The sequence below is a fragment of the Triturus cristatus genome, chromosome 7 (genome assembly GCF_964204655.1).
Source record: "Triturus cristatus chromosome 7, aTriCri1.1, whole genome shotgun sequence".
NCBI classification, from domain to species: Eukaryota; Metazoa; Chordata; class Amphibia; order Caudata; family Salamandridae; genus Triturus; species Triturus cristatus.
Window position 1 is genome coordinate 1,023,537,305 of NC_140590.1, and position 72,089 is coordinate 1,023,609,393.

Consider the following 72,089-nt stretch of genomic DNA (forward strand, 5'->3'; position numbering starts at 1 on the left):
CTGCTTCTTTCTTTTTCATTTTTTTGTTTTTCTTCCTTTCTTTTTTGTCTGCTTTTCTTTGTTCATTCTTTTCTATTTCTTTCCTATTTCTTTTTACTGTCTGTTTGTGCTCTTTTCCTTTTTATTCTTTTTTCCTTTCTTTTTGATCCCTTCTCTCTTTATTTCTTCCCTTCTTTCATTTTCTTTTTCATTAATCTCCTTTCTTTTTTCTACCCCCTTCCGCTTCCTTTCTTCCTTTCCCTTCCCTCTTCCCCTTTATTTCTTCACTATTTCTTTTATTTTCCTTCCTTTCTTTTACCTTCCTCTGATCTTCCTTTTTCTTCCGTCTTTCCTTTAGCTTCCCTCCTTTCCCTTTTGGTCTTCCCTTTTTTCTCCTTTTTCTTTTTTCTTTATTTCTTACTGCCCTTTTCCTCTCTTTCCTTTCTTTCTTTCTTCCTTTTTCTTTCTTCTGCATCTCTTTCTTTTTGACCTTTTCTTATTAATTTCCATTCCTTCATTTCTTTAGGTATGCTTATCTTTTATAAGTGAAATACTGTCTTGCATTAATTTGTGTGGCATGACTGCCTGATAGGTATGCAATGATAGGTTATTGCAGAGATGTGCTTACTTGTAGAGAGCTGTGAAGTCTGCATTTGACTTTCAAAATGGATTGTAGCTAATGGTGCTAGTAAAGGATGCAAGCTATATGTTAAAAAATAAGTATTTGTTTATATGTGAACATCAATCAATGATCCTCAGGACAGTTAGCTAGATATAGAAAGTGTTTGGCGCCCTGGATATCAAAATGAAATGTATTGGATAACAATGGGACCACAAGACCTAGGAGACACTCACCTCACAGTGATTCATAACCAAGAGTAACTGGAGAAACGTGAACCTTTGACAAGCCCCATGTAACCCTTTTGTGATATGGCTATTGTGACAATGCTGTATGCTCAGTAGAACAGTACTGTGTGTACTCGAGTGGCCAGGATCAAGCTGTGTACCCTTGTAAAATCTTTATGTGGAACAGTAGCTCCGGAAACTTTTCAGTGATCAGAAGTATCTCCTCTATAGGAAAGGTTGAGACCCCTGCTGTATATTATGTTCTCGTGGTGGTGCAACTGTATTTAAAATTCGTATTGCCAGGAATAAGGTGAATCACAGATTCTCAACTATGTCATACATAAACTAAATAACAGATATCAAGGCTACTGCGGACCTAAGATACTATCTCAGAATGCTGACAAAATTTACGAAGCACTCAGTCTTCAACTTTGACATGGTTTATTATAATAGTACCAGAAACATAAAATGTCATAGAGCATAACAATATGCAATTACCAGTTAAGTATTTTTATTGCTTCTCCACATTCACCCTATCTATGTTTATCTCTCTTTGAGGAATAAATCAGAAATCTGTGGATGAAACTACTTTTTGGGACTCTTTTTACTGGCTAAATTGTATGAAGTGGTGGGTTTGCAAAAGTATTGCCTGAAAGTCCACAACTCAACATTTTCAACAAGAGTGGATATTTTTTTCCCTAAAGTATAAGGAGCTCATAAGGTTGATTTACTGAAAGTGAGGTTTGAACTTTAAGAATATGGCCACTAACTGATGACTATAAGAAAAAGTTTGCACTTGTCTGTTAAAATGTGAAGAACATTTTGATTCTGCCTGATGAATTCAGTGAAAATTAAAATATTGTACTTGATGAAACTGATAAATTATTCATTGACTGACAATTATACAACTAGTAAAAATGAGCAATGCAAGTAAAACTCAATATGTGATTTATCAAGTTAAGTGAAAGAACTTTGAAAGATATTCAACTTATTTTGTTGAAAGCAACTGCAAACTTTCAGTTTTTAATTTTTTCTGCTCAACTGTTTTGTCTAGTGTGTTCTTGTCATTTTTTATTATTTAGCAAACTTCGGGATGTTGATAAAACAAAATCCTGAAATTGAATACACCTTTAGAGTCAGAACATTTCACACATCCTTGAAAGGCAAGAAGAACGGTGCACTTCTCGTAATTTATCACTTCCTGAGATGTTGTCCTCTGGCAGTTGTGTTCTTCGACCACACTCCTTTTTTAGCAAAGTTAAAAAAAAATAGCAAGTCAAAAAAGTAAAGAAGGCTTTGCGGGGTAAAAAATGCTACCCACTCGCAACAAAGTTGTGTGAAGTCCACAAGCTCTTCTAATGTGCAAAGGTTAGTAAGGTTCAACTTCACCAGCAGAATTTTCATTTCAGACGCTCATATATTTGGTACAGAAAACCCCAAAATGCTGTGCTGTCCATAGAAATTAAGCAAGAACATGGTATTGAAAATATTTTAAGTGATATAAGTAACAATGATTAAATGAATTCCAGAGAATGTTTTACTTTTAATGGCACACACATTTGATTAGTGCATATAAAGACATACTTTATCTGTGCCCAGAACTAATTATTTACTTTTGCACTGCTAATTTATATCACTGTTAGGGCCTGATCCAAAGAACCTTTCCTGGTGTAAGTAAGACACTTTGAGCAATTGTAACTTATGCAAATGTAATTTGAGAAGGAACCATAAAAGCATATGTACAGAAGTATGTATTACATCGTTATGTACTATACTCACTCATGCATAGGTTTTGCACATGTAATTTTATGCCTAGGCAATGATAATAAGCATTCCTAGAGTTGTGTCATAAGGGGAATTCTAAGTAAAAGTGCTTAGCGGGCACTCAGCCTTAACTTTGCAAGTATTCACTAGTATTTCAATATCCAGTGCTTTGCTGAATGTTTGTTACACCTGAAAAATGTAAGAGTGTGCTGTTGAAAGTGTGGGAAAGTGCACCAATAACCTTGATTTTACAGGGTGGTGGCATGGAGAAAGGGAATTCAACATAATGAAAATATGTTAGAGTAAAAAGGAAAAAAACAAAAAAACATTGTTTAGGCCTAAGCAAAAGGATTCTGGTTTTTTTTTTTTTTTAAATCTTCCATTGGCTGTTCATTGGCGAAAGCTAATGATATTCACATGTTCGCCACGTGCTCATCACTTACTAACCTTAGGATAGAAGTATCTAATTTCATTTCGGATTTATTTCAGGTAGAAATTACTATCTCCAGTGAAGAAATGATCTTAGGAGTGGCTGCAATTGAGCGCCCAATATACCAACAGGGGCTGATTTTTGTAGCAATGGCGGCTCTTAGATTGTGTATAGCCACCGCATGGCTTGATCCTCAACCGCCATCTTCCACACAATGGAGGGCTAGATTACTTGCCATATGTAGCGTGGAGGTGGCCATATATAAGAACAAGGGATCTAAGAAAAAACAAAGAGGAATGATGATTTGGGAACCATTGTTACTCTGGATAGAAGATCACAGTTAAGGGTAATATATTTAAGGGAATAACCCTAAGGAGAAAGTGGATGTGTGAATCTCTTTCTCTTTGTTCCTTATTTTCTTCTCCTTTTTGTTTTTCTGGGCTATCAAATCTGCACGCTGCGAGAGTCTACTTCTTCAACGTATATACTAAAGGTGGCTCAACCGATGGTGCTTCTTGACCTTGGTCTCCTAGGGGGGAGGGGGGGGTATGTAATGTATTGTATTAAAGTGTCAAATGTGAATAAAATCTATTTAAATTAAAAAATTACAAAAAAAAATTCTTCCATTGGCTTTGATCAGCAGAGGAAAAACTTTGCATCATTGCCAAACTATAATTTCAAACAAACAGCTGTTTACCTTCTGCTACACGAGAATACAGAATGTAGTAATTGAATTGAAAATGTTATATGAAGGATAGCAAAATATCATGTATCTGCATATGACTAAGCTGCCATCGACTTGTGACATTTCCGTCAACCTCAAACATGAAACTTTCCACCTTAGCAGCCATCAAAATGACAGACACCTCGAAAGGACAGTACAGGATATAAAATAGAAATATATCTTGCTAACACAAGTGATCAATCCTAACTAACACTCTTTGCATCTCATAGCAGCACCACTACTGACTAGCACACTGAGTACCCTGAAGTAACTAAAAGAATGCATTCCATTCTATATAAAAATTTCAAATAAATAATTTCACCTACCAATGTAAATCTAACCGAAGTCGGGACTCTAAAATAGCTGAAATGTGACATAGTAGTTAGGGGTGGGCAGAATTTGCGTAGTCGCGCTACGCAAAGCTCCGCGAAACAGTAAAAAAATCTACGCGAGCATGCAGAAATTCCGCGAACATGCAGAATTACTTGTTCGCGATACTTTTTTACTGTTTGCAAATGCTGTTTGCATGCTCGGGGGAAATTATCTTGCAAACACGCATTTTGAGAACGCAAACAAGCTAAAAATTCTGTGAAGCCGCGGAATGCAGAATTTTGGGCAATTCCGCGTTCTCCGCAGAATGCAAAATTACCCAAATACCGCAAGCGGAATGGAATTTACTGCCCAAGCCTAATAGTATTCCAACATTATAAGCAAATTAATTAAGAACTATTATTAGCATGTATAAGCGAGAAACAAACTGATTGGTGCACAGTAAACATTAGCAGAAATAAATGTTTTCCTGGTTTTATTTTTAATTTATTTTTTCTCTTTAGTTTTCATTGTCAGCTTTCATCATAGCCAAACAATAATTTCAATCAAACAGTTTCCAACTTCTGTTACATGTGAACACAGAATATATAACGCTTTTTGTCCATTTTTGAATTGTAGGAAAATAACAGTGGATTTAGAGCCCACTGTAGGAAATTAACATAAACTATTGGTAGGGCCCCAGTAAATGTGATTCCAGAGCAGCAGCATAATTCTATCTATCCTCAATTGTCACATAAGTTAAAACCGATTGTATATTTTGCTTCTTTCAACAAAAAATGTGTTTTCTTCCTCAAATGGGCAAAAGTGTGCTAAGATTCATCTTTATATTGCACACTGTTTTAAAATAGAAGTTTTTTCAAAATGCCACAACCAATTTGTAAGGCTTTCCAATATGTTGATTTGCTTTAGGGTGTCTTGAATCTTAAAGTGCCTGAGGTGACACGTGTAGAATTAACATTCAATATGGCATATTGAATTGAACAGGAAAGAGTTGCTTCCAGAGAAAATACACTGAGTTAACCCAAAACTGCAGACTGGTTTTACTGAAAACAAGTTCCAAAAATGTTTTATGAATTTTAAAACTGTGTACATATAGACTTGTTTCCTGCTGAGTGGAACTCTGGCTACATTTTACACGAGTTATTTTACTCTTAAGAGGTGGAAAACAGTGTTAACAAAATGGTGTTCATTTTTTTCCATGTAAGACAACATGAATAATATTTTTATCATTGGCATCAAAATCTGCACATTTCTTTCTTTACAAAAATCCACGCGTTTTCTGTCAAATTTGAGCTTTTTTGCAACAATGTTTTAAAATATAAAATTAACTTGATAATGTTACAGGCATTTAAATTGCTTCATTTTCACCCTATACAACACAATTTCAGTATTCTTAATGCTTAATTGGCCTTTCATTTGCTGAATAAGTTAGTTACAGCTGTTGCCTAAACTGGACCTCTATTGCTGCCTAATTCCAATGGTTCAGTCTATAAATTGCAGTACTGAATATATCTACTCTGTATTCTATATCTTTGAGGCTGAGAAAACGTTTACCACTAATTTAAATAAATAGAAAAGGTAATGCCTATTACTTCAGTGCCCCCATACTCCAGAAACTTTGTCACTTCTGTGTTTACCTTCACAATCTTTCTCAAAATGTATGAGTGGACGACATATATCTGTTAAGGTTCAGTGTGTATTAGTTAAGAGGAGACAAATGTATACATTGCCAGTCAGTCATCTCCTATAGAACCTAGGTTCTACTACGTATTGAAAATACAGAAAATAAAATAGTAAATTTGAAACGTATCAAACAGACTGAAATGCATACATTAAGGTTTTTTTATTTACAAAAATCACATTCTAGTGCTATACAAAGGTTTATCTTGCCCTGACTAATGCGTAACAGCATGTTATCTAATGTTAAAAGTTCGCATCCTGATTTTAGTAATGCTTCACAGCACTAATGTGTGGGGATCGTCATGTGTTGGTGATTATTCTGAATGAGTTTACATTTTTTGTAATACTGTTATGTGAATATTGTAAGAAGCACCTCAAGTTATGTATTTTTTTTTATCGTTTTTCTGGGTTTTACAAATAATTTGTAACGTTGACAGTCAAAGTTCTATAGGATGTGAAATTTCAATAGTTTAGCACTTTGGGTGCCTTTGACTAATGTGCTCCAGACTTTGGAAATATAGATTTTGGACAATTCAGTATTTGTCATAATTTATCTGTTTAAGTTACCAGTACTTGTGAATTTGTTTTAGTGTTGGTGTCTGCATCTGCAACCAATAAATCTTTAACCACACTGGAAAAACTTTGTTTGCTTTCAATTCATTTCCTTATTGTTTCAGTATACAGTGGATACATAGATTTGTGAAGCTTAGAGTTTAAATGTGTATTTTTTGTACAGTAGTTTAGTGATGAGCATTTGCTTGTGTTATGTGGTCAATTTTCCTGCACATAAATAGATATTAAATAGTATGATCATTTCGTAGCCCGACCTTTATTTGTTCATCACAATTCACATTTTATTTTTCTAACTGTATATGTGGTAGACAAAGCGAATATTTCGAAGAGCAAACGTATAATTAATTTAGATAAACATATGTTTTTGAAAACTGAAGTGCTTATTTATCCAAATATACTTTTGTTGGCTCCATGTTAAGTGTGATCAGGTGAGGTAACAAAGGATGATTCATACTGGTACATCCAAAATGGTTTCTTGAACCCTGTGCAGTTTGTGTTTTCTGGATGCACACCATGCAAATTCCATATAAATTCAGCCTTTTCTTAAGCTCTTTTTTTCAAAAATGCCCAGATCACTTTTCAAAATTTTTTAGTGCATCCATGTTGCAAACAGGTTCTAGTTTCTCGTCCTTGTGATAAGACATGCAGGGAATTTATAACCCTTGAATTATTAAAACTGTTCAGGAAGTCACTTAAAGTGTGTCCGAATTAATGAAATAATTTTCTAACACTCAATGAATTTCCCTGTTCCAAACACATCTGACTTTTCCCTACGTTATTTTGAATTTTGTGAACTTTAGTTCGAAATTACCAACATTGTAGAGAAAACAAATTTTCTGTGAAAAGCATACTGTTGCATTTACTATACTGGCAATTTATGCAGTAAATTAAAGGTTCTCGTTTACTGAACACTCTTAATAGATTAATTACTATTTTTAAACATAAAATAACAATCATTATTGATTTTTTGCACGTGTGTGTGTGATTCATGAAATCATGTCAATTAATATAAAAATAAATAACGAGCAACCAATAATATGTTCTAATAACACAATCTTAATCTTATAGAATTTCGTAGTGGAAGCTGCATTATAGTCTTGCAGTGTATCATGTCAAAAGAATCTACCAATGATTTTACAGAAAGAATAGATACAATTATCAAGAATTCCTCTTATTCCTACAGGCAGACACACAGAATGTAATATTTTTTGTAGTCCATCTTGAATGTGCCATTCTTCCCCTCTCCTTCATCATAGATATAAATAGAATATTATTCTCTGCATATCTTCATGTGTTTGTACCATGCTGCTTTATTACGTGTAGCGGTTATTAAAAAAAATGTATTTAAATTGAATCAGGCTGCAAGGTGCTAAAGTTCCACATTAAACAAAAATAACACTGAGTATGTCGTGTGAAAATTAGCAGGATTCTTTTTCTCTGCCACATCATTATAACGTATTCTGTGAGACATTAGGTAGTGTTTTCTGATGTCAGTTACAATTTACTGCGGTACCAACAGGAAACTGTAACCTTTGCATGTCAATATTAAATGTCTGACTGTGCATTTATTAGAACACTTTGTCTAAATTACATATATTATTAATACATTGACAGTTGACGTGACACTACGACTTACGAGCCATTATACTATATCAACGCAGACCACATATAACACGTGTGTGTATGTGTGTATGTTTGTGTGTGTATGTGTGTGTGTCTTTCTATATCACACGTTTTTTAACTTCAAACGCATAGAACAGAGATATGGAACATGTTATGCCACTTTTTTAATTACACAAAAGCAAGTCCATCATTTTGTACATCATAGAAAAAATACTTTAAATAAATCCTCCAGCACATTGTACCTACAGTGCTTTAAATATTAACGTTCAGTCAGTTCTCTTCTTCCAATAGTGCTTAACTGGACTGAGTGCACCTTGCTGCAGTCTCTGAGCTAAAGTCAGCCTTACCCAAACTGCTAATGCTACTGTTTAAAATCCGATTTGTAGAAACATAAGATATAAAATATTCTGAGTCTTTTAAAATGCCCAAATCAGTATTTTACATACATGTCTTTATGAGGCATCATTAGTAAACTGCAATTATATTTAAATGGTAATAACATGTACACTGTGTTGTCCATTCGATGATATAGCAATAAAAACATGCATCGGACAACAAAAAGAACATATCACCTGATTTTCGGTTTCAAAAAGTACCTGTGAACTAGAAGCATATTCTTCTATTAGATGTAACCTCTTTGAATGTACAAACAACATTCTTCTTAGGTTGAAAAAGCACTGGCTAAGGACATTTTGTAGCAATTTAATATAAATAAATTGACAAGTCTGTATATGCAACCATGATTCACTTCCAATACTTGCCTTCTTTATTTACTTACAGAAATCTAGGACAATTTTACAAGGAATCTGTATCTCCTGACTTAGGTCCTTTCTTTCTTTGTGTGGACTTAACCATGTTGGATGTTGAAAACAAACCCCATCCAACCATCTCCTTGACTATGGCTTGGTATCAAGCGAGATCTCCGCCAGTTACTGTGATCTTCGTTTTGTCTCCCTCTGTCCTTCATATGCACAAGTGCAAACACACTGTACATGATGTGCTGGGTCTTTCTTCGTAATCTGCAGTTTGTCTACTCAGTCATGCCACATTGGGCAACCTACTTTGGTCAACATTCTACCAAGCTCTGATCCCATGCAATGTGGAAACCCCATTGGTCTGCTGGATTGGAGTCTGTCCTGAGGTCATGTCCCCAACACCAAAGTTCATGAAGTTAGTGCTAGTGGCTGAAGGCTGCATGGTCTGCATGGATGGATAGCTGCAGTTATAGTTGGCATTGCATGCAGGGCTGGTGTAGTTGCTATAGGATGGGTAGCTGTTGTAAGGGTATGGGTTGAGACTGACATTGTAGGGGGAAGACTCTCCAAGGCACGGTTTGCCATCTCTGACCAGCACGGGAACAGCAATCCTTCTGGGGGGTGGGAGCCCCACCATTTCCAGGGTCTGGTCCTGCCGCTGTCTCTTACACTTGTACCTTCTATTCTGAAACCAGATCTTGACCTGTGTAGAGGTCAGCTTGAGGACATTGGCTAGATGGTCCCGCTCTGGGGCTGACAGATACTTCTGCTGCTTGAACCGCCGTTCCAGTTCATAGACCTGAGCCTGGGAAAAGAGCACCCGAGGTTTCCGTCTCTTTCGCTGTCTTGGGCGCTCTGCATCTTCAAGGTCCCGCTTAGCTTGTTCCATGTTTTTCTGCAGGGAGCAAACTTCAGAAAAAAATAGTATTTTAAAATCACTCTGTTATTCTCAGGCAAACATGTATTTGTACAATAAACTGAGATAAAACAATTAAATATTTTCAAACTTGGAATGTTTGTATAAAATACTAAATGCCATAATAATCAAACCCATCAAAGCAATAAAACAATAAAATATTTTCAAACTTGGAATGTTTGTATAAAATACTACATGACGTAATAATCAAACCCATCAAATCAATGTGCTACGATTTAGATACATTGAAAAAGATTAATAAATACAGCAAAAAACATGCTCTAACTTGCATACTGTTTTGGGCACTACCCAGGGTACAAGCATATTTTAAACAAACAAAAAAAGTTTTAGGTGCGTTGACATACAAGCTGATGGCAATGTCTGCGTACAAGGTACTTACTTCCACTTTCCTGAATAAAAGAAAACAGCTGTGTTTTTTCATTTTTACTATAAGGAAGAAAGCCCTCAAAACTGTTTCCCATATATATTGATGGCATTTTCCAAAAAATATATTAAGAATGACCTTGAGCTCAGTGGTCCTCCTGTGAACTTCCATTAGAGTCTAGAGTTCCTCTTCTTCGCGTCCCTTCTACAGCAGACTATTTCTGCCTTGAGGAAGTTGAAGAAACCTAGGGGCGTATTGACAAAGGCATTTTGGAGTACACAAAGTAGTTCTCCTTCCACACTATTTTGCGTACTCTTAGGTGCCTTTCTAAATGGTCCCAAAAACATCTACAATGGGAATAAAATTGAAATATTTGGAGAATATCTATATACATTTAGTAGAATTAGAAAGGAGTGTGCCCTTTCAAGCTGCTAGGCACAGGAACATTTCATGGACTAATAAAGGCATGTAAGAGTTTGTGAAAGCGCACTTCTGTAGAACTACTTCCCGTACTCATAAATCCTTTGTGAATTGGCCCGCTAGTATTTTAGAGCTGGGCAGTGAATATTTCCAAAAAGCACTTGAGAAATGTATAGCTACTTCAGAGGTATGTTGAAGCTAAATAAATATTCCAAATTGGAGTAATTTTATGATATGTTATCTTAAATACACCATTATGGCACCAGCAGAGATCTTGGATAAGGCTACCTGGGGGAAAAGAAACAACAGGGAGAGAGACAAGAGAAGAAAGAGACTAGGGACTGCATAAAAATAGTTTGAAAACCTACCAGCAGAATGAATGTGAGAGCAAATAGTTATTTTTTCTGCTTGCCAAGTGTGGTTAGGTCTTTAAACAGATGTATCTTTATGTGTAGCCAAGATGTGACTTAATTTAGTGCTTTCAAGAGAGGGGTCACTGGATAAAACTCATTTAGATCTTAAAGTAAATGATACAGGTCAAAGTTTTTTATCCATTTTTTTTTTTACTATCAACATTTTCATGGGATGAGTCGATCACCAAACTAATTTTTGTACCGAAAAGTGTGGGCCGTGCTAAATGCCACAGCATCACGCAGTTCCCAACCCTTCACAATCTATACAAAGGGGGATGGGGGGCAGAGTGGGAAGACTGCAACACCCCTAGGGCTCCATGTACAGACAGATCTGCTTAAATCATAGAGAGACCAACCTGACTTTGCGTCAAATCCTAATGCCAAATTAAAACAGGTGCTAAAAGTGGGCAATGGTTACTTGTCTGTCTTAGAAATTTGTGCCAGAGCGTGTGCCCCAAGAGCAACCTTATGCGAACGGCGCAGAATCTTGCATCTCATATACTATCACAGACTATTTAATGCTAGAGCAGCGGGTGACATCATTGTAATTGACTCTTAGTAAGTCCCTTGCTCCACATTTTTTTCATCCATGCAACAGAACATTGCAGAGTTTCCAGCAGCGCTCCACAATCTTTGGGAAATCTAGGCCTAAATTTGCTCAGGTGTTGTTCACTAGAGTTTTAGGGGGACGGTTGAGATGCACAGATTTGGTTCGGCCTTTATATTTGCAGGCTACTAGGTTTTGTTTTTCTGTTTTTCATTCCTTAATTTTATTGTTTATCTTACATAGTTTTACAATATGATTAAATAATGTAAACGCATTAAAAATGTATCACATTGAACACATTATTACAAAAACTTACAACATTTAAAAGCGAACTCGTGATGGCCCCAGATATTTAGAAGAGAAGTTTATCTGAAACCCTATAGCCATCTATTCGAGAAATTGAGCTATTCACACACAACGGCCTTCTGCCAAGTAAATCAGGACATTCAAAAGTAATATGTAAAAGTATACTTGAAACCACTCCGCAGATACATAGCCATGTAGCATGAGGTCGTTTACAATAAACATGTTTATGATCAGAGGAGCAAACATCCCCAGCAGCCTTACTTAGAGATTTCCATATCAGAAGATTAACGAAGGTGTGGTTAAACACCTGCTTGTATTTCCAAATTTAAATAATAGGGCATGGATTTTAGCAATAGCACATAAAAGTTAGCTGAGTAATGGCAAACTCGATCACGGATGGTTTTGCAACCATTTTTTTATGTTATGGGGGGAAGTGGGATATCAGAGTGGGAATCTTGAATTGTGGTTTGCTTTAATGTGGGCGTGGGGGGGGGGGTATCAGAGTGGGAGTCTTGAATTGTGGTTTGGTTCAATGTTGAAGGGAGGTATCAGAGTGGGAATCTCGAATCGTGGTTTGGTTTAATTTTGAGGGGAGGTATAAGAGTGGGAATCTCGAATTGTGGTTTGGTTCAATGTTGAAGGGAGGTATCAGAGTGGGAGTCTCGAATTGTGGTTTGGTTTAATGTTGAAGGGAGGTATCAGAGTGGGAATCTCGAATTGTGGTTAGGTTCAATGTTGAAGGGAAGTATCAGAGTGGGAATCTCGAATTGTGGTTTGGTTTCATTTTGAGGGGAGGCATCAGAGTGGGAATCTCGAATTGTGGTTTGGTTTCATTTTGAGGGGAGGCATCAGAGTGGGAATCTCGAATTGTGGTTTGGTTTCATTTTGAGGGGAGGCATCAGAGTGGTAATCTCGAATTGTGGTTTGGTTTAATTTTGAGGGGAGGTGTCAGAGTGAGAATCTCGAATTATGGTTTGGTTTAATGTTGAAGGGAGGTGTCAGAGTGGGATCCTCGAATCGTGGTTTGGTTTAACGTTGAAGGGAGGTGTCAGAGTGGGAGTCTTGAATCGTGGTTTGGTTTAATTTTGAGGGGAGGCATCAGAGTGGGAATCTCGAATTGTGGTTTGGTTTAATTTTGAGGGGAGGTGTCAGAGTGGGATTCTCGAATCGTGGTTTGGTTTAATGTTGAAGGGAGGTGTCAGAGTGGGAATCTCGAATTGTGGTTTGGTTTAATGTTGAAGGGAGGTGTCAGAGTGAGAATCTCGAATTGTGGTTTGGTTTAATGTTGAAGGGAGGTGTCAGAGTGGGATTCTCGAATCGTGGTTTGGTTTAATGTTGATGGGAGGTGTCAGAGTGGGAATCTCGAATTGTGGTTTGGTTTAATGTTGAAGGGAGGTGTCAGAGTGAGAATCTCGAATTGTGGTTTGGTTTAATGTTGAAGGGAGGTGTCAGAGTGGGAATCTCGAATTGTGGTTTGGTTTAATGTTGAAGGGAGGTGTCAGAGTGGGAATCTCGAATCGTGGTTTGGTTTAATGTTGAAGGGAGGTGTCAGAGTGGGATTCTCGAATCGTGGTTTGGTTTCATTTTGAGGGGGAGGCATCAGAGTGGGAATCTCGAATTGTTGTTTGGTTTCATTTTGAGGGGAGAAATCAGAGTGGGAATCTCGAATTGTGGTTTGGTTTAATGTTGAAGGGAGGTGTCAGAGTGGGATTCTCGAATCGTGGTTTGGTTTAATGTTGAAGGGAGGTGTCAGAGTGGGATTCTCGAATCGTGGTTTGGTTTAACATTGAAGGGAGGTGTCAGAGTGGGAGTCTCGAATCGTGGTTTGGTTTAATTTTGAGGGGAGGTATAAGAGTGGGAATCTCGAATTGTGGTTTGGTTTAATGTTGAAGGGAGGTATCAGAGTGGGAATCTTGAATTGTGGTTTGGTTTAATGTTGAAGGGAGGTGTCAGAGTGGGAGTCTCGAATCGTGGTTTGATTTAATTTTGAGGGGAGGTATAAGAGTGGGAATCTCGAATTGTGGTTTGGTTTAATGTTGAAGGGAGGTATCAGAGTGGGAATCTTGAATTGTGGTTTGGTTTAATGTTGAAGGGAGGTATCAGAGTGGGAGTCTCGAATTGTGGTTTGGTTTAATGTTGAAGGGAGGTGTCAGAGTTGGAGTCTTGAATCGTGGTTTGGTTTAATTTTGAGGGGAGGCATCAGAGTTGGAGTCTTGAATCGTGGTTTGGTTTAATTTTGAGGGGAGGCATCAGAGTGGGAATCTCGAATCGTGGTTTGGTTTAATTTTGAGGGGAGGCATCAGAGTGGGAATCTCGAATTGTGGTTTGGTTTAATTTTGAGGGGAGGTATCAGAGTGGGAGTCTCGAATTGTGGTTTGGTTTAATGTGTGCAGTGGGGATATCAGAGCGGGAGTCTTGAATTGTGGTTTGGATTTTATTGTAATCCAGTGATTAGGTTATTGGGTATGCCTAGGGAGAGTTTGTTACCATTTTTGATTTTGGCTCCGGAAATGGTTGCTCTTTCTTTCTGGTTCGAGAGTAATTTTTTTTTTATAAAATGGCTCCTCCTATTTATGTTTCTTCAAATGTATTTTGGGATCGAATTGGACTACCGTTGTTTTTATTAGTTTTGGAGTTGATAGTTTTGACATCAGGATTTTCGGCGTGTATTACAGTGGGCGTGTTGAGCGCTGTTTTTAAGACTTTAACTTTAGTTTTTTCACGGTTCAAGCCGAGTCAGTTGAACGTCATCCTTTTTCGGACGGTAAGTGTTATTATTTTGCTCACAGTGCAGTGATGTATCAGTCAACTGATTACACAGTGTAACCGTGCACTTGGGATACTGTTGTTTTAGGTGTAACGCCTACGTTTGCGTCACGTGATGGCCATCGGGAAGTTTATACATGAATGCTGAAGGAGATCCGCACATTATGGGACACCCCACTTTGTGATCGAGTAGGGGTAATTGATTCTCGCAGTGTTACTTGCGTGTGCCTGTTTGTGGTTAAGAAGCGGGCCCTGTGGGAAGATTGATGGGGTTAAATAAACGTACACGTGTAGGATGACGTCATTATTCAAGTAGTTTTAAGGTTTTCTGGCGCCCAATCAAATTACAGGAATAAATAGACGTTCTAGACGCAAATCTTCGAAAAGCTTCAGACTGTATAAATGTATTATGTATGCATCTGTTATATTTATATATGCTTAGGTAGGTTTACTTGTCCAAGTCGGTGTTTTGTATAGCTCTAATCTGTCACATTCACTTCTTCAAACGACAGTGAAACATACACATACACAAAAACAACACAACTGAGGATGTACGTAAAATACAGATACCCAAGCCAGTTTATGTAACGCTATGGGCCGCTGTAACTATAATATCAGAAAACTTTGGCAAAGGGAAATTGCCCCACAGAGAGCGTGTGTTGTACATTGAGGGTAGAGGCGTGGCGATATATAAGAATATTACGTCCGGCTATTGTTAGCAAACAGCAGCAGTTTCAGAACTGGTCATTCAGAGCAAGGAGCAGGTCACGCCCCGAACTGCAATATAGACACCTAAAAGAGGTTATATATCTTATCGCTCTCTGTCATTCTCCCACTTTCACTCTCTGTCTTTCCTTCTCTCCCTTTCACTTCCCCCCCTTTCACTTCCACTCACTCCATATGCAGATAGATAACTACAGATAAATATGCATTAAGGTCCAGTATTCCAATGGAGGGATTCCGGTGACACGACAATAAACTATGTGGCTGGAGGGGCGTGGTTTCCATTGGTGCGGCAGGTGCAGCATTACCGGAGCCCAATGAACCCTGATAATTGCTCCATTTACTAGCCCAGCAGCAGTCAAGGGGCCTCTTTCCTAGTTTGTACCACAGACCATGGACCCCAGGCCTGGAACTCGCTCCCTATGTCATTGAGATCTGGGACAGAGTCAGCCGAGTTTAAGAAATTGCTTAAAACCTGGTTATTCCGTCAATGATCGCCCATCCTTTAGCAGCATTTCCTAGCATTAGCGACAGGGGGTGTCAGTTGGGTTGTCTGAGCGCCAGGACACGTTTGTTGAGTAGCTGTGCGCCATACAAATGTCTTCATTCATTCATTCACTTTTAAACTGGATTAGGAGCATTGCTTGGGGAGAAGGGCCACTCCGTCACAGCAACTACAGCCCCCTATCCTGGTACAGGTGCAGCGCCTAGCAAGAGTAAAGCGCTTCAAATTAGAAGGGGCTGATGTTCATTGGAGGTGAAGATGAGAATTGTTCGGTCAAAAGATCCGAGTTCTGCTTGGAGACACTTAACCAAGACGTGTGATCCTGGACTAATCACTTTATCTGTTTGTTCCTCGGTACATTTTTTGATCTGTTTTTAGCTGAAATGGACGACCGTAGGTGTGGGGTGAGAAGCGCATTCCGAAATGGGGGACCCCGATTACTCAACTGTGCGCCAGACAAGAAACGTGAATGATAAATAAATAATAAAGGCGAACTAAACCAGATACTATCAATGTATTGGTAGGCTCTTTCAAACTGCATACTTTGCCTGTATCCCCATGTAAAGAAGACAATAACAGGTCAACCCTATATAAAACGAGCTGTCGCCACTGGCTATTGACATATATGTAAGACAAAATGCGCATTAGTAGATGAATTAAAGAATAATATACATTCCTAAATGCAAAACAAACAGGCACCTAAAAGGGCGGTAAGTCACTCTTTCATCGCCCGCTATTGTGTGATGAGTTTAACGCAATTATGGAGTTTCCCCTTAGCTTGAGCAGTTGTTTTTTAACTCCCCTATGAGTTTTCCGAGACCGGTTTTTCCGCCGTGCGAGATATACATGTCCCAGAGCCTAGAGATGAACTGTCTAGCAGTCTGCAATGGAGGAGGAAGGCGTAAACACACAAACACTCCTCGCTGTCACCCTCAGCAAGCCACGTCTAAGCCGCGATGCCTGCCGGCCTATTATTCTAGCGCCTAGACTAAACGTCTGTAACAATGCGTGCGCGCCCACACTTACAGGCATGCCCGACTATTGCACAGACTCATTCGCGACGCTAAACCCCTGCCCGAGTGCTTGTGATTGCTGCATGTGTTGTTTCATCCTTTCCCTCATGTAAGTAGTACTGTTTGTCAAAATGGCGGCCTCCTCACTCGGAGTCATCCGCGTCTTCCCTCCTGGCTTTCCCAATAAATGTTGGCTTGAATTAAGCAGTTTATAATTACGAGTATTATAAAAAATAATAATCTGATATTTGTAGTGCAAGTGTAACGTGCGACATAAGGCCCCCATGTTTTATATTATTAGCATTATTATTTTCATCATTAATAATACATACTAATCTGATATTTAGAGTACTAAGAAAGAGCAGACATACTATGACTCGTCCATATATCATTAAGAACTAATGATATACGTACATAGGCCCTTCATAGCTCAATGCTGCTCCTTCTTAGCGCTATAAATATCACTTGTTACTAAAACACGATTTATTGCACTCAAATATTCATTTATTTGGTGTCGCCCATTGCCACGCCGCTGACTACGCGTTTTCCTTGTCGCTTAAAAATAAAAGGCTGCTTTGATGGATAGTTTAGACCAGAGGTTAAACAAAAACGTAAACAGGCAAGTTGTAAAGATAGTTCATACGTTCACACCTCCGCAAAGGGCCCAACATTTGCAGCCGCTTCTGCTGTGACTGTCTGGGAGCTTTGGTGCTGTGAGAAAATGTTGTTATATTAATTTCAAAGTGTAAAACGTACTTAAAGCCATGTTAATTTACCAGGGCGCTGGTTCCCCGGAGGAACAGAGAAGACCTGGGTGTGAGGTATACCGGTTTGAGTGACTACTGCCTGTTAGAGGGAGCGGGCGCACTGCGCCAACCATGCCACGCGGTTGCAGCTTCTGGGCACTCTCTACTGTGGGCAATCGGACACTTGGATTCACATATTCAAACCATAAGCCCACGGCTGAATTGTCCTTGCGTGTGGGCTTAAAATATTGTGCGTACAACCTGTTGAGAATCCTGGAGTCGTTATAGAGGGTTTCCTTCCTGTCCTTAAAATGAAAAAAATCCCCTCCGTGAAATGTTTCGTATATATTTTTTTATACAACGAAGGGGATTTAAAGTGCATGTCTCACACTTGACTCACTTAGTCCAAAAGTGGCTAACAATATTCACTCTTAACATGCCTAAACACGCGTGCAGGTGGCTGTTCGTGTCCGTACCTTTTTTGTCCGCTTTCGCGTCCTCGGAATAGCCCTTGGCATAGAAGGCGCCCGGGAAGCCTGGCGAAGCTTTGGGGGGCTCCGCCTGTGCCAGCTCCTCGCCCAGGTCGGCCAGGCTGGTGGTCCCGGGGTAGGTCTCCTGCTTGAAGCTGGACAGCATGCAGGAGGGGGCGGCCTCGAGCCGGGGGGAGCCGGCCATGGACGTCACCAGGCAGGGGTGCTGCTGCTCCAGGTTAAGGATGTCCTTCACTGAAAAGGGGGTGGAGGTCACCGGGCTGTGGAACATGGCGGATGGGGGCGCCAGCCGGAGGAAGCGGGGTCAGCGGCTGTGCAGCAGAGGGGTGCAGAGGCACCCCGGAGCCTGCATGTCCTTCCTGCAGCAGCCCTGGCCGGGAGGGGTGTGTGCTGGCTACTGAGGCAGGTAGGGCAGCGCGTGGGAGCCTGAGGCCAGGCAATGGGCAGCTCTGGCAATCTCTGGCTTCCTATTGGCCCACCGACAGTGATGTATGCAGAGAGCCAGACTTACAGTCACCTAATATAGTAAGGAGACGTGAGCCCCGGCTTATTTAAAGGGACTGCACACACAACGTCACATAGACGTCCCTTTTCTGTGTTTAGTCATGTTCGGTTGTTACATGTTATGCTGCATTCTCTTAATGCAATACCATGGTGTGCTGTGCATATTATGCTGTGCTATGTTACGCTATGCTGCTTTGTTAGGTCATAAGTGCTCTGTGCATGCTGTGTTACGCAGTGTTGTGCTATGATATTTTCATATTTTATGCTTGGCTATGCGACATTTTCTTTAGGGCATGATATATTTATTTATTTTGGTTTTATATAGTGCTGAAGTTTGCCCTAAAGCGTCAGAGCGGTTAATATGAGCACCTGATGCACGATGCACTTTGCTTTGTACTCTTAAGAAAAAGAAGAAAATAAAATGAAATTGAGCAAACCTCAGTAATGACGTGGACTCGCCTGTTGATGTGCTGCCTTTCTGTGAACCTCTGATAATCTGGTGAATAACTCCCTGGAGGTAGAATACAGGAAAATCCTTTCATATATATATATATATATATATATATATATATATATATATATATATATATATATATATATATATATATATAATTGCCATTTGCTTTGCCAAGACTCACAGGATATTGAGGTGACGCCGGAACTCCACCCTGCTTTTCCAGTTCCGAAGCAGGCTGCTCAGTTGGTTAGGCTACGTCCCCCTACCCCCCAAACTATGTTGTGTTATGCTGAGCTATGTTACTGTGTGCTCTTATGTAATGCCTTTTTATACCTTGTTCTGCTATTTTTGTTTCGCTTTGTAACGTTAGTTGTGATATGACATCTTGCCGTTTTTGTAGAACAGTACTTTAAATCATTCTTTGCTTTTTAATCAAAAGAGTTAATTTATATTATGCCATGTGTTACTCCGTCCGTGTTATAACTTATGTTGTCCGACGCTGCACTAGGCTATGCGATGCGAGTCTGACATATTATGTAATGGAATTTAACCTATCAATTACCTTATCAATTGTTCCCTAGTTTATATAAACGAATCCCAGCCGTTTTGTAACTGTGGTCGGCTAAAGCGTCTACACATTTACTGATAAAAAATATATATCTACCCTTAAGGACATACAGCTTTGAAAGGTGGGTGAGCGCGTCACAGCATTGGATCTGTATGAATTGTCTCTGTTTGAGTTCTTCTAGGGCGGAAGTGGTGCGAATGTTGCGTGTCTCTGTGTTCCAATGTAAGGCGCCTAGCGCTAGAGCAGCGATTCCCAATCTGTGCGCCGTGGCACCCTGGTGCGCCGTGAGAGCGAGCCAGGGGCGCCGTGAACAGATGCGTACCAAGACAGTGTTTGGTAAATGAACAGAAGCATGTTTTGTAATTTATAGTGCTACGATGAGGCTAAAGTGTGTATAAAAGATTTATAGATAAAGGCACACAGTATTCAGAAGTCATTCGGGGCACAAGACGGCACCCTGATGACATGTGGAGCAAGAGACTTGAAAATAACACGTGCTGGTTTAATGTCATTGAAGTGTCTGTCGCGTGACGCTCAGCAGACTGTACTGTCTGGAGAGCTTGAGAGGGGAACAGATAGAGCGGGCACAGTGGCGTCAATAAACTCTCTCTGAATTCGCAGGTAAAAAACGAGAGCAGAGGTGCAGAGGTGCAGAGATGCGCTCAGACCTGCGCCGAGAGTCCTCTACCTTTTGGCACTCAGAGAGGTGAGGTGACGGGGCGAGCTTCTGTGGCTTCAGTGACTTGGTAACTATTGAAACAATACTGTGAGCTTTAGGGAAAAAGTACGTGGCGAGAAGAGCACGGGGGCTTTTCTCAAGAGGTCCGTTGAACGGCAGGCACTTTCACTCAAGTTTATAGTAAGCGCTTTGTGCCTTTTTGTCAAAAGTAATGGTTTGCTTAAACATATGCTTTGAGAAGCAAGCACACTGTGCTAGGCTGCGCCCTTCTGCTAATGAAACAACACTGCGGGTCTCTGGCACCCCCCGTGAAGCAGAAAAAGAGCAAGCCATCGACACCAGGTGAAGTGCTGGCGCCTGGTTGAGGTGGCAGGCAGTGCATGCCCGCGAGACATCAGTGGTTCTGCTTTCATCGCTGATCTCGTGAACTGCTCTATAGCGCCACTCCATTCTAAAACCATTTTAAACCGCTATCACTTTTTTATAGTGAAATTGAAGTAATGACCGGGTTCCAGCTAAAAATAAACGCAGTGTGTTTTAGCTTAGTAACTTGCAGGGTGGCATCACACAGACACACCCTGACTAATCCCACTCTAAGGGACTCAAAGAGAGCCTCGTGGGACGTTTTAAAAATCTTATGGTGGAATTCCTTGATTTCCAGAGTCTTGAGGTTACAGTCCCAGTATAACACACCCCATTCTTTGTATGAACCTTTAACAACAAGAAATACAAAAGAAACCAAGGGGTGAAGGAAACCATACTTAGCTTCACAATTTCATCGATTATAAATAAATGCGTGATGAGCAAAAACGTGAAAGTTCACTAGTCCACAAAGTTGACAGCGGATGATGTGCAAGTCTACCTTTAAAATGAAAAACAAACTCTAAAGCAAAACCAGCACACACAGCTCGTTTTGGTTTAACGCTCTGTATAATTAATACTGAACGCTGCGTCAGCATTCTCTGCGCCAGAATCTCCAGCACCGTTTTCAACCCTGGCGACTCCCTCACACCTCCCTTGAATTCAAAGTCCTTAGTACAACCATCATCTTCTTTCATTTTCATCACTGCACCCTCATTCCTATTTTCCTTCTGCCCATTTCCAATTCAACGCAATTGTTTATAATGGCCTTGAACTATGAGAATCCTGGCCCTACTCATCCTGACTTCACCTTCACCCAATCATCTTTCACAATCCACCCTCGCATTCTTCATTTTTTGCACATCATTTCCCACCTTTTTCTTCAACCACTTTTTTTTCTAACTTTGAATTAGTCTCTCTTTGTCCCATTATGCTCTGTATGTACAAAACCTGTCTACCACACCTTTCTCTACTTTTAGCCAGTTTTTCCATGCCATTCCTATGCAAAAGCACAGCATGTTTTGAACCCTGCTGATTGGCAGGAAAGCTGCTTTTAAATATATTCTAGTAGTATTTAAAGTAAAATCAGTTTCCTTGCCCTGATCTGGAAACCTCTGTCATATTTCACTGCAGCCAGTTCTGACTTTTTTGACATCTCTTTGCACTGTAGGTCACGCGGTTTTACTGACATAGTATACCGGGGATAACATCTGTCATTATAATACCTTCACCCCAATAATTTTCGGTGACAAAAATGAAAGTACTCCAGAGGCCGGACTTATATCACCGCACCCGCCCAAAAAAAAGTAACTTAATGGGGAGCCGCAGCCAACGACCCATATGTCAAGGGAGCCGCGGGTTGAAAAAGTTTGGGAACCACTGCGCTAGAGGGATCAGAGCTTTGACGAGGCGCAAGGCGGCCCGAGTGTAATAGAAACAGATGCATCGAACCGGCGGGATAGGATGTTTTCAGGTAATTCAGAGTGCGACCGTTTACAGCTTTGAGGACACGTGTACATTTTAGCCGTTTATGTTTTGATGTGCTATGCAGTCTTTTTATACACTCTACTATGACATGCACTGACATAAAGTGGTACAGCGCCACTGGAATAACCAAGCACTTTTCTCCAGATCTTCCCCATGAATTTTAAGGTGATTTTATCAATTTATTTGGTGGTCCTGGGAACATGTTTTAAAAGTCTAGTTTGAGGTATATTTTGGTCTTATGGTGTAGAACTAGTTGTATACAATCTCTAATCCGAAATTTCCCATTTAACCGAATTTGTATAATTCTAGAAAAATCCCTTTAATTTCCTGTGCCTCCATTCCTATACCAGGCAAAACATGGAGTGCTTAATGTAGACGTATGAACCATTATACAAATGCTCTGGGTTAGGCGCACGTGCTCTTTCACATCAAGTTTATTTGCCCGGCGGAGTTAATCTTTATATGTTCTTGTTTTTGGTTCATTTCTTCTAGGGACAGAAACTCTGATTACATGAGAAAATAGGATTAAAAAGGTGTCCCCACTGAAAAAAATGCGTTTTTTTACACGACATTGTTGCATTTTATTTTCAGACTCCCTTTTTGTGGAGGGTCGGGGTAGGTTAAAGGTTAATACAAGTGAGATATGTTTTTACATCTGTTTTAATGCTGAATGGAACCGGTGTAAATAGTATTTATTTTCCCATGTCAAATTACATTATATAGAGTTGTGAGCATGAACGCCGTGTTTATTGAGTGTAGACAAGACAGAATGTGCTGAAATAAATAACAGATGAAATACAGAGTAACAGACGCAAGACGCCCTGTTTTTAAGTAGTGACGTTTCTCTCCTGGTGCGGAGCGTGGCTCTTGTTTGCCGCATCATTGGCTCGTGCTTTATTCCGAGACAAGCCCAAAAGCTGTAATTATTTTCCTAAATATATGCCAAAACAGTTGTGTTTGTTTTAAAACGGAATATTCTTCAATAAGCAATATTTGACTCTAGCGCCTCGCAGGCCGCCGAAGGCATCCAAGCGCTGCACAGTAACAAGTGTTTCACACGTTCTGCAATGAAACACTCTCGCGCTGCGCCTGACCCACAGCGTGCCCTCGCAGCGGGCAACAGGAAGTTGCGTTTAGAGAACGGAAGGGACTGAGCGCCCCATTCACTCGGCCGGGACTAGAGAACTCGGGCGGCAGCGGTCAGTCCCAATCTATACGTCTCTGACCGGCAGTAAATATCTTCTCTGAACAGGTCCCGGATCTCAGATACAGGAGTCCTGGACTGTTACTGACAAAAGGCTGGCCGTATGGATGGTTGGTTAGATGAATGGATGGATAGATGCTATATAGGTGAACGTATGGACTTGCACGGTGCACCTCTATTGAAGGTTTTCGTAGCTTCGGGAAGCGGGGGAATGAGACGTTATTGAATCTTTATCCCTATTCCCTGGCTCGGGCCCAGGCCGGTGGTATCTTCAAACCTCGTTCGGTGGGTGTTATAGTCACAAGTTGTCCTGATTTCTTTAAGGACAACTTGTGAGTTCCGCGCGCCTGCCCTCGTGCGCTATTGTCATTTGATGTGCCATTCATTCTGGAGTTCTCGTGCTTCTGCCAGTTTGACCGTTGCAGCGGGAACATCAGGATGAGCGGTTGTGGGTTTTTCTTTCTCCATGCTTAGAACCCAATAAAGGTCTTCAAACTATACTTACGCATAAGGATCATCATTTTCACATCAGAACCTACTTTCTACAGTGGGCATCAATTTAACAAATCTGTATAGAATGGCAAAAACGTGTACATGCCCACTTGGACTATTTGGGGAAAATAGGAAGCAGTAAAGGGTTAAGTGGCGTTGTCTGCAGTACACGCCCAGTGCCTACACAAACATACATTTTACACCCACGGACACATGAGGCCCCCGTCCTCTGACCTGCCATCTGAGGGAAACTGCGTGTACAGACCCCCGTGGGACCCCTACGCTGCACCCCAGATATTTTACACCCGGCACGGGAGTCTAGTCCTCTGACCTGCCCCTCGGGGAAGGTGTACGCGCTCAGAGTTCAACGGACCCTGCACTCAGCACTGTATGTACAGACTAGTACATAAACACCCAATTCACGCCCAGTGACTCAGGAGGCCCGTCCTCGACATGCCAGCTGAGGGAAACTGCATGCACAGAGCTCCACGAGACCCTGCACACCTGCCCCGCGTGTGACGCCCAGCCACCTCGCGCTCACAGGTACAGGAGGCCCGTGCTTAATTTGTAAACTAAAATGTACCAGGGCCCTTGTCAGGAGGCCACTGCAACTTCTCCCACCCATTACCCCTGCGAGTGCTGCCAATGACGTACAAACACAACTATTAACCACCACTCACCAACAAGTGTAACAATTGGGCCTATTCCGCTCCCCTCCAGCTATGAGAATGGCTTGGGCGGCAGATATGAGTCGTTTTCAATGTACACTGAATTAAGAAACTAGTAACTACTGTTACTGTGCCCAACTCTAAAGTAGACAGGCACTGCCACCACGTGCCACCTAGGCTCCGGTGTGGCCGATGAAGTCCCGGCGCCAAGCACCGTAAACCACGGGCTCAAAATAAGCACAGCAGGAGGCCAAACTCGGGATCCCGCCCAACTGGACCCCGCTTCACTGGCGCACAGATGTCCACAGTACCGACACCGCAACACGCACAGTGCGTACAATGTAAACGCACGCTCAAGTGTACACGAGACCCATGGTCGGGATGTCGGCTGAGGGATGCTGTGAGAGCACAAAGAGGCAGAATGAGGGCCTCACTCAATCCCTGGAGGAGCGAGGGGCGTTGGTGACTGCTAATCTTCAAGGGTCTGGAGACAGAGAGTCATTTGGGGGGAAGCCGAGCAGACATAGAGGAAGAAGGCCCGCACGGGGCTTTAGGCCTGGGCCTCCCCGGCGGACACTCGAAACCAGCTCTCTAAGCCCGACGCTCTGCTCCGGGGTGAGTGATGCTCTAATGCTATCGGGCCCCAGATAAGGGAAGGATGTTTTGGTTGGTGGGAGACTCCAGGGGAGGGGGGATATTTCTTCAAGGGAGGGCCCCCGATCCCCACGCTGTCTGCTGGCACCGCTGCTGCATACATGTCACTTACCCATCCGCATGTGTGCCCTTGTTTGCTGGTTTTCCTGTGCCCGTGATCTGTTGAGGAAGTCTCTGCGGGGAAACAGCTCGGCAGGCTCTGCTCCTGCTGCAGATACGGTAAAGAGGGCAAGCCATCCAATCAACAGGCATAGCCGAGCCAGAGCCAAGGTTTGGCACCAGCTTTAGGAGCCAGGGCCGGACTGGGAACCCAAAGCAGCCCTGGCAAACTTTGTCAGACCAGCCCCCGTATGGTGCACAGCGCTACGAGCGAGCCTGACCACTACAAGGGGGTTGGGGGGACTCTTCCCCCGCAAGAAGATTTGGGAAAAAATGACAAAAATGGGGCATTCTACAACACATTTTTCATTATATATTTGGTAAAACATTTTCATTATATAATATTTTATATATTATAAAGCGCAGAAGAATGTTGACCTTACAGTGCACTAGGATAGGGCAAACTTAATTGGGGCTCTTCAATGAGTCCCTCACTAACACCCTCCAACAGTGCCTCTCACCTCTCCAAAGCCCCTCTCTCACATGTATTTCATTTGTTTTGTAGCACCTCGCATACCAGTGTAAGGTGTCGAAGCCCTGTATATCACACGCACATACAGCGACAATGAATCATACGCATGTGAACCGGTGTATGGAAAATGTTAGGTAAGACAAAGGGGCCTACAAGGTGTAGGATTCCCATGTCATCTATACTGGTAGGCATTTTTAAGAGTGCTCGGTCTGGGGAATTTCAATCCCAGGATTCAAATCCTAAAACAGTGGCTAGAGTTAGCTTTACTAATAAGAATTTATTTCCACCCAAACAAACCCATTTTAGCAAAATTAGGATAATGTAGGACAGGAAAAAAATATAACTTCCTAACCTGGATTACGATTGTAATTTATGAACTGCACAGTAACAAAAGGATCTCTGTGACAAAAGCATAAACCCACTGAGCTATGCACATAAAATACTTTTCTGTGATCTGCTCAGTACGCATTCTTTGCAGCAGGCATATTAACCCTCTGCGCTACCTTAGATGAGTCAAAACTGCCACTAGACAAACTCTGATCTCTCTCCAGCAGGTACATTAGTCACCAAAGTTATCTTGGCACTTTTCTTGTTGCCTGAAAACTGTTGGATATACAATGAACTCAGAAGTGCTTTTAAAACTGCTGCACTGCTACAAATCTGCCCCCCAGTAACAAAACCGGCCTCCCACCCTTTCAGCCTCCTGGGGAAATGCCTGATGCCCGGTACGGCCTTCCGGCCTTGTTAGGCTCCCGTGTATGAGGCTACTGTTGAAAATATTTGGTAACAAACATCATGTTAGAATATGACAAGTCTTCCAAATTCAACAGTGTGTTCCCCTAAAATGCATATATACGTTTCACCTTAGAACATTAGATTATATCTCTGCATTGAGAAGCTCTGCATTGAAAAGTATGTATTAACAGAGAGAGTTTTTTAAACAGGAACTTGGAAACTTTCATGCTCCTCCTCGCCCGCTCCACTCTGACGATAATGCTCTTTACGTACTAAGAAGCAAGTTAGTTGTCATGTGTACCATATACCTAACATACATGCTAATTATGGACTGGGAAACAATATAGGCTGCTAATTCAAACATAATAGGTTTTTGTACAGTGCACGTTCTGGACTCACCCAGTTGAATGTGCTCTCATATGAGACCATGAATAAAAATGAGTTTCAGTGAAATAAACAATGTCCCCAGAATCAAACAATTTGATCAATTAAGGAAACCAGGATTGATCAAAGATTTACCATTTTCATGCCGTGCAATTCAGTCACTAGATGGGTATCTCTTTCTCACATCAAAGGAGTTTAATTGTTGGCGTATGAGATTAGATGTGGCAAGCTGAATTCACTTTTTTGGCAGTTTTGCATACGGGGAGCCTTGCCCAAGTGCATAAGAGGGATTGACAACAGGTACAGACTAGTTATACCTTTTTTTAATTTTTTGGTATAGTGGGATTTGCCTCGCTTCACAGGATGGTGCCCACGGGCGGGATTTGAACCTGGCTCCCCATGTTACATGGTCGGAGGCTCTATCTACTAGGTCACTTTGCCTCCCTTTAGAGCCTGGCTTGTTTTGGGCTTGAGGTTCCTAGAGGACCTCGAGCTGAGCCAGAGCCAGGCATTTGGCTTGAGCTTTCAGTACCTCAGCAGGATCGACTCAGCCATCCCTCATTGTGCCGTCAACTAATCCAGCTCTCTTCTAATCTGTAGGATTGTTCATCCGTCGCTGAAATCCTTGATGTATTCTGGATGGAATGTGTAGCATGTGCTATATGAGGTATTATTATTGTAACAAGTGGTAACTTCGAACCAGGGGCCTGGATAGAGCCTGTAAAAGAAAGTAATGACGGTGTATTCTCTACCACGTTGTAATGACACACAAGTTGGCATGAAACTAGAACTTTACACAGAGGGGTGCCTGTGCTTAGTTTGGTGTAAATCAGTACAATTGCTTTTGATTAATCTGCGTTACAAAAAAGTTTTGCAGACTTTAAGAGTTAATCTGCAAATTACTTTTTTATATCTTGACTGTTGATTATAGCGCCTTTGAAAAGCAGATCGTCAAATTCTCAGCAGATAATGCACTTGAAAGGTGAAGGATTGTAATAGGGAGCATTTGTTTCTCAAGGCTGAATGAAATTTAATTACATTGGCCAAATTTGCAGAAATTAGCACAGAAATTAGCATTAAATTATCGTATGTAATTTTTTTCCACGGGAGACTGGTTCATGGAGAAATTGTATAGAAGAGAGAGATTTTCTGCTTGAAACAGACTCCTGCCCTTTTCTAGCCAGACTTTTATTTGAAAGGTGTGTGTTGGAGTACAAAAAGGGTCATGTAAATTACCATTAGACACAATTTGCTCTTAATGTGCGAGTTCTCATAGCTTTGTGACTTTTTTCATTAAATTTCAGAAAGTTTCATGAAAAATTATGTAATTTTCCACATCCGTCATTTTCTCCCCTTCTTCCAATGTGATATCGGCAGATTCTTGGAGGGTTTGAGGATCCGAGGGATCCGACTGGCTGTCAGCAGCTGAACTTTTTATTGTGAGTTTGTTACAGGATGTAAGGTACCAAGGGCCGTATGTACATAGACTAGGAACAGTGATTTCCACATAGCGAGTCCATCCGAATCACTATCTGGAAATTGCTATTCCTTATGTATGAAACGTTTTGTGTCATACTTATTTCTAGTGGGTCGCAAATCTAATGGCCTCATGAATATTAAAGAGGTAGGTCGCAGTGTGTGACCCATTAGGAATTGCATCCATCACAGGTATGGTGGCCGGCTGAGGTCAGCAGACCGCCATGTCTGTGACTGTGTTTTAATAACGTTTTTTTTATTGAAATGCAGCCTGTTATTCTTAAAGGAAAACAGGATGCATTTCAACAATGACAAATTAAACTTTTGTTTCATTGTTTTAAGAGCAGGCAGTTGTCTCTGGGACCACTGTCTGCTGTTAAAATAGTTTCCCCAATATTCACAAAGGGGAAGGGGTCCACTGGGGACCCCTTTCAATTTGCGAATACATTAACACCAACTTTGAGTTGGCGGTAAAGTGCAAATGTTTTGCGACTGCATTTCGGTCACAAAACATTTGTACATGCTAATGCAATTTGGTATTTGGAATAAGGCCCTGAGCACCCCTCTTCCACATACCGGATCGCAGAACCCAAATTTTGATTCGGTAACAAGTTAACAAATTTCAATTTGGGCTTTGTACACTCCCAAAAGCATTTTTCGGATTGCAAAAATGCAGATTCTGGGATTCGTCCCGTTTGCGACTGTAAAATTGCTTTGTACATATGACCACAAATCCTGTGTCCTGAACAAAGTGACAAAGACATAGGAGGTCTGTGGGAGCATCACCTAACCCAAGGTAGGATGTGCAGGGACCCAGAGAGTTAGCTGCTGCCCCAAAAGTATAACAAAAACCTGTTTTTCTCCGAGTATTTGTGGATCCAATTTCAGTCCCATGGATCCACAAATTCTGTGGAGAGCTGCAAAGTTTTTGAAAAATTCAATATCTTTTTTGCAAATCCTGAAAAAAGACAAAACAACAAAAAAAAGATCACAGTCTTCATATGCATGACAGAGGCCATGACCGAGGAGACTGGTGGACCTTGGTGCGGCTCAGGGCTATGGGCCAGGCCCTGTGCCAGGGGCCGCAGTGCATGGCAAATGGTAGTGCACAGCTGGTACACTAAGGATTGTTGATGGCTGTGTGCAACTAGTTCAGTTGCACCCAGGCTTGTTTACTCTGGTTACAGGCCCTCTTCTCAGAGTATGCAATGCACTATTGAAGGCCATTTGCAACAGGTTCAGTTGCCCGGGAGCTAGTCCAGCACCTGAACCCAGTTCCCAATTTCAAGAATAACACTTGTATGTTCTTTACAGAGCAGAGTGGGAGCCTGAGTGTGCAGTGGTTTGGACATTCTGCATGTGGGCAACCTACACTGCACATGGATGAAGGCTGTGGCAAGCAAGGTTGGGATTTCCCGGGGTTGGGCATGACCAGACTCTGCTGAGAGACATTTCTCTGCACAGGTAAATCCTGTATACAATGGGGATTGTGTGCATAAAAGATTATACCAATCCACACCGTGCATTGCTGGAGGCGACGTATAAAGATTATCATGAAAATGCTGAAAAAGTCACAGAAAAATCTTTGTTAATGGTAAGTTATGTCTTTTGCTCATAAAACATGAACAAACCTAAGACAGTCCCTTAGAAACTCAGTTGATTTGAAATGATAGTTACTTAATGAATCCAAACCCCCTTGAAATTGGACAGTCACATTGAAGAGTGAACTTTCCTCTCAAATGAAATGCTCACGGCCTCACAATATTTTCCCCAATATAAGGATTTGACAACACAACATCGTTAAAAAAAGCACATATCCAAATAAATTGTTGTTGGTTCTTTGACAGGGGGTTTGCACTGATACTATCTAAAGCACAATAATTGGGACTTGCCAGTGGTTTGGTCAAGTTGTTTACTTAATGTGTTGTGCCTTTTGCTTCTGGTTATGACTTTTAGAACTTGGTTTAGAGTCATAGGATATAATGCACCTGTAATAAGGTGGACGGGATATCCGTTACATTTGAGATAGAGTAACCCATCTTCCAAACTCTAAATCGGGCCCATAGTCTGTTCATTGCTATTCCCAAGCATGACTTGGTGGTTGACAGTCCAGAGAGGGGAACGTGTTTAGCTCAAGCCAAAGGATCCAATTCCATTGTTTACACTATCAGTTTTGTGGGGTCCTAATCCACTATTGACAGGATTTAGCCTACTGAGTGTATGATATTAGGCTGGAGTGGTCATTCATCTATTCACTAAGACATGAGGCAAAAATAATTTGCAGCACTGCATTAAAGTGTCTTATGCATTTTCTTTCTCATCAGTTTTTGGATTCTATACAAATAGATTTATCTCCATTCTTGAAATCTTTATTCTTGGTCAAGGTGACCATTTTACCTACAAGAGAGATTTGCTTTTCTATGTTATACAGAGGTTTTGAGAGCGTCTGGGACAGTTTGTTTGATCACTTTGTAGCACTTCCATTTACTCGGGTAGTTTACCACTTGGCTTGAATTCTCTTCTTTACATATACACTAGTGGTGTGTGAAATTCATGCAATTTTCTTTTGTGCAATTATGTGAATTATCAGAAAAATATGCTAAATTATTCATGAGACACAAAATGCAAATATGGGACTTAGCAATATATTTCAGATTGAAATATGGACATATTTTTGTGTAAACAAATAGTCCTAAAAACACAAACACTGTGAGTGACAGGCAGTCGTGTTCTGGGCATTCGCATTCCCCCCTTTCTTCCTTGCTATGAATTTGCTGCAAATGTGGATTCATTATGTAACGTGGCATACTTTCTGGAATTTTGCATAGCAAGCATAACATGACATTTCTGAAATTATACAAATTATGATGGGGTAAGGTACATTTTTCCATGTTCTAATATATACATACTGTGTGTGGGGGGGAATAAATATTAAAAAAACTTTAGAGGCAGTATGGAGATAAATGGATATTTCTGGTTGGAATGCGCAATCTACAAAATAAAAATTGTGCCCTAAAGGGCATAATGTTGATGATTAAGGTGTCATTAACGTTGTTATTCCAATCCGCCATATGTACATCATGGCTCTTTTCTTTTCTATGTCAAGGTTTTCAAGTAGTTAGGAGTTTAAATGCATATAGTTCATCTGCACTCTGCATAATGTCTTTAAATAAAAAAATATTTGTGATTGTAATTAGTAGTTTTATTGATCTATTTTTGACATTGTAGAATTTTTTGAATAAATAATTAGTTTTAAATGTTCCATAATTTGGGTACACAATCTCTTTAAGCCAACATTCATTTTCATCTTGATTATTTTTAGGTCAACCAGGAGGGACATTAATTGTCTTTTTGCATATGTTGACATTTCCTGTCTCCTGGTTAAGCGGTTTTTATTTTATTTATTTCATAAAGTTTTATATAGCGCAAACCAGATCCCGAGGGATATCAGAGCGCTTTACACAAGGATGAAAGGGAGAATAAGACTCCAGTAACGATATCAAGTAAAAATACCAAACAGTTATAGTCACAATAATCACAGACAAATGGTACACAGCAAGTACTAAAATTAACAGGTAAATAACAGGCTGCTACGGGGGGGGGGGGGCACACCTTACAGCAGAGAGGAGCAGAGATCAGAAACACAAGTTGGTAAAAAAAAATTGTAGGGTCAATGCAACACATGTTGGTGCACTAGTTAAAGGATCAGTGGATACCAGCAAATGCACATAGCCCAAATTAAGGTAAGAATTTTTTCATTAGGAATCTTTTGGCTTCAAGTTTGAAAGCAGTTATTGAGGAGATTCTACGCAATTCAGGAGGAAGAGAGTTCCAGATCTTTGGGGCAGCATCTGAGAAGGCTCGACGACAAGTTCTCTTTTTGTTCATGATACGTGGCTTCAGGAGGAAATTGTTAGCGCTTCTTGAGGCTCTCTCACCACAGGATGATTCAAGCTTTTGCACTAGGTACCTGGGGGTGTTGGCGTGCAGGGCTTTGTGTGCTAGAACGACAATCTTTAACTGAATTCGAGCTTCGTAGGGCAACCATTTAAGAGATTTTAGGACTTGGGAAATGTGCTCATTGAGTTTGGTACCAGTAACTAGTCTGGCCACAACGTTCAGTGCTGACCTTAGTGAAGCCAGGTTGTATTTGGGAAGGCCACAGAGCGTAGCAATGATTCACTTCAGTTGGGCAGCTGTTTCAGACTGAGGGCTTTCCTGTTTCAAGTGTGTGTGTGTAACACCCGTCACACCATCTTTCTCACATAGGAGGCCCCAGACCTCCCTTTGTCTCCTCACCGCTGCCATCCAACCAGCCACGTCCAGATTCTAGAGAGATAAAGCAATGAGTTTTGTTGTCTTTGATCACTTTCAGCTTAGCAGGAGACAGCAGCATCTATTTTATTTCCTTGTTGCAATGTCTTCGCTTCAAGCGCCTCGAAATATTTCCTGTAACCCTCTATTTGACATGCACAATCTGCATGCACATGGATTGTCAAGCCGTCATGTTGTGCTGTTCCACTTTCCCTGACCCACAGAAGGATGACATCTTTGTCGCAGTAATTTAAGCACCTGGCCATTATGGCTCATGGTGGAGCGCCCTCTCCACAGAGAAAACTATCATTCCTTTCAGCTTCAAAATATCCAAAACCCTCGTCTCTAGGAAGAGTTTAGAGGAGAGGCCCTCTGTTGTTTCTGGGGAAACCCAGAAAAATGCACAGTTTGTTGCATCAAGACCTTCCCTCAGCATTTTCAACTCTCTACTCCAGTTCTCGTGTAGTCTCCTGGAGCTTAGTCATGGTGGCGCCTAGCTCAGAGACACCAGTCATGAGTGACAGCATGCTTTCCTCTGTTGCCTTGGTTTGGTCAGCTAATTTCCTGAGGTCCACACTTATCAGCATCATTTCTATGGAAATGTGGTCTACTTTATGTTCTTGCACCTGACTTGAGTCTTGTATGGCTTTCATTACATCGTCATCGGTTCCTATGAGTGTCTCACCTTTACGGACCCCTCTTGTCTGCATGGCTAGTCAGTTCTTTCTATCTTTACAGCGCCCATCTATGTCCTCTTGGGCAGCATCAATGGGACTCCCATTTCTCTTCTAAACACCCTATACAGCTCTAGGTTCTTCTTCACTAATCTAGAGTCTAGTTCCTTTCGCACTCTGCATGTTTCCTCTTTGTGGAGCCGACTCTGTACTTGCTATGGTACCAGACTACTGTGGTTTAAAAATAATCTGATAAAATTATTGGGTCCTAAAAATAATTTACAAAAATGTCACCCCTTTGGAGTTAATAATAGAAAAACTACATCCAATGGAACAGTGTTTTTGTAAATTATATTCATACCATTATACTTAAGTTAGACATACAACTCCTTAATTCAGATTTTTGCTTGAAATTTGACTCCCCATGTGTTTTGGTTCATGATTAGGTTCACTCTTTATACTTAGTGTGGTCAGACTATGATTCCATGTTTCCACAAATTCAAGTACAGGTCTGCAGATCTAAGTAAAGGTTTGCAGAATCAAAGTAGAAGTTAAATGAACAAGTATTAGCAAAGGCAATAGGTTTAGGATCTAAAAGTCAGAGTTATTGGATTTGCCACTGCTTGTTGCAAACTGTACTCATGCACACGTCAGAATGCATGCGCATGCATGAACAGCAGTCTTGCAATGGGTTTTCTATTTTAAAAAACCTATTCCAAGATGGCTGCCATCGCGCACTCCTGTGCCATGACACATGCACACACTGCACTGCGATGCTTGACACCCGAGTGTTGTAACACAAGCGCGTGAATTCGGCAAGTTGCATGGTGGCCACTTTTAATTTGCCATTCTAACATAACAGACGATTGTTTTAGAAACAAAATTAAAATATAATCAACAAGTAAATAAGAAGTGTGCACAGAGCATAAAAGAGAAAGTGAGCCACCTGGCAGCACTTTTTAGCTACCCGGCCTTCATAAACTAATAATAATAATCATTTTAAAAGAATTAACAAAAGGAGCATCGGGGATTGTGAGAGAAAAAACAGAGCACCATGGGGGGATAAAGCAGTAAAAAGGCAGAGAGCAAGAAAAACACATGCATTCCCATTGAGTGCTCAATACTAAATAAAAAAAAAGAGTCCCCTCAAGTAGGCAGTGGAAGTATACAACTCATCCATTCAGGACACCGTTAGACTGAAATGTTGCTGCCTGGAACAAACACATGAACAGGGAGGAAAGCCTTCAAATCAAGAGCAGACAACTGAGTTAGACAACAAAGCCATGCAGTCATGAGCAAAGGGCTGGCCCAAAGCCTCTAAGTATGTATGAAAAGGAAACAATAGGTCTGCCTACAGACAGCCAAAGCTGTAGTCGAGACCTAACAAGCATTTGCAATGCAATAGGTCTTGCATTATAAAAGTGTGAGCAGTTGGTATTGCTAATAATAATGCAACACTAGCTATTGGCATTGTAAATGATAATGGCATTTATTTATGTGTTTTTTTAATAAAATAGATAAAGGCATTGGCATGAACAATGCCAATAGCTTACACTTTTGCAAATGCAAGACCTATTGCATTGCAAATGCAATAGGTCTCGCATTTATAGGAGTTTGAGCTATTGGCATTGTAAATGACAATGCTTTTTATTTAAGTTTTTTTTTTTTTAAACATAAATAAAAGGCACTGTCATTTATAATGCCAATAGCTCAAACTCGTATAACTGCGAGACCTATTGCATTGCAAATGCTTGTTAGAGGGGGAGTCTTCGGCTGTGGTGCGCATGTTTGAAGTCACTGTGAGCAGCCACCTCGAAGGTGCAGGCTGCAGACTCATCTTCTGGTGTATATGTAAACGTAGTGGGGCCGCTGCCCCTCTTTACATTATTGAAAGTTGACCATGTTTTCTGTCCCCCACATACAGATCTTCGGTGTGGTTCGCAACAATTTATCTGAAACAACCATGCTAAAAGTACATGCAAGAATCAGTTTGCTCCATGAAATGGGAACCCTGCAGCCCCAGGCAGAGAAGAATGCCTGGTCTAATTAGATAAAACGCGCAGCTCAGATTACCGCGGAACTTTGAACTCAGCCAGAGGCCCAATTCTCACCTCTCTGACAAAACCGCGGTATCGTCTGAATGGCTGGCGGACCAGAGATCACTTAAAAACTCTGTTCAGTCCCACTGGCAAATGCCCACAAGAGAGATACCCTGTTTGGTGTGAGAGATGCAGACAGGAGTCGGCTTAAGTAGCAGAATGCCAGAAATGAAGACAGGGAGAAAGAGAGAGTGTGAGAAAAACACAGCGACAAAAGGAGACCCAGAGAGACTCAGTGAGAAAGAGAAACTAAGAAATTGTCAGAGAAAAGGGGAGAGGAGGAGAGGAAAACAAACAGAGAGAATGACATAGAGAGAGAGAAAATATATGAAGAGAAAGGAAGGAGGGGCACAGGGAAACTCAGAGACACAGAGTAAGAGGCAGACAGAGACAGACAGAGGGAGCGAGAGAGAAATAGGTTCAGCGATATAGAGACAGAGAAAGACTGAGATAGATATTATACATATTGAGAGAACTAGATATATATATATCTATATTCACTGAAAAAACCATAGGTTTCACACACGTTATAGTTAGGAATTAGCATTTAAAAAACCTTGCAAATTCACTTAAAAAACCATAGGTTTCACACATGTTATAGTTAGCTGGGCATTTCCCTCGTAAAAAACCAATGAAATTCCCCGTTATAGTTAGTGCAGGCAACTATAACTCACGCGACCGCAATCTGCTGCTGATGACGTCAGATATTACATCACTGTATTTAGACACTTATTTACCCATGTCTTCTTCCATTCATCTTTAGCTATACATATATTTCATTTTTTTTTCTTTCAGAAAGACACATATGTCATCAGTGATGTAATATCTGACGTCATCAGCAGCGGATTGCGGTCGCGTGAGTTATAGTTGCCTGCACTAAATATAACGGGGAATTTCATTGGTTTTTTACGAGGGAGATGCCCAGCTAACTATAACATGTGTGAAACCTATGGTTTTTTAAGTGAATTTGCAAGGTTTTTTAAATGCTAATTCCTAACTATAACGTGTGTGAAACCTATGGTTTTTTCAGTGAATTTGTACGTTTTTTAAATGCTAAGTTATGTATTTATTAATATATTTTTTTAAACAAAACTTTTTCTCGGAGCGCGCACCGTGCGCCCCGCGCACCGTGCGCCCACTTTACGCAGTTCGTGCCGTGCACACACGGTGCGCTTCGCGCACCGTGCGCACACAGTGGGCTCGCGGTGCGCTTCGCGCACCTCGCGCCCACTTTTCGCAGTTAGTGCCGTGCACGCGTGGTGGGCACGGAGCGCTTCGCCCCCAAGGGCCAAATACATTTTTTTTTTTTTTGAAAAATCATGGAGTGCGCGCACGTTGCGCGAACTTCGCAGAATTTTTTCCGTTTGGGTGGTGCGCGCAAGGTGCGCGCACTCGGCGATTTTTCCCCAAAAAAATTAAAAAAAAATTTGCCCTTGGGGGTCCTTCTGGGACCCCCTGACCACGGCTAGGGGGTCAGGAACTGTCCACCCTGCCCCCTTTTCACGTTCTCCACATTTGTTTTTCACCCCCTCAGAGTGCGAGAGACAAAATGGCGGCCGACACTTCCTGGTTTCGACCGATTCGAATGTTTACTAAGATCTAACAACCAATCAGAATTGCGCTCGCGCACGGCACTGTATTTAGACACTTATTTACCCATGTCTTCTTCCATTCATCTTTAGCTATACATATATTTCATTTTTTTTTTCTCAGAAAGACACATATGTCATCAGTGATGTAATATCTGACGTCATCAGCAGCGGATTGCGGTCGCGTGAGTTATAGTTGCCTGCACTAAATATAACGGGGAATTTCATTGGTTTTTTACGAGGGAGATGCCCAGCTAACTATAACGTGTGAAACCTATGGTTTTTTAAGTGAATTTGCAAGGTTTTTTAAATGCTAATTCCTAACTATAACGTGTGTGAAACCTATGGTTTTTTCAGTGAATTTGTACGGTTTTTTAAATGCTAAGTTATGTATTTATTAATATATTTTTTTAAACAAAACTTTTTCTCGGAGCGCGCACGGTGCGCTTCGCGCACCGTGCGCCCACTTTACGCAGTTCGTGCCGTGCACACACGGTGCGCTTCGCGCACCTCGCGCCCACTTTTCGCAGTTAGTGCCGTGCACGCGTGGTGGGCACGGAGCGCTTCGCCCCCAAGGGCCAAATACATTTTTTTTTTTTGGAAAAATCATGGAGTGCGCGCACGTTGCGCGAACTTCGCAGAATTTTTTCCGTTTGGGTGGTGCGCGCAAGGTGCGCGCACTCGGCGATTTTTCGAAAAAAAAATAAAAACAATTTTTGCCCTTGGGGGTTCTTCTGGGACCCCCTGACCACGGCTAGGGGGTCAGGAACTGTCCACCCTGCCCCCTTTTCACGTTCTCCACATTTGTTTTTCACCCCCTCAGAGTGCGAGAGACAAAATGGCGGCCGACACTTCCTGGTTTCGACTGATTCGAATGTTTACTAAGATCTAACAACCAATCAGAATTGCGCTCGCGCACGGCAAGGTGCGCACACCCAGCACGCACGCTGCACGCGTACAGATATATATATTGATTTAAATGCTATTTTCTCTGGAAATACTGAGCAGATTTACACCAAACCTGCAAAAGGCACTTCATGGACCTTATGGCTACCTCTCTGCCAAATTTCACGTAATTCTGTTCAGCCGTTCGGGCTGTAGCTGCGACTAAAGTCCCTATGGAAAAATCCATGGGGAAAACGCGTTTTGGGACCCCCCCTTTTTCTCGGCCCCCGCTTGACGAATCACCCCGAGACTTTCAGGGTAGGAGCGGAGCGGAGAACCCCATTAGTTTTGAAAATTTCGCGAGGATTCGTCAATCGGCGCCAAAGTTATTCAAAATAGAATTTTGAGATTTCCTATGGAAACTCGGTCCTAACTATAACTATCTACTGGCGACCGCCAGTAGATAATATATTTAGAGGTGAAAAGAAACAGGGAGAAATAAGAAAGAGACAGAGGAAGGCAGAGTAGTAGAAAGAGAGATAAAGAGATGGGAACAGGGAGAGTGCAAGAGAGAGAGCGAGGCTCAAGGGAATGGGAAGAGAAAGACAGAAATAGAGTAGAGCAAAGAGAAATAGATGAGAGACAGGGAGGGAGAAAGAGGGAGACACAGAGGGAAAGGGGTGAAACCGAAAGAGAAAGAGAGTCAGATAGAGAGATGGACATAGAGAAAGTGAAAGTGAGAGACTCAGAAAGACAGAGAGGTAGCACATTTCATGCAATTTGGTGTGTGCTGCTTGACAAAACTGTTTAATCGGGAAAATAAGATTTTATCTGACTGACTCATTGTATGACTAAACCCACCCAAAGGGGAATGGCGTCAGAAGTGATTGTTCTGTCATCTTGTCAGCTCAGCATTAGGCAAAGATAAGGGTGTTTGTCCTCTACGAGAGGGTCTGGAGGTTGCACGAGTCTCTCAAAAACAACTACGGCATCTTGAATTTAAATCAGATAGCTGGGTAGACAACAGAAAATGTGCCGAGGAGGCAAGGCTATGATGTCGCTGTAGGTAATGCATGAGAAAGGGGATTGCAAGTAGTTGGGCGTTGATACACAGGAAAACAAGCATTAGCCGCATGCGCGCCTCGCGCTTAAAGTTTTTTTTAAAAACGACAAGCCCGGCGGAGCGTGGCGTGCGTGCTTAGGGGCGGGGGAGCGCATTCCAGGATGACACAGATGGTTTCCATCGAGTTCTGGTTCGCATGGCTGAAACAGTCTAAGTTAGAAAGGGGGAACAAAAAAAGAGAAACAGAACACACAAAATATGAAGCAAAAAAACGTACAAACAATGGGAGATGAAAAGAAATAGAACGTAGAACTAAAGATGGAAGAGAGCTGGATAAGAACAGACAATTATACCGCAAGAGGAAAGGGGTGAACACGAGACATTAATACGAAAATAGAGGAGATAAAAGAAGAAAACGACAATGATTGAAAGAAAACTGCATAAACACGAACACACTGTGGTGGATTATAAATCCTGCAAACAAAAGTCACCTTGTGCACGGTTATGTGTTCACCAAGTACGGATCTGAACTCGGTAACTCGAGCAGCACCCTAAGTGATGAAAACTGTGTGCGTAATGTCTGGCGCGTAGCTTGGTCAATACGTTTGGGGGAGGGGGGTTGGGAGCTTCTTTTCAATATAGCCTCAAATAATGTCTCAAAAACACCCGCCGCCTTGCTTTGCAGACAGATATAAATGCGATTTACTCAGCAGCATGTACATTTTCTAGTTACTTTAAAACGTGTATGAGCACAGCAAGTCTAGAAGCAGCTAAACTATTTGTGTAGAAATCTTCGGGCGTTGTCGAAATTGGTTCCTTGCTGGAAGGAAAAACGTATATAAAATTCACTCTGCAACAAGACTACAACTGAATATTAAGACTCAATGAGTAAAGGAGAGGCATTCATGGAGGAAGGAAGGGAGGCGGCCTTGCGGCCGCGAATGTGAAAGTGATCGCGATCAAACATCAAAGCGGCCGTGCGGGCGCGAAAGTGAAAGAAAACGAGTGTTTTCAGGCTGCCAAATGGTGCGCGCGCCCGGAGCACATGCACTGTATTTGGAGGCCTGAAAGCACTCGTTTGCACTTCCAAAACTCGCTTACTATAAGTCTCGCCAGAGCAGCGCTAAAGCGCTGTCTCAGGCGAGACCTAAAAAGGGGGCAAGAGTAATAGACACAGGGGGAATGGCATAAGAATATATCCTTGAGCACAGTACTCTTAGAGAATGGCCTTCACCCCTAGCCTGTGCCTGTCGAAGGTCAGCAAAGTTAACAAAAGGCCTCTGCGCTGCGGTTCTATGCACATGACCTTGCCAGAGGCCACAAACCACACTCAGTTCACACGCATGATATGAACATGACCAGTACGTAGACGGGCATGACAAATTGGCAATGCTGCCACCCAGACGCGCACACAGCCGTGCTGAAGCTGTCGGCATTTCCTGCTATGTGTTTACCGTTCTGCAGTCTCAGAGCCTTAAAATGCCACCAAATACCAGCATGGCAACACTTAAAAAAATACCTTATGTGAACAAATGATACATTAGCACGCACTAGTTTACATAAAATCAAGTGACTCTATAAAACTTTACACCATGCCCACGCCCGCCCCCATCAAGCTCCTTTTCATCAGAGGGTCCCCATCGAAGCAGGTGCGCCCTGAGTGAGTCACTGCAGCAGAGAGGCGCTTCCCCGTGCCAACCTATATTTTGTCTGCACTATTCCCGCGCGGCCGCTGCCCAGGAAACCTCGTGTCGACATTTATAAGGGGTTTCTGGTTGAGAGGCTTCCTGTTTTTCAGATGAGTGGGACCACGCACTGAGGAGAGAGCTGGGAGCTGTTAATTTATATTTTAAATAAGGTGTTGACGGACACAATATGTTTCCTTGATTGCCCGATGCCAGATGGGGCCTTTCGCAAATGGCAGCGTTGAACAAGCTCAGCCTGCAAAGTTAAATAACGCACCGAGGAAAGCCTCTTTACCCAACGGGGGCAATCGTGTTTACAGTGCGGTAAACACCCTTATGGTTTAATAAAACTGTCGTGTGGTAGAAATGTTTGTTTAGCACGGTCTCACTAACTCCCAAAATAGTGATTAACATCTTTACAGTCTTGTGAATTGTTTACAGTGTACTAGAAATCGTGTCAATGAGACATGTTTTCAATGCAATTAGAACATTTCCAATACGTTAGCCTTCATTACAGCATGGGTAATATATTGGTGGTGTGCATTCTATCTTTACAACGCGGTTTAAAAAAAATCACTTTTTCAAATAACAATGGGCGGAGCTATGCGCGCTCTATGAATGCGTAATGTGTGCAGGACGCCATTTTCTTAGTAATTATGAAGTTAAAAGTAACGTTAAGGAAATTCTTTCCCGAGTGTACATTTGTGCCACCACTTAGTGAGGGAAGTCTGCCATCTTTATACTACACTCGGGACAAATGATCAGGATGTGTTTCGTCCTGAAAAGCAAGAAATGTCTGCTTTTAATTTGTATTTCTAATGTATGGTGTGTGAATATAAACACACTTGTGTGTTTATCTGTACATTGGCGTTCTAAAGAAGCTTTGACACAGCTTCTGTAAATATATCCTACTTAACAGAGGAAAATATTTCTCGGTTTTTCTAATAACTTTGCCCTTGTCTAACACATCTGCACAAAACCTTCCAATCCAATCCAGGTTGACTTTTTGAAGGTTTCTGTAGACTTTTTACATGTAATTACCAAAGAGAAGGAGAAAAACACAACATTGGCAACACCAATAAGCCTGAGATTTTAGGTCTGGCCTTTGAAACGGCTTTGGCTGCCTCACAAGACTATTGTTTTTTTAAACAATCCTACATATTATATATGCTTACAAAGCTTTTGGTCACCGGACTTCATCTTTTGGTCTATTAAAGTATCAATTACATTTTGTTATTTTTACTTTGAGTGACTGCCTAAAGCCTGGGCGCATTGTTAACTTGCATTTTAAAATAGTTCCTTTCTCTTAAGTGGCAAAACTGTTTTAAAGTGTACTTTAAAGAACATGTATTTTATAACTCAACCTAGAATACCTACTCTTTGTTTTGCTTGCATTTTGGGTGCCCCATTAGATTGTGAATTAGTTTCTATTTTCTTTTCAAAGTTATAAAATGATTGGGTATCATTTTAACTGCCTGCAATGTGAGTGCATGTTTATGTGCTGATTTATTCCTGTCTCGTTCACAAATAATATTAATAAAATGTGTGGCAGGACTGAAAGGCTCGTTATTAAAAATATATATATATCTTAGCAGGAAAATGGCCATAGCATTGAATGCTTTTTAAATGTAAATTTATTAATGCAGGTATGTAGCAGAATTGTTTAGGTTTTATTTCATTTTGTGGCATATTAAAAAAAAACATTAAAACATTAACCATCGCACAACTTGCCAAGGCCAGACCTGTTGGCTTTGCCTCTGCCTATTTGTAAGTGAAGTGCTTTTTCATGCATATGCGTTTTTTTCTGCTTGTGTGGATGAGTGAATCCACGAATGAGTGAATGCAACGATGGATGAGTAACTGCTTGAGTAAGATGGATGAGTGCATTTCTGGTGAGTTGAGATAAAGTAGCCTGCAAGAATGGATGAGTAGAGAAATGGATGAATTGGTGAGTTAGTGCACTGAATAATGAAAGTGTGAGTGTGTGGATGGACGGATGCATACATTGAGTGAGTGCATGTATGTATGTGTGACTGTAACTTCTGAGACATGTTTACTTTGCCTGTGTGTGGGACGTGCCACCTGCAAATTAAGACAGGAGGGGCCTCTCATTTTTCAATGCATCAAAATATTTTTCCATACCACAGTCTTCACTTTACTTGCAAGTAGCCATATTTGGCCAGGCATTCTTCACTACCAGGCAAGGTGGTTGTTGGCGTGTCAAGGTGATCTCAGACACATCCATTCTAAAAAAAAAAAAAAAAAAAAAAATTCTGCAGGACATGGTGTGTGTTCTGTGGGACCCGGTGCTCTTCAGGTGGGCTAGGAAGTCACATAAACATGCATTGAATGTACTAATGATGATTGCTGAGATGTATTTATCAACTGCCCTGTTATGATTTGCATAAGCTGTAGCAATACTTATGGCATTGAATGTACTTCTGTAGGAGGTACACAATAGGGGTCTTTCTGGGCTCTGAAAGCATTGCTTGTATTGCATACAGTGGGTCGGCGGTGGTGTTGTCAAATTGTAATTACGGGTAATGAAATGTGCTTAAATGTCGCATTGCTTGACAGGCACTTGTAAAGGGGTCTCAACAAGCACTGGGCTTCCTTTTTGCAGTGCAGAAAGTATATGTGCCACCTCTTAAGTAAATCTAAAAAGATTGTTAAAAAGCCACATTCCTGCGCAGAATTTAAAAATGGTTTTATCCAACATGGTTATGTTCAAAGACGGCATGCCACGAATCTCCACCTGTGATATTCTGTAAAATCTTGCATGAAAAATTGGCCTTCAATGAAATGTTTACTTACTTTCCCCCCCTCACTTATTTATTTGAATGCCCCCCTGCTTCCCTTCTACCTTATGCATGACCCTGGCCTCCTCTATATAAAATATTCTAAAGCCCATGTCTGTCTGTCTTACGCGCCTTATCTATCTATGTAATATCTATCTTGATATATATCCTAGTGAGCATTTTCTTACTCACATAGCCCCTCTAATGATCACACCTAACTCACTAATTAGCACAAAGAAACTGGAGTAGAAGCACAGCATGGAAGTCTAACCCCAATAAACAATGGACTGACAAGTAACTTTGGACTCTCGTGTGGCATGGAAAGCACTTTAATGCCTCCTTATGGGTAGCAAGCACTATGTAAAATCAATTTCAATACACTCTGTATTTAATCAGAAATTGGCACCATGATATCGATTCCTGGACCGAGATGATGACGTGGGTTACATCACCATGCCAAGGATGGCCACAGTTGAAATACAATTACCACCATCATACCAGGGGCAACACATTTGATCCATCCTCTCCCCAACATCTTGAAATCTGATTTTGAAGCCCTCTAATCCATATTCACCAGTGAAACATCAAGATCGATGCAAAATGCCAATGCTGTACTCTCTAATTTGGCTTGGCTGATAGCATTACCTATCTCAAACCCTGCTTCTTGCTCATCCTGTGTTAAATGCCAAGCACCTACCTAAAACTTAAATAGACAAAGATCAAATTTCTCCTGCTCACTAACAGCACAAAATATCCACAGATTTAAGCCTGTCGATTACCTTAGGTGGCTTTACCCGAACGTCAACAGCCAATGTGAAATCCCTTGGAATGATCCTTGGCTCACCTCCATTACAAAAACACATTTGCCACAGAATGGAAGGCCATCACGAACAACCCCAAACCACGTATTTGAAGAAATAAATACATCAGGCAGATTCTGCTGCACTAGGATCCAGGACACTACCAGACTGGAGATGCAGACAAGCAAGTGAAGGATCTTCTTCGTCTATGCAATTTGGATCAGGAACAAAATTCCCACTAAAACTAGAACTGCTGTCACTCGCCTGCCTTTCAATTAGAAACTGATGACACACCTATTCAAAGGGCACTACCGCCTTACTCAGTAGAAACCCGCATGCCCCTTACCTCTTAAGTTGTACCTAGGGCTTTGCACATTAGTTAGTGCATCATTGCTCCACAGCTAGACGTGTGCTATATAAGTACCATAAAATTCGACATTACATATAAGGAGCTCAAAAGGATGGGCCTGCCAAAAATGTTAGGCAATCCTTTGCACATAACTTTCCTTGGGGTCATCCCAAGAATAGCAACTAATAACCAATGGCAAAGAAAATTACCAAGATGTTCCCCAAGAAACAAAACAAACTATCTCTGCTTGTGGAGAGGGATAGTCAGGCACAACTCTTACTTTGGTAAGGAATAACAATAAACTCCTGCCAGTGGAGGGGGGGGGGGGTGGTGGTGATGTAAAAGGGGGAAAAGGTGAAATCAAATCTCTGTGGTCGCGAGGAAAGGCTGAGGTTGGTTATATTTTTTAACACTGTCCTGACAAGGCCATAGTAGGTTTCTAATTCTCACTCTTGGCCAAGCAAGGATGGGTAGAAGTGAAGCCCCTTTTTATTTTTGGATCTCACCCCAGCATATCATATGAATTCTGATGACATCACAAATAATGACACTGGTGACAGCACTAGGCCTGAATGCAAATGTATCTTGCTGCACTAGCATTTACCTGTGGGCCGGATTAATTTAAACATCCCACCCATCTCATTTTTGATTACCTCAGTGCGATCTCTTAAGTGTGACGGGTATGCACAGTCGTGGATTCCTTGCTCACTGCGGCACTGAAAACAAGCAGCACCCGAATGAAGAGCCCCAGCTAAAGCAATACCGGACTTGGATTGCTTGTGTTCTGGATCAGAGATGGCCTGGCTTTGCAGTTCGGGCTGGACTGTCACTTTGGAGCAGGATCAAACCTGATTTGCATTAGGCAGTGTCTAATCTGAGGTGGCATGGTGGGCAAAAAACTATTAACAGAGATGCAGCCCGAATTATTACCAGTGTCTGAGATTAATTCATGCATCTTATCCATCACTTTTTTTGATTATCTCAGTGCTGTGCTCCAAGTGCGACGGGTATGCCCAGACATGACTCCTGTGCTCACTTTACCACTGGAACCAAGCTGCATCTGACTGAAGAGCCCCACCAAGGAGAAACCGGTCTTGAGTTGCGTGTGTTTTGAGAGGACATGGCTTGGCAGTTAGGACTGCACTAGTTCTATTGGAGCATCTAGGCATGCGTACATTAAACGGGAGGATAAAACAGGATACCGGCCACCTGTACGTATATGGGCCCCCGTTCAAGTTCAGTCCTGGACTACACAATAGTAACCCTTCTTCTTCTAGGGCAAATAAATAGTTTTCAAATCAAATGCTCCATCGATAGTGATCATTCGGCTCAGCATATCGAACTTAAAATAACATCTTTTAAACACCCATAAGCTCCAGTAATAGAGGGGGATATATCAACAATCAATCTGAAGCATCTGAGGTGGACATGTACCACATTACCGCAATTAGCTTTAAAAGCTAAAAATCTATTGACAATCCTTGAGTCAGAAAACAAAATGACTATAGAAACATGGACCACTTTTTTGGCAAGCCTACCCGATGCAGGAGCGTCCACTAAACAGACAAATAAAAACCGTGCAGATAACAACAGTCATCTCAGTCAAACATCATGAAGCTTAAGAAAGCTCCTGAGAAAGGCACTTAGAAAGGCTCAACAGCATAGTCCACGGTCTAAAGTATGGGAGGAGGTACGTCTTTTAAAGATAAAATATAAAAAACAAATTTGGACCGATAAAAAAACTAAAGAAAACAACTTTTGGACAAAATTATTATATAATGCAAAGAAATCTGATACTAGAGCTTTCTGGGGGCAGGTGAATTCTATGAACCGAACCTCCAAAATCATAAATATGACCTGCGTCGCCGAGCAAGCATGGGTACAGCACTTAATATCCACATTTTCGATAAACAATTTGGATCAGCCGCCCTCCGTTGCAATTACTACACATGAAAAGCAAAAAGAAGATACATCACAATCTACTTTTGGCCATTCTGAAGTAGAAATTTTACAAATCATAAGAAAAAGTCGGCTTGATAGTGCACCAGGTCCGAACGGTGTGCCACAGGCAATCTACAAACAAGATCCTAATTACTGGGCAAGTAAGATCTGTAGTCTGTTCCAGTTGATCGGCACTACCAGTCGTATCCCAGAAAGCTGGAGAGGCGCGATTATTAATCCGATATATAAGGGCTGGGAGCGCACCGATCCAGCAAACTATCGCCTGATTGCATTGATAGATGCAGAGGCCAAATATTATGCATCTCTGATCTTAACCGATTTGATAAATTGGTCCGATGAAAATAAAAAAATCCAGATAAACCAGTTAGGCTTTCGACGTCGCACGGGCACAATTGCAAATGTACTAGCAATGGGGCTAATCGCCGATAAAACTCTACGACAGCGACAGGCACTACATCTATGCTTCGTGGACTTCAAGGCGGCCTTTGACCGTGTTAGCCGACATACATTATGGTCTAAACTGAAGCACCAGGGCCTACCAGACTCAATTTTAAATCCAATTATGGATCTCTACACCGATACCTGGATGCAGGTCAAAATCGCCGATGGCCAGATGCTCACAAGGAAGATCCATACCAACGAAGGGCTAAAACAAGGTTGTGTCTTGGCCCCGCATTTGTTTAATTTATTCATGGCCGATCTAACATCAAGGGTAGACGGGGTTAATTCACACCCACCACGGCTGGGCATACTGCCTTTAACACACCTGTCCTACGCAGATGACATTGTACTTCTAAGCCAGACGAGAATCGGACTGCAACGATCAATCCATGAGTTAGCTGATTTCGCTAAAACAAACCTGATGGAAATAAATATAAAAAAAACCAAGGTCATGATTATAACACATTGTCTGCCTAAACAGCCGAAATTTGTAATCGACAACACAAAGTTGGAAATAGTCGATAGCTACAAATACTTGGGGATATACTTGGACCGAAGGTTTTCATTTACCACGCATTACGAAACAATTAAAAAAAAGGGAACCGCTTTACTGTTTGCATTCTGCAGTATATCAAAACAGTTAAAAGGCCCATTGTTTACTCCACTACTTGCAGTCATCAAAGCAAAACTACTACCAACTATTGCCTATGGAAGCGTGGTTCATCATGGAAACAGTGCACCAATTCTAGATAAAATTCAAACATGAGTGTACAAAAGAGTATTTCGCTTGCCATGTGATGCCTCACCAGCTCAGGTACATCTAGAGTTCGGATTACAACACCAAACACTCTACAAAAGGTACAAGACAATTACATTTTGATACAAAATATGGCTAAATTGTGACCTAGAAATCAACTCGGCACTCTGGGAAGCCTTACAAAACGACCAAAAATCACAGTACGCAAAGTACCTAAATGCTTCTTTAAAAATTACCAAGATGGCTGATCTCTGGCAACTGAAACTACCCCTGACATCATTCCAGCTGATTATGAAAAAAGCGGCAAAATCGCATTCACTAATTGAAGACAAAGCAACCTTAAGTCGACGCGCGCACGCATAGATGGTTTTACAATCCTACATGAGGTTTGAGCCAGCGGCATACCTGGACCTTGCTTCCCCCCCTCAACTAAAAACCAAGTACCTGGAGCTGCGCATGAGGAAATTGCCTTCCAATGCTGATCAACCTACCTGGAGGATCCCCGGCCCAAAAGATTGTAACCTATGTGGAGCATCAGTACAGGATTTTATACATTTAATATGCCCCCCGGCCCAAAAGATTGTAACCTATGTGGAGCATCAGTACAGGATTTTATACATTTAATATGCATTTGCCTGGTGTTAGGATGCCACCGCCGGGATTTGCTTAGGAGGAAGTTCAATGAAAGTGGTATCCGCACCTGCAGATCAGCAATACTAAAAAGTCTGGACTCAAAGGACCCACAATTAATTTGTCAACTAATTAAATTTTTATCCTATTTTGAGAATTTAACAAAAGAATAATATAGGTTACAACCATAATTCAGCAATTCCTCCTTGTTTTAAATTTATTTAAAAAAAAAAAAAAAAGGAAAGAAAAGAAAATTCACACATTTTGTAAATTGAAATCAAATCTTAAATGCGGTACTAATTGTTTATATTTATTCTATTATAGCATGTGAAGGAAATATATTTGTATGTTTTGGTATATTGTAATGGTTTTAATTAACTATACAATAAAGAATTTCTTCTTCCTATTGGAGCAGGATTAAGGCTGATTTGCATATGGCTGGGTTTAATCTGAGATGGCATTGTGGGCAAAAAATAAAATGGATTGGGATGCGGCCCGAGTAATTACTAGTGACTGAAATTAATTCAAGGCATCCCACCCATCACTTGTTCACCTCTGAAATGTTATGTAAAGTATTGAGTTGTGAGTGAATGGCGTAAAGTCCTTTTAATTTTTCCAAAACTAACCACTTTTCTTTTTTGGTTCATTGAGTTCTGAATCTCTGTCTCCACACCACCTCCCTGATTTAATTTGAGTGAGCCTTGGTTTGTCCCACTTTTCTAGCCTCAGATACAAGTGCTAACTGAATGCACTTGGTGCTCAGGTTTGACCTGAATAGAAGGCTACACCCTAGGACATCAGTGGGTAAAAGCTGTGGTCGACACAATCTGAGCTCTATAACCCCTGTCTACACAGGGGCTTCTGCAAAAGTTCCCACATAAATAAAGAAGGTCTTTGAGTCAGCCGTCATCAGCCTTTGGGCTCCTTGAGTATTATTTTGCTTTCTCTCACGATAGCATACTGCATGGAGCAGTTTGTCAGCCCACTTCAGCCATTGCCTCTATTTCCATTTTAGTGATGGCATTTTTCCTGATCGCTTGTGCTTATCCATGTGAAAACAATTGTGCTTCAGTGCCAGGGCTCGTGGGTCAGTCCTTCACTTGGCTTATTACTTTCTCTTATACTTTAGTTTCTAGTTTCTTTCTCCTTCTTTATACTATCAGGCTGCTGCTCGCTTAGACCTCGTTTAGGCAGTTGATTTTGACTTTTTTTAAATTGTATTCTTTTATCTTCTGTATGCCTATAAAACAGTTTGGTCAGGATAACCAGACTCCCGGTGGTCTGCTACAATTCGGTGAGTTGTCGAAAATACTCCATTAGTTAAAAAGGGACGGAATTTGGAAGCAGAACTAGACCATACATATTTTAGATTTTCATTCTATATCAAAATAGAGGTAAATCATTTTCCTTACATTAACCCTCACTCAACTATGAACTGGCACCAGTATGTACTGCACATTGGGCAGGGCTGCTCCCAGTAGCAGCTCACGTCAGCAGTTGCTGGTACACAATACCTACATCTCCCTTCAGTGGTCAAATCACCTGTGTACAACCAGTATTAAAAAAAGTTGATGATCCTTCTTACCTTGCCAAATAACCTGTCCCTCAGCTACCTTTGTTCTCTCAAAATCGTAAATGACTTGTAATCAATAGGCAAATCAAACACTTGTGTTAGACTCGCCAATTGATCTCCTCCAGCATGGTTTTGTGCTGATCAATCAACGGAGGTGACCATGCTTGACTTTGATAAATTTATCACTCAGCTCAATCTAATCACTAATCCTTTGCACTCCTTTTACCAGACCAACCAGCCTTGTTAGATCTTTGGATGTTCTTGAACGCCCTCACTGCGGCCAACATTCCTGCACAGAGCATGTACGGTTCTCATCGTACCTACCATATGACTCTTCCACCATCATTTGGTGCTCATATGTGCGCTCGCCTACCCCTCTCAAGATGTTGAAGCCCTCTGGGATTATGTCCTTGGTCTTCTACTATTCTCGGGCTACGCCTCCTCTCTGGAGGGCTTCATATCCTTCTCAGATCATCTATTCTATGACACATACATTTTCAAAATTTTCAGAGGTTTATTAGTCACATGTCCAAATTTATGTTTGCCATCAAGCACTGGATGAACAATAATTGTCTCCAACTGAAATCTTCCCAAACCAAAATTATCAACTTATTTGCTTCATGCACTCTCTCTGCTTTAAGTTTACCTATTCTCTTTTTCATCAGCATTCATTTCCCCCTCCAAATGCACGAACTTTTGATGTACTATTTGGCTCAGATTCAACTGATCTTTTTATATCTAAAATGTTTGCACAGTCGTCGTATAAGATCCTTCTCTGGTCGAATGGACCTTTGGTTGTTGACTGGAAGTGTTTGAATGGAACTAGCATCAGCAATTATAGTGAAACCAGCCTGGCTCAACCAAAATGGCAGACAGGATGGTGTCCAGACCAAGAAAGTTTATTAGCAAATCAAGCAAAGTTACAATGCAATCATTTAGTAGATCAACTTATCCAAACGGTCTATATATCAATTTAGTTATGCAATCTGAATGTGTATATTATAGTGAAAAAAATGCAAAATGCAACACAGAGGGCACAGAACAAGAAATACATTGCTCCCATAAAGGAATTTCCCTATTCTAAGTAAGGCATCGAAAGTGACAAGGGGAAGCTCAAAGATGAAGGTTTCAGCATCAGAAGAACGAAATTAGGGTCAAAGGAAAGGCATGGGTGCTCAAGTATGAAGCTCAAGACCCTGGGCAAGAGGAATTAGCAGAGTTTGAAAATGGTCTTCTCTTAGAGAAGTCAGTACCGGGCCTGCTAAACTATTCTATGAAACACAATTAAAACACAGAAAAATGTTCTGGAAGTTTCTCCCCCCCAACTCCCTCTGGATCGTCCAATCAGATGACGATCTTCTCTGGGAGATGGTAGACTCCCCAGGTTCCCGTATTTGAACAGAGGAATGTGCAGTTGTATGGCCTTGAAGTTAACAAACAGAGCCGGACTGGCTGTAGCGGGCAACGGGCGTTTTCTCGATGGGTTGGACGGGGTGGAGGCAGGTTTTCTGGCCATGGGAGCAGTGCTTTTTACTAGCACAAGGGCTGGTCGAGCAGCAGTCTGCCGGGGCTGGTTGCTGTTCCCAGTCTGGCCCTGTTAGCAACAGTCCAGTTTGCTTGGTACAGGATGCTCACTCCCATCCCCACACGCTGCATGTCTGTGGCCAAGTTTAAATTTGACGTTCAATCTATACGTTTCCAATGGTAAACAAAGACCTATTCTAACTAACGAGCGCTCCTTGATAACTGAGTGAAGAGCAGGAAATTTGCAATGCAGTTTATAAAGAAATAATTTGAGTGACTTGGGCCTAGTCACAGGTCATGTCAACATTTAAAGAAGAAAAAAAGATGGCTATCAACTGGATGCAGTTAGTATGACTAAATGCAATTAATATACTTGTTTATGTTGTGTCACTCTCACTACAGGTAAATTCAGCCACCTATTATCACTTTGATTAGTACAGTGCACATAATATTGCCATTGTATGATTAATGTATAAATGTATGGAGAATTAGATTACAGAGCTCCAGCTTTTACTTTTGAGTATCTTCCTTCATTGCAATCCCTGTCACAGGAGGTAGATATTGTTTTTTGATTATCAGAAGAATCAGTCCTCACCTCAAGAATGACTTATGCCTGGGCAGATTTGATTACTGTGGCAGCTTGCTGGTTGGGTTCAGTAAATATGCTTTCATGCCTAGTGACAAAGCTATCTATGAGGCCACTTAGATAGCTTTTTCTCTATCCCGTTGGCATCCCAACTTCCTTCACAACATACAGTATTATAGGCTATTGCCTGGCAGCAGGGTACAATTAAAGCTAGTCTCTTTGGTTTGTAAAGACATTCATGGTCAATCCACAACTTGGTGGACACCTCATCTAGACGCTCCCCCCAAACATGCTTTAAGAACTTCAAAAGTGCACCAGCTCATAGTAACCTAACTTGCTTCTTCACTGGAACCCCCTCCCTTGGATCTCAGAGCTCTGCCCTCGTTAATCAAAATTAAAATCCACACTGAAAAGTCATCTGCTAGAATTGGATTCTGCAGAACATTAATATCTACAACCTTGGGTATTGTATTCTGTCACAATCTCTCATTTTGTATGATATGCTACTCTATGGTGACCATTTCTTGTCTGAAAGCTCACTTTCTGATCCATTTATCATACAAACAAATAAGCAAACACAGGGAGTATGTTTGCCACAAAACTAGCATTTTTGGATTGCTTATACATTTAGCCCCTCATGTGGAATGCCTGTGATAGTTACAAATCATGTCCAGGTATGTTTTTTATGCTAAGATTTATGCAGCGGTTTTGGGTGATTTATGGTGGTGAGGGGTTAAAAATAAATCCCAAAAGGGGTATTTCCTTTCACAAAGGCAATTTTTAGAAAGCAAGATGCCCAAAGTACACGTGAAAGGAAGGGATACGTCTTGTAAGTAGTCTTTTATTTTGATAGGTTCTTGCATAGTCTACCTTACTTTGTGCTAGAGAGTGACGGTTGTCCTCTCGTTCATATGGGGGCATATTTTACAAAGAGCTGTGTTGCCCTTGCACCTTGCAATGGGGCACAAGAGCGACGCAACTCTTAAGTTAGATTTATCAAGCAACGCAAGGCCACATTGCGTGACTTGATAAATCTAGAGTAATGCAACACAGCCCAAATCGCTACCTTGTGTTACTCTGCTTCATGGAGGCGTTCCATGGGTGGAGTGTGATGTGTTGCCATGCATCCACTGATTGAATTTGGCGCATTCCCAGATTTACCATTACTGGTAGACCTGTGAATGCATCAAAATGCAACGTCTCCCCAGGTGAGTTGTACCTAGGAGAAATGTCTTTATTTCTCCTCATTACTTCCTCTCTCTATGTGTGCTACATTTTGCAGCACACATAGAAATAAGAAAATACCTCAGAGTAATGCTTTTGTTCAGGAAGGGACACCTTCTTGTACAAAGACAATACTGCCTACAATGGTGCAAGGGTGCCTGGGTTGGCTCAAGGCAGCACATTGTGCACCAATGCAGTGAAAAGACAGGAATGTGCTGTATTGTGTTAAATGCAACACATTCCTACCCTTTCTCTATAGCGCAGCAAACACAAGGAGATGAAGGACAGAGCCCTGAAACTTTTCAGACACTCACCCCAGTCACAGATCTGGGTTTAATCCATCATCAGTCTTTAGTTCACTTCACCATCCCAGTTCAGACCCAGCCATATGCAAATCAGTCTTGAACCTGTTCCTCATGGGAACAGTCCAGCCGATCTGCCAAGCCTGGACCAGAAACAAGCATCCTGGGACCAGTTTCGAGGTAACCCCCTCATCAGCCAGGCTAGCTTGAATCCAGTGGCAAAGTGAGCAAAAGACCCACGTATGGCATACCATGCTAATTTAGGGTGAACAAAGCAAACACAAGGAGATGATGGACGGAGCGCTGAAACGTTTTAGACACTCAGCTCCAGTCTCCATTAGATCTGGTTTGAATCCATCATTGTTCTTCAGCTCACTTTGCTACCCCAGTTCAGATCTAGCCATGTGCAAATCAGTCTTGACCCTGTTCCTCATTGGAACAGTAAAGCCCATACTGCCAAGACAGGTGTTCCCTGGACTAGAAACAAGCATCCTGGGACTGGTTTTGGGGTAACACCCTTAATCAGCCAGGCTAGCTTGAATCCAGGGGCATAGTACGTACAATTTGTGAAAACTGTTTGGAAAACATGATGTATGGTTACTAGTTTATTATGGCTATGAGTGTTTTTATTAATTGTCTCCCATTACATCTTATCAGTTTCTTAAATTTATGATGTTCAGCTGATGGCACAGTATGTGATGCACAACCTTGCTGAATGCTGTTGTGTGTTTTTCACACAATGATCATGCATTGACTAGCTTTGAGTGTCAGCGATGAACACATTGACTGACACATGTGTACTTCTTGTCCAACAGACGCCATGACTGCTGAGTAGGGGTGTGCATTCTGAATCCGGAAGACACGTTATGCACATATCAGTGAGATAGCTAAGGGGTTCCGTGGAATGGCTCACCTGTATGAGAAACAAAAGTCAGCTAAGACCTGACTGTCCAGTGTTTCTGCAAAAAGGAAGCACAATGTACAGGACAAGACGCCCTCCAAGAACATTGGCAATGGTGGTGGACATGATGTGTAGGCCAGACCCTCATCAGCAACAACATCAGCCCCCGGACAGGATGCGCACCCATGTGCTGGGCAATCTGGTGGTCAGGGGATGGAAACACAGGTTGTTGACTTTTTTAAGATAAAGATTCTGGGCTTGGAACTTCAAATGGCCACAATGTTAAGGAAAATAGACAAACTGGAGCAGTCTGTGGACAGCATACTGGCACAACTGTAGTGGCCTTTTTATTTACATGTTTTTATGTCTAATTTTGTTATACTTTAGATTAGTTATAGTGTAGGTGTAGTGTAGGTTAGTTTAGGTAGGTTTAGGTAGTTTCCAGTTCAAAAAGATTTTTATTAATAAGAAGTCCAAGATATGACAACATGTTACATCATATAAAATGCATTTCACACATAAGAGAAGTTACATTGTAATTAATGAATTGGGTTAAGAATTAAGATAAAAGAAAGAGACTGTTAAAAGCAATAACATAAATGATTAAATATCAAATGGTTTAGGAACAAGTAGGGGTGTTCAAGGAGGTTTTAAAACTTCTTGTTGAATAGGGTGCGGTTGAAAAGAACTCTTAGCACATACATCTAAATAAATTGTAATAGGTGACCATAAATCTAATCTTTTCATAGCCAAGTGTATAGGATATACAAAAGAGGTGTCCAACCTATGATTATGGCAAACAGCATACCACCATGCCCTATAGGAAATTTTAGTAAAGTCTTTCCAATTTGCTGTGATTTGCTGAAATGCAACTGCCAGTAGTAGATCAACAATTTTAACGTTAAGCATAATATTTTCCCAGCAAGATGACAAGCTACCTAGAAAAACATGAGTATAAGAAAAAGGAAATACAGTGCCAAAAATCAAATTAATTTGAGACCAAACTTGTTTCCAAAAAGTAAGTACAATAGGACAAGAAAATAACATATGGAATAAATCAGCCTTTGGAGAAGAACAAGTCCAACAAATATCGGGTACAGTGGTGTAAGTCTTGCTCAAAGCAATAGGTGACAATAAAAGTCTGTTGTAAACAAAAAACAGTGTTTGCGTTGTGTTTGCAGCTCTGGAGGACTTACGAATCTTGGTCCATAATTTATCCCATAAAGGCACTGACCAAGAGGCTAATAGGAGTGGATAAAGTTTGTGGTTTACGTGAGAATGAAAGATATTCATCAAAGGAGAAGGGGAATAAAAAAAGACGCTCAATTGTGGTCCATAGGGGGCAACTCTCTGTAGGATTGTTCAGCCACAAAGAAGCCTGGCGTAAAAGGAATGCCTTATGGTAAATCGGGAAATCAGGAAAATTGACTCCTCTTTCAGTTTTGGGACGACTTAATCTAAGTAAAGACATTTGAGGTTTCTTCTTCTTAATCCAAAGGAAAGAAGAGAGAGTAGAGTTTATCTTCTTAAATTTTTTTACTGGAATGAGAACTGGGATGTTGGAGATAGTATATATAATTATAGGTGATAGCATCATTTTAATAGTGTCTAGTCGGCCCCACCATGATAAATAAAGGGGGTGCCATCTGGCAGTTAGATCTGATATCTTTTGTATACATTTGTTCATGCACAATGATACTGTGTCTGATAGTGAAGATGTGACAAATAAACCTAAATATTTAATGTGGTGGGAACTCCAAGTAAAATTAGAGGTCGCAAAATCAGGCTTAAAGGTATATTTTGTTAAAGGCAAAATCTCACATTTGTCGTTGTTCAGTTTGTAACCTGAAATACTAGAATAGGCTTGTACTTCCGCTAGGAAGGCAGGAATGGAGACCAATGGTTGAGACATGAAGAGTAGAATATCGTCTGCATAAGCAGCAAGTTTAATATGAGAGTGAAGTGTTTTAAAGCCATGTAAATTTGGAAGTTTTAGGTAGTTTAGTTAGTAGTTTTAACATGTTTATAGTCAAGTCAAAAGGCAAAGTTTATTTAGACCATTGGTCTTCAAACAACATAAAAACAATTTTTATAAATAGCCTTAAATCATCACCATTTCATCAATAATTCCATTAAGATTGGTAACCTATGAGCAAAGGATAAAGGACAACACCAATATCCATACAATGAGTAACATAGTAACATAATTTCTTAATGTAAACATTAAGAGCACCCCCCCACTGAAAATAATTAAAGGTTAAAAATTAGTTTAAAAATGTATATTAATAAATAAGTGCAAATTGATAGAATTCATCCTTTAAAATAGCTATAAACCCAGTCCTATTAGCACCTATATTCTCAAATTCATTTTTCCGTAAGAAAACTTTTTACGGCCTTCATATATCTTCCAACTGCAATTGCAATATCAAGATTAGGCATATCAGTGAGTAGGTCTACAGCATGGGCCCGTGATACAGTACCATATTTTAAAAGATGGGACGCAAGAATAATTTCCGGTGGGCTAAAACCGTCACACAATCAACTAATATGTGCCGAATGTCACATTTCGTTCCTAGAGTACATATACAATTGCCATCGGGCTGCATCATTTCTGCTTTTATTTTCTCATTTATCCTCCAAGGGTTAATGCCAATTCTCAATCTTAAAATTTCGCAATTGACCAATAATTAGGTAACGTGTCCAGGTATGGGTACCAGGCTTCGTTCAGCCAGGTAGCCCTCATAAATTGTACCGCTTTTTTCTTGCCCTGGTACTCCCCATCTACCGTCCTCGATAGTTTCTGCCCTTGGGATCTGAGTGTACTCTTAGTAATTTCTGCGTGATGTGAGTGTTTACAAATTGTCACCTTCAAGTTCTCTCAAACCGTGTACAATTTATTTCTAGTCTCCCTGACCCATTTTAAACTACTGAGCTGAATCTCATTTCTACACCATTGAGAGACCTTTTGTACTGCTCCGGAATCCTGACGTTTCCAGAACCTTAACAAGACCATTTGAGCCTGTATACTCCAAGATATCATTCCTACCTCAATTCCTGAATCATTGCTGAGCCTGGTAACAACAATAGGGATTTTAAACACTTTCCTTCCTCTGAATCCCAGCCATTTTTACCACTTAGGTAAAGAACTTCTGATCCGTACAGTACTTGGGCGGAGATCATTGCACTATAGGCCTTTAACAACGGTCTATGGGGCATCTCCCCATAGTCCTGGTTACCTTTTTTCAACCCAAATACCGATGTAAAGGCCTTAGCTTTCTGGGCTTCTAAATGCGTGTGCCACTTTAGAGTACTATCAAACCAGACCCCAAGGTATTTGTATTCACTCACAATTTCTAATTTTAATGGGCCCAAAAACCAATTACACCTGGGGTCTATTTTACTAAAGCATAGAATTTTGGTTTTATCCAAGGTTACAGTTAAATACTTTGACACACAGTACTCTCTAAATGCATTTAGCTTCCTTTGAAGGCCTAACTCAGTCTGATAAAAAAATTACTAGGTCGTCTGCATACAATAGGCATGATAATTGTTTACCATTCATTTTCGGGCTGACACTTCTATTGACCTCTAAGGCTGAGGGCAAATCTGCTAGGAATATAGAAAAGAGTAAGGGGGCCAGCACACAGCCGTGTCTAAGACCGTTCTCAATAGCTATTTTCGGTGTCCTTAATGATCTGCACCCAATTCGCTCTATGTGGCTCTTGAATTATGACCAGCAGACCTTCTGGGTTGTTACATTTTTTCAGAGTCTCCCATAAACATTTATGGTCCACTAAGTCCAACACTGCCCGGAAGTCCACGAAGTAGCAATATATCTTCCCTCTTTGCTCAATTGACTTCTGTGCCACTGCCAATAGGGCAAAGGAATGGTCGATAGTGGAGTTGCCTTCCTTGAAGCCACCCTGTTCTACGGGCACAATTGACAGCTGCTCTACCCAATCCTTCAGTCTACCTAATATTATTTTTGCAAAGACTTGCTCCCCTATATCCAGCAGATTGATCAATCTATAATGTTTTGTGGCTTTCATGTCACCCTTCTTATGCACAGGTCTAATTACCGCACCTTCCAGTTCTTTGGGATGCTTCCTGAATCTAAAATAGCTAAGAAAATATGTGACAGAAATTCAGCCCACCAATTTAACTGAGACTTTATTATAATAGGTGGGAGGTTATCGGGTCCTGCTGCTCTGGTTAACTGTAACTTCTTTATGATATTCTTCACATTCTCTACTGTGAAGTCTATTTTTAAGTCTTCCACTAGCCCGCTCCAATGCAGCGTTTCTCCTACTTCGGGTGCTCTACATGTACCATACAATTCCTTCAAATATTCCTCCCATTCGGCTTTTTCTACCACACAGTTCATGGCCCCAATGGGTTCTTCTGATGGTGCATGTATCAGCTTCCAGAACTTCCGTATATTTTTTGTTTAGATGGTTTCCAACAAGTTTTCCCAGCATTTCTCTTTGTGAATTCTTTTCAGGCTTCTAACTAACGTTTTGTATTCACTTCTCAGTTTTTTAAGTTTTATAAACCTACCCAGATCATATTTAACCCTGAGGATTCGTGCTTCTCTCCTTATCTCCCTTTTCTTCTTTAAACATTCATTGGAGAACCACTTGGCTATTTGTTGGTTTTTCACCCTTGTTTTCTTATTTGACTCGAAGGCATTGCACTACCTGTTCAATTTTTCTCTCACACCATTCTAGATTCTGCCCTGTGGCACTTCCCAAATTTAGCTCCTGTTGTAATTTTGCCAATTTTGCTATGTATTCATCTGTTAATCTCGTTGTACCCCGCCTAGGATACTCTACTTGTTGTGGGATTACTGTATCTCGTGGGCTCAGATTCTCTCTTGAGACCTCAATCTGCAGGGGATTATGGTCGCTACCTTCCCTTTGACATACCCAAAACCCCTTTATTAATGCAAAATTCCAGGCAAGGGTAAAAACATAGTCTATTGGGCAATTTTGTGTGCCTATTTTAAATGTTTTCTTGGCCGGGCAATCTGTTTCCATCCTACCATTCAGGCAGAATAGACCTTTTGTCCCCAAATACTTTCCAAAGTTTATATCTTGTCTTGAGGGGGTACAGTCTGGGAAATCAGCCATCAATATATCGTAAGCTTCCAATACTTCCTTAAACCAAGGGGCTAGCTTATTTGGGTTCAATTTATTGTTGAAATCTCCCAATATTAGAAACATGTCAGTGCCATACTTTTCACATAAGGTATCAATATCTTCTTTAAAATACCCCATCTCCACCCCATATTCCTTAAGGCATCCTCATTGCATATAGACATTTATAAGGACCAGATTTTCACACTTTTTGTCTGAGACTAACAGAGATATCCTACATGCAAGCAACCATTTACATTTTATGCTTTGGGACGTCACATCCTTCACAATTTTAGATGATAGTAGGGCCATAATCCCTCCTGCTGGGCGCCCAAACCTTTTTTTCTTTGAGGGTCTGTAAAGTTGAACAAAGCCATCAAATATAGGGGTTTTGTCACATAAAATAGTTTCTTGTAAGCATATAATCTCAGCACACTGGGCTAGCTCTTTTATGCTTTCTTGTTTTACAGATCCTCCAAGTGCATTTATGTTCCAAGATATGATCTTGAGGCCATGGGACAACCCATTATCCTACTCAATTTCATTTAGACAATCATCTTCCCCATTATACCACTGGGAGGGGCCTGCGAGGCTGCTTCTTTGGCTCAAATTCCCCAATAGTTTGCAGATATCTGAATTATTGACTATTATATTGAAATTTTCGTTATCTTCCCCCTCTTCTTCTAACAGCCTCAACTGCCTCATGCCTAATCCTTCATGACACTTTAGGAACCCTGCTACTTGTTGGCTACTCCCCTCTAGTTCTCCATCTGGGATTATCCTTATCCCTTCCTTCAGTAACTCTTGCTCTGCTTTCCCAATTGCCCCCTTCACCAGATCGGAGTACACTAAGACCTTAGTGATTTCCTTCCCTTTACAGTTATATCTAAACCCCACCTGACGCAGGTCTTTAGTTCCAATTCCTCTCACACTGATCTTCCTTGTTCCCCACCCCTTCTCTGATTGTACAGGTTCAAAATGTAACCACTTATTTCCTACTACCTCCATTTCCACCTTGTGGGTTTTGCACTTCCCTGCCAATTGTTCTTCCTGGTGCTTGCCTTAGATTTACTCCTATCTTTATTTTCCTAATGTAAGTTTCCCTTCCGAGGTTTTGCCCCAGAGTTAGTACTTTTGGACTCTCCCTACTGGATTTCGGGGGTGATTCTAATTGGGCCTTCCTTATTTCTGGTGCAACATTCTTCTCCCTTCCTTTTTTTGATCCCTTCCTCTTTCCAACTTGCCTAGGGTTTTAGATGGTCTCTTCCCTTGGGATACAATTTCTGATGTGCCCTCTTCCTCCTTCCCTCTTTTTTGTGCCTTTACCTCCCCTGCTTTTGTGCCTTTCTTCCTATCCCTATACGTCTCATGTAATTAATTGGCCTGCACCTAGAATATTTACCCGTCTCACTGGGCGTCTTGAGATATACAGATTCTGTAAATCTTCTGGTATCACTGTGACACCAGCAGAATCCGGGGTCTACGGATCGGGGACTGATCTTATTATAGTTGGCATTTGGCCCCTAATACCTTGTAGCTCTCCCACAATCTTCTGGAGTTGCGTTTGTTTGGTTTTTTAAATATCATTATTTAACATTGTGACTTCTAGTCACCCTTGTAATGTTCTTTGCAACATCAACATTATGTCCAACATTGAGGCCGAGGGGGTTGCTGAAATATCTAGGTCTAGTGTGGTGTTTTGCACGGACCCTTCTGTCATTTCAGTTCTCTGAATGCCAGGCTGCTCTATACTCTTGTTTAAGTTTGGCCCTGAGGCTATTTCTGGAACATCCCCGATCAATTCCTGATCCGTCGATGTTGTTCTCAATTGGATCTATCACCATCGCTACGTGGTCCTGCAGCGATAAAATCCGTGGGGATGAAGACAGACGAGGTTCTGTAATGAGGTCATTTTGACTTGAAAACGTTTGATTAATCAAAAAAAGATGAGCCTAATGTTTGAGCGCAGTGTTCAATTGAATCATTCACTTTCTGCTGGTCTGCCCCTACATCCAGGGGCTTCATTGGTGAATATATCCTTTTAAAGTGTTTGCCCACAAAGTCCTTTATTGACTTAGAAGTTAGCGTGCCCCCTTTTGTTCCCTGTGCGGCTCCATTTACAGCTTCCTTCTTTTCTGCTCTCATTGGTGCCCTTTTTGCCCTTTCTCTTGGGCTTTCCATGCTCTCCCCTGAAGCCCTATTTTCCATAGAGGGCTCATTAGTCACCTGCCCATGCCCTGTATTCTCTTTGCGGGCTTTATTCTTCCTTGGGGCCATGAGTGGTCAGCGCATACTTAAAATAACTTTCTAAATATGTTTCCGAGCGCGGAAGTCCAGTGTTAATTAGCTCAGATCCACCAAAGATTGCGCTTATTTATTATGCCACCACTGCCCTTCCTGGCAGCTTCCCAGCCTTTCAGAACCCCTACTACAAGATTATTGATGCTGGATCCCTACTTTTCAATTTGCCATAACAGAAGGAGCCAATCACTTACCCCTGTAGTGCCGTAGACTGACTGACCTTGACTTGTGCTATGCCGCTAAAGTGCCACCAGGATTCCTTTCTGTAGTCGTGAACAAATGCCAAGTAGACTTCGAACCCTTATTTCATTCACAGATTCCTTGGTACTTCACTATAACAGGTAACCTTGTTTGTTACCGGGTGGGGCAGTCCTTGGCAATTCCAGCGTGCCTGAATCCAGAGGCGACGGGGCCTGGTACTGTCACAAGCTTCCCGCCCCTCGCTGCCACACACTACCTCTCGACCTTCTTCTCGGCCGAGGGCCGATACACCCCCCTCCTTTAAGCGCACTCTTCTGCGCTCTGGCAGCAGCGCCACGGTCCCCGTGTTTCTGGGATTCACTCAGCCTTCTCTCGTTCTCTCGTCCTGATGGCGTTCCACGGTTTCTCCTCCTGCGGGCGCGTTGCTTCGCGTCGATCAGCCTTGCGTCGATCAGCTGATACGTGTGCGGGTGTGTGTCAATGGCAGCAACGGTCCAGTCAGTACATGCAGCAACAACAGAGCAACACGAGCAAAGGGATTTCTTTCATTTTTTCATTCTCATTCTTTAATACTTTGGATTGGTGGGCGATTTGGGCTATTTTAACTTTTATCTTACTTGATGTAAAAAAAATCTATTTATGTGTTTGATTACTTCTTAGCTTACTTTATGTATAGTTTAAGTATGTGTCTGTCCATTGTGTATTAATGTGTAAAGGGGGGGGGTGTGGGGGCTGATGTTTAGGGGTCTTACGTGATACATGTGTAGCATAGCATAAGTTAAGTGATGCAGGTAAGTCATAGTTAGGTTAGATATATTTTTATATAGAATTGTAGGTTTTAGAATTATTTAGGATATGGAAGTTAGATAGATTTATAAGTACTTTTAACAACAGTTATTATTGTTATTAAAATGATAAAATAACCACACATGCTCTTGTTCATTGATGGGCAGCATTACAATTCACATTTTTTTGTTTTTGAGTGATTAGGTACATTTAATGTGATCTGTATTGTGTGTTTGTGTGAGTGGGCATGGCAAATTTAGTATGGTGAAGCATCATTTGTCTGACAGTGGACATTTGATCCCTTCAACAGTTTGGGGCAGACACTCTTGGGAGTTGTCATACATGGGACTATAATTTTTCACCTTGCAATGCTGAGAACATGTGCATGTCTATGTAACAAGATTCAGTGACATCAATGTTGAGTGCTATTCTATTTGTGTAATTAGGTGTTAGTTATTACACAGGACAGCACATACACACATTGGCAAGTTAGGTGTTGTTTGACCTATTTCATGTAAATGTTAAAAATAAGATTGTGTATTCCAAGTGCTTAATTAAGGCCACTGCTCACCACAATGGCTGCAAACAGGACATGTATAGTGGCAGTTAATGGTGTTTGGAGTTCAGAGAAACTACTTTGCAGATATCTTGGTTACTGATATGACTTCTTACACTTGCTGTGGATATGTTGATATGTTAACACAAAATTATCCAGGCTTCAAATAGCAGTAGTTGAACATGGTCTTGCAGCATGCACATTGTGGTCCTTTCACAACAAATATCGGGTCATTACACACACTGTCACAGGTGCTCAAATTTATTTACACATCTCACAAAAATGAACAATGGGTAATTGGCAAAACATAGCAGAAAGAGACATTGATCTTGGAGCACGGCTTTGTATGCTGCTGTCATATTTCCAATGGTGTGATGAGTGACGAATCATGTTGTCAAGTAGTGGGGTAGGGAGGAAGTAAATGTGAGTGGCACAATGTGATTTAATTGTGTAAGACGAGTGAAACCAACAGCAGGGCCTGAGGATGTTTGAGGCATGGCTGCATCAGCATTTCCCTGTGGCAACAGGTTGGGCATCAGTGCATTGATTATTTTTTTCTGATTGCTCAGGATAGCTAATAAATCCCTGTGGTAGGCAGACATTGTGGAAAGGTAAGTATCCTGCTTCTGCTGCATTTCACTTAGGATGTCTACATTTGCTCAAGAAGTTTCCCACCTCCCTGGTGCCACTTTGTGTGGGCATTTGTTCATGTCTGAGCCTCATTACACCTGAGATGTTGGCCGATGATTCAACAAGGCCAGGGGTTTGATTGTAATAGGGTTGGTCATCCTCAAGGTTGCAAGGTTCTGAGTTGAAGCATCTGAGGATAGCCTGTAGTGTACCTCTGACACTGTCCACAGCCACATGCACCTCTTTCAGAAGCTTGCACTGTAGTCAACAGCCGTTTGTTGGAAATTAGGCTATGTATCCTCTGAGTCCTCCGGGGGATGTGTGCTGACAGATGCAGTGGTTGAACTTGTTTGTGGTTCATCTTCAGCTGCAACAACATTGTTGTCACTCTCAGCAGGCGGAGAAGGTGACCGTATGGTTGACAGGATTTGATCAAGGGTATCATGATCAATGGTGGGCAGGTCTTCGTCCATGTCTTTGAAATCAGGTGTTTCATCAACCTGTTCAGATGTAGTAGGTGCATGCACTGCAAAGAGATAGAAATGTATTACTACTGCTTGCATGTAGATTTTGGGAAACATTTTCTCTACAGCTGTACATGTGTTTTTCCTAATGTGATTGCTGTGGGGCAAGCACAACATCATGATTGTAATGCTGACCAAGAATCAAGACTTATGCCCCCTTGCATCATCATTGCACCACTTTTTGTGATACACGAGTGGTGCAATGTGGTGACACATATTTTCAGGGATATGTGAAGCAACGCTGCCTTGATAATATATTTCTTGATGGTATGCACCCTATGCAGGCAACACTATGAAGGCACATTTAGTAGTAAGTGGTATTGCAAGGCATTAGCATCCTTTGCTGAACACCACACTTCACCACTTCTGAGATGCAGGTCTGCAACATATTTCTGACATTATGGTGCATAAATGAGTTTCACCCTGCAAAGGCACTATATTTGGCTGCACAGTGGCAACGCAGGCACCCTTGCACCATAGTGTCTGCATTGAAGGGGAAGATTGTTTATGTGCAGGGAGGGACAACTTCTTGCACATAAACAATCAATGGCATTTGTATATTTCTTTGTGAGCGGCATAACACACATGGCAACGGCATAAAGAAGAATTAGAACATTTGCACATTTCTCATCATTTGGCCAATGTCAGACCAGGTTCTCACTAGTCTTCGTTTTTGCTCAGTAACATTTTTCAACAACCCTTGCGAATATGTGGCTGCGTCAACACTCACTAGGTGTTGCGATTTTAAACCCACATGAACACCCATTGCTTGCACGTTTCACAATGAATATGGCGTGAATTGGTGACATAGCTACAAAACTGGGTGAAACCTCATGAGGTGGCTTGACACTACCTTGTGAATGAGCAAAAGACCAAATTGCCACAACAATTTACAAGTGACGGGGTGTGATTGGCTTGTAAGAATGGCCCCTTATGTGTATGGTCCATGCCATGGATCTTGCTTTGTGTTATCACATGCAACAGCTGAGACTTCATTTGACTTGACAATTTTTCGAAAATTACTGAAGCTGGGTATGCATCATTGGCCTAAGGCTACCCAGGGTAGGCATATGGATGCACAATAGAGGGTTTTTATGGATTTGCGACTGTGACTTTCCAACTTTCAACGCTTGCAGTTTTTCTGCAGCACACATGGAGTGGGGGAGACATTACTGTGAGTTATTGTGTGCAGGAAGGATCACATGCCTGCACTAAATCAATCAGTCACGCAACACAGGCACCATTGCACACTGGTGCAAGTGTGCCTGCACTGGTGCATGGCAGCAGTTTGTGCTCCAGCTCATGAAGAACCGGGATTAAAACCCAGCGTCGCAGAGGACACGCCCAAAGTCTTCGGGTCCACCTGTCTTAGAGTACAGAGACACGGGATTCTTCTTGGTGAAGCCAAAGATCAATTTTATTAGCTGCAGCCAGTAACAGAGGTCCTAGAAGTACAACACGGTGTATGTTCTCAGGAGAATGCTCAAATTCATAGGGCGGAGCATCGTCTTTTATGACAAAAATCACGTTCCTGGCTAGCATCAATTACTTACAAATTGACCAATCAGAGGATGACATTACTGAAGTATCACATAACGACAAACCCACTTTCAGTTGTCCAGCCCACCAAAAATGACAAGGCAAAATCCAGCATTCTTACCCGAACAGGCCGGACGGGCCCACCATAAAAGACCTCAACCCAAGTCAATAATTAGGCCATAAAGGAAGAAACAGAAACAGATGAGAAGCAAGATAGAGGGGTGTGTGCGTGTGTCATAAAATCAGCAATGTCCTGCTTTCTGATCTCTATCTGACCAGCTGCTTAACAAGGAGGAGGCTCAACAAGTTTAGCCTCGGGCAACAGGGTCAGTTCACTCAGGTCAAACAGAAGTCAATACGAATTCAAGCTAAGGTGTATGCGTCCCTAGAGACTCGTTTGGCCACGGTCATGCTGTAGTCATCAGCCTATGTGAGGGCAACCACAAAATGGCTGCTATGCACAGAATGAAACCCAAGGGTTCAGACTAGATCGTCAAATACACAGTGAATCCATCGGTGTGACATGATGAAAACACTCATGCATACCGCACTCGTCATTTGCGGTGCGCTGATACCAAGATCGTCACAATACGACAATCTTATTTGAACGGGTTCAGGATTCACGGAACCTCAGACCCTCCTTTTGCCCTTACATAGGCAATAACCTAAACTCACGTCAATCTGAATCCAGGTCTATATTCATCAGATCATTAAGATGTTGCTGTAGCATCATCCTAGTACTTAGTAACTCTCTCTGGACAGGTCTCCTCGAACACGAAGTAGCACAAAGGCCACATATAGCAGGAGCACACTGTACACAAAGACAGAACAGGAAAAGGATAGCTAATATCATCCCAATGACCATCAGAATCTTCCATCCCCAGGTGGATAACAATCCCCAGAACCATCCCATTAACGACCAATCTCCTTTGTCCACATGTACAGACTCGGAAATCTTATGTAACTTGGAAATGGCTTGGAAAACTGTCGGAGCGTTGTCTGGAATGAAAACACAGCAGCTCGATTGAATCAATTTACATACCCCTCCTCTATCTGCAAGTATGACATCTAACGCCACTCTGTTCTGAAGAGTCATAAGGCGATCCGACTGGAGCTCAGCAGTCAAGTTACCAAGGGCACTGGCAGTTTCGACTATGGTGGACTTAACCACTCTCGTCAATTGCCGTATGTTCCTGCTGTTAACCATAGGTCCCCAAAACGGCAGAAAACCCTTCAAGAAATCTCCCACTTCTTGTTCTGCGTTATCTTCCTTACTGAACACACCTCTAACAACTCTCATTTTGTGGTAATCTGCCGCAGCTGTAAAGGTAGGAGGCAACAGGAACGAGACAAAACATGTGCCCGAGAAATCGGGGGGCAACCATGTATAAGCTCTGTCATGGCAAATGAAGTAGGTACCCTTAGCTGCTAGAAACGATGGGGAAGTCTGGGACGCAAAAACATACGTCTCAGTGCAAACACTCTTCCCTAACTGAGCTCTCGGATTCTTGCCATTACCTTGCAGACAGTAATGACCCTGATGTGGTACTATCCAAATCGGAGAGGATCTTTTCGCTCGCTGGTTCCCACTCAGACTAACTCCATATCCAGTAACGTTCCATCCAATATACGCTTGCGGCTCATCTCTCGGGATAGCCTCATAGGAAACTATTCCTATAATCATGTCGACTATACCCTTGACCAGAGCACTATTCTTCGGATTATCCTTCACAGAACGTAGGGGGTTAACTTCACGGGCATAAATGAACATTGTTCTGTATGCCCACACAGAACCATTGTAGCTAAATGGCAGGACCAGGTAAGGAATACCTTTATCGGTAGTATGGGGCATAAGGCCACACACCCAACAATTAGTTGTATTCACTACTAGCTGGTGTTGGTGCAGAAGCTGAACAAAGGAATTATTAGTGAATTCCATTCTCCTAATGGACTCATGTTCGGGCAGAGGGTGAAAAGAATGCAAAGAAACAGTAGGAGGAGGCATAGGTTGCGTGGTGGGCATGAATGTTACTGAAAAAGGGAATGTCACATATCCAATTATAAACATAATTAAACTAAACAGCATAAACAGACATAATATTAAAAAAACGTCTTCTACTCATTACTATACACATTTTGCTCTTGAAGCTCATTCTTTTAGCAGGTCTCTCCATCCCGAAAAACTCCATCCTCTAATCGTGCTGCTCGCGGCGGATGGTTGTTCCGTGCTAAAGAATGCACCTGTCGGTCCAGGGAACGCCCTTCGACCAACCAGAACCGTCGACCAAACGTCTTCGGCTTGCACTCCAAGGACTTGGCACCGCGACCCTACAGCTGAACCCGGATGGCGGTTCGAAAAAACAAAAATCAAAATAGTTTCTCGGAGGAGAGCTAACCTTAAAAATAGCAAAAAAAGAACTTAATTTTTAATTTGTCCCGCGACTCTCGGTCGCAAATTATAACGCTTTTTGCCAGGCAATGTCTGTTCTCGGAAAAGTAGCTCAGGTTCAACAGTGTTCAAACGGTTCAATGGAGGCACAGCTTCTTGAAGCAGATCGTCACTTTCTTGCTCAGTGTTTGTTCCAATCAAACGGGCATCGCTGAAAGGCAGAAAACGAGGCACGGTCTCAGTTCCAGAATCAGGAAGTCCTTTTTGGACCCACCGGTCGTACGGCAGAGGCCCTCTTACAATGTACGCCGTGAATCCAGTTCTTTTTACCGTGCACTCGTACTGCAGAACGGGTAGATAACAACACCAGGTAAGGTCCTGTCCAGCGGGGCTGCTCGTTCTTGGTTCGCTGAAAATTCTTCACGAGCACCCACGCGCCAGGTTCAATGGCGTGCCCTGGATCTTCAGAAGCCTGTGGCAAGGTATCATGAACCTGTTGATGCAGAACGCGCAATTTAGCCATCAATTCGTACAGGTAGTCAAGCAATACAGGGTGCTCTATCTCACTAAATTTTGTCGGCCATGGCACTCCCCAAATATTTGCCGGGCGACCAAACACAACCTCATAAGGACTCAGACCCATTCGCAAATGCACAGTCATTCTTGTGGATAGAAGGGCTGACGGCAAAGCATCAGGCCATTGTAGACCAGAGCTCGCTTGAATTTTGGCCAATTTCAATTTTAACGTGCCATTGTGGCACTCAACTAGACCAGCTGACTGGGGATGATTTGCAGCGTGGAACTTCTGCCGGATTCCTAACCCATCACACACTCTCTTCATCACTTGACCCACAAATTCACTCCCATTGTCACTCCAGACCATTCTCGGCAAACCATACCAGGCTTCCACCCATCTAGAAAAAGAGCAAACAACCACTAAGACATATTTCAGGTTGTTGCACCTCTCCGTGTGGATGAAATCTAGCTGCAAAGCCTCAAACGGATACGTTGGAGGAGCAAAATGACCAGCTGGAGTTGGAGTTCCCTTACCAGGATTGTACATTAAACAAACCATACAGTTCTTGACCAAATTCTCTGCACACTTAGGAATTCCAGCATTTTGCCATACTGGAGCCAACAACTTACAAATCCCTTTCATACTGATATGAGCCATTCCATGTGCCACCGTAACCACTGGAAGTACATACGCATCAGGCAATAACCATCGCTGATTCTCTGACAACTCAACCCAACAACCATTCGAGTCCAATTTACCCTTGCTTTCTCTCCATTCATTCAGCTCTTTCTCTGTAGCTTCAGCTTGGATGGATTTCACACTCTCAATCGTATCTTCACACATACTTCTATCTGGAACCCATCTCGCTGGACCCGCAACATACATTCGACTCGCAGTCTCTTTCGCGACTTCATCTGCAAACGCATTACCACGACCAACATCATCCGTGACTTTCTTATGCGCACTGCATTTCATGATTGCAACTTGCAACGGCAAAGTAAGAGATTCAAGAAGTTCATTCACCAATTGACCATGTTGTATCTTGGTCCCATGCGAAGTCAGAAACCCACGTTCTCTCCACAATCGTCCAAAGCTATAAGCAACACCGAACGCATACTGGCTGTCAGTGTACACAGTCACTCTTTTCCCTTTCGACAACACACACGCTCTTGTCAATGCAATCAACTCTGCCGCTTGCGCTGAGTTATGTGGGATACGTGCAGCTTCAACAACCGTATGCAAAGTCGTAAAAGCATATGCCGCAGTCGTATCACCATTCGGAAGCTTGAAACACGAACCATCAACCCATAAAGTACCATCACATTCTGCAAGAGGAGTGTCCCTAAGGTCTATCCTCCCTTTCGTTTCTTCCTCAGTCCTAAGGAAACAATCATGCTGTTCGGTATCATCTGTCTCAGTTGAAATCAGCAACAACGTGGCTGGATTCAACATGTTGCATCTCTTTATATGCACATGACTTGATAGCAAGGTCAATTCATAACCTGACAACCGAGCACTAGTTAAGTGCTGTGTCTTGGTACGGTTCAACAAGGTATCCACTGCATGTGGAACCATCACAGTCAGTGTATTGTCCATCACCAAACCGGCAAACTGTCGGATTGAAACAGCCGCTGCCGCTGTAGCTCTCAAACAACTCGGCAACGCTCTAGCTACCGGATCCAGAGTCGACGAATAATAAGCACATGGACGTTGCTTATCGCCAAACTGTTGAGTCAAAACTGACAATGCACATCCCTCTCTCTCGTGGACATACAATGTGAAAGGCTTACTGTAATCGGGAGTACCCAACACAGGAGCCGAACACAGCGCATCACGCAATTCTGAAAAACTCTTCTGACATTCGTCAGTCCAAGGAATAGGATTCGGAGTATCCTTAACAGTAAGAGCTATCAAAGGCTTCACAAGCAACGAAAAATTAGGAATCCACTGTCTACAGTATGATGTAATACCCAGAAACGCACGCACTTCTCTCTGTGTCGTAGGCACACTCATTTTCGCAATCACTTGAATTCTTTCTGGGGTCAATCTTCTTCCCTCCTTCAATAAGAGGTGACCTAAGTAGGTAACTTCTTGTCGACAATACTGCAACTTCGAAAGAGAAACCTTATGATGGAAATCAGACAAGTGACGTAACAACGACAGAGTAGCCTCTCTACAAATCTCTTCATTGTCAGCAGCAACTAACAGATCGTCAACATACTGAATAAGAGCAGCACCATCAGGTAAAACCAACAAATCAAGTTGCGTCTTCAAAGCTTGACTATAGATCGATGGACTCTCACAGTAGCCTTGGGGAGCGCGTTTAAACCGGAAACTTCGGCCTCCTGAAGAGAAGCCAAAGATATCTCTACTCTCCACAGCAATCGGGATGCTGAAGAAGGCATTCTTCAAATCGATCACCGAAAACCACGTGGCTGTAGCCGGAATCAAAGTCAGTAAAGCGGTGATATCAGGCACAACAGGAAATTGCGGAACAACGATCTTATTCACCTCGCGAAGATCGATCACAAACCTATATACAGGAGGCTGTGAGGAATCTGTTCTTTTCAGAACAGGCAAAACCGGACTATTTCACACATTACCTCTCGTTTCCTCAATCACACCTTTCTCAATCAGATCATAGATGATCGGCAAAAGTGCTCTTTCACCATCACTTGAGATACGATACTGGAGAATGCGTGGCAATCTAGCATTCGCCTTCAACGTCACAACATATGGCGGAATCTCCAAAAAACCCACATCATTAGGACCAGTAGCCCAAAGAGAATCAGGGAGAGAAGACAACTCAGCTAGAAGTCGATCTTTAGACAAATACATCTCTTTCCCAATGTAAGCTGTACTCCTGAAGGAGAACAATAAAGCGTCGCATACAATCTCTTCAACAAGTCCAATCCCAACAAGTTCTCACCACAACCTGTCGTCAGAATGGGGGGTGCTTTGAATTCACAAGGTCCAACAGAAAGAGACAAAGGACTAGAAATCGGATTACTAACCGGGGCGCCAGAAAAACCTACTGAAACATTCGTTAAGCCAGACAAAGGTGCGCCAGGGAGTTTAGAGTGCATGATAGAACTCTTCGCAGCACCAGTATCCAACAGA

General features: G+C 41.7%; 1 protein-coding gene across 1 annotated transcript; it reads right to left on the minus strand.

The window, feature by feature from the left end:
- Positions 1-1,249: 1,249 nt before the first annotated feature.
- On the minus strand, positions 1,250-18,426 carry NKX2-5 (NK2 homeobox 5). Its single transcript, XM_085618087.1, has 2 exons — positions 17,921-18,426; positions 1,250-9,613 (listed from the first exon to the last, which is right to left on the minus strand). Exons 1-2 carry the CDS (start codon positions 18,204-18,206, stop codon positions 9,024-9,026), a joined length of 876 nt encoding a protein of 291 aa, XP_085474213.1. The 5' UTR covers positions 18,207-18,426; the 3' UTR covers positions 1,250-9,023.
- Between the last annotated feature and the right edge of the window lie 53,663 nt (positions 18,427-72,089).

Bases quoted from the DNA above. Each gene is read 5' to 3' on its own strand.
- NKX2-5 (XM_085618087.1), bottom strand. From the start codon at position 18,206: ATGTTCCACAGCCCGGTGACCTCCACCCCCTTTTCAGTGAAGGACATC. The intron at 9,614-17,920 runs GTACGGACACGA...TTTTTTCTGAAG, and splicing joins CGCGAAAGCGGACAAAAAAG to TTTGCTCCCTGCAGAAAAAC.